This window comes from Nomascus leucogenys, chromosome 12 (assembly GCF_006542625.1).
Source record: "Nomascus leucogenys isolate Asia chromosome 12, Asia_NLE_v1, whole genome shotgun sequence".
In the NCBI taxonomy this organism is placed as follows: Eukaryota; Metazoa; Chordata; class Mammalia; order Primates; family Hylobatidae; genus Nomascus; species Nomascus leucogenys.
Genome location: NC_044392.1, coordinates 95275203 through 95347291, shown reverse-complemented (window position 1 = coordinate 95347291; position 72089 = coordinate 95275203). Strand labels below are relative to the sequence as shown.

Below are 72089 nucleotides of genomic sequence, written 5' to 3'. Positions count from 1 at the left end.
ACTCCTGCAATTTTTCTTGAAATGTTTATTACTTTTTGAGATAATTTTGTATAGAATCATATTCCCGAAATAAATATAGCACAGGTAACATCTGTTTGAAGATAGGCAAGTTCAAGACCATAATCTTTTCCCACATTTCATGTCACATTTTGCTCTATTTTATTATTGTTTTTGTTTGTGTGTATGTTTGCATGTTTGATAATGTCTGAAATCTGTTAGTTTCTTGAAGATGTTGAAACATGTTAGAAAACAGGCAAATTCCCTTTTATCCCAACTATCCACTTACCATTCAAATCACACACCCGTCCCCACTCCACCTTCTTGCTCCCCTGCCAGATACAGACTTGGGCACTTACACCCCTTCTATTACACAGGAACAACCGCATTTATTATCAGGCAAGCATAGTGCCCATTTCATGCTTTTGGCCCATTTTCACTTGCCATCAAAGCAGTAGAGCTGGAAAACGGTGAGTTATTCGATCTCTTGTCAGTATTCCTTATGTCTTTCTTTTCTATCTTTTTTTCCCGGTAAGAGCTTGATGCTTGAGAGAATTGGACCTCTGCCACCTTGCTAAGTAAAAGCGATTGCCTGGACAATCTTCATTGTCCTTCACTGGGAGGGAGCACCCTGTCTCTGTCACTTACTGAGCATCATGGAAGAAGGTCCTGGGCATTGTGCTTGGCTGTGAGTTCCACCTTTAGGAGTGGAGTTGATTCCAGGCCCATGCAGTCTTGTGGAAAAATGAAACACGATCCTCTGTTGTTTATGATTTTTTTTAAGCAAAGCATATCCAAGATCTTAGAATTCACTGTGGTTTCAGGAGTATCAATCTTTGTGTGAATAGGGAGTTCTAGTTCCACTACAATCTTACCTAGTAAATGTAGTAACCCAACCACTCTGGGAAAAGTCACTGACTATTACAAACTAAGGGCTGAGAATCACTATGTCTGCTAATCAAACCAACCCCAAATTTAGGTTCCAAATAATAGCTTATGCTTGCCCACTTGTCCATGGATACCCTGGGGGTTATAGGCAGATCTAGGGTGAATGCAATTGTGTGGCTCTGCTTCAACCTGTAGCTCCAGTTGGAATTGGCTACTTTTATTTTTTAAACTTTCATTGTAAGTTCAGGGGTACATGTGCAGGTTTGCTATATAGGTAAACTGAGTGTTGCAGGAGTTTGAGATACAAATTATTTTGTCACCCAGTTGATAAGCATAGTACCCAATAGGTAGTTTTTCAGTCCTCAACCTCCTCCCACACTACACCCTCAGGTAGGCCCTGGTGTCTGTTGTTCCCTTCTTTGTGTCCATATGTTTTGAATGTTTAGCTTCCAATTACAAGAGAGAACATGTGATATTTGGTTTTCTGTTCCAGCGTTAGTTTTCTAAGGATAATGGCTTCCAGTTCCATCCATGTTGCTGCAATGGACATGATCTCATTCTTTTTCTATGGTGCACATGTACCATATTTTCTTTATCTAGTCTACCATTGATGGGCATTCAGGTTGAGTCCATGTCTTTGCTATTGCTAATAGTGCTGCGATTAACATATGTGTGCATATGTCTTTATGGTAGAATAATTTATATTTCTTCAGTCTAATGACCTCCCAGCTGAGCTATCTCAGCTTACTGCGAATAATTTATATTCCTTTGGGCATATACCCAATAATGGAATTGCTGGGTCAAATGGTAATTCTGTTTTAAGTTATTTGATAAATTGCCTAACTTCTTTCCAGAACAGCTGAACTAGTTTACATTCCCACCAGCAATGCACAAGCATTGCATTTTCTCCACAACCTCACCAGTATCTGTTATTTTTTGACTTTTTAGTAATAGTCATTCTGATGGGTGTGAGATGTTATCTCACTGTGGTTTTTGATTTGCATTTTTCTGATTAGTGATATTGAGCATTTTTTCATATGCTTGTTGGCTGCATGTATGTCTTCTTTTGAAAAGTGTCTGTTCATGTCCTTTGCCCACTTTTTAATGGGTTTGTTTGTTTTTTGCTTAACTTGTTTAAGTTTCTTATGGATTCTAGATGTTACATCTTTGTTAATGTACAGCTTGCAAATATTTTCTCCCATTCTGTAGGTTGTCTGTTTACTCTGTTGATAGTTTCTCTTGCTGTGCAGAAGCCCTTTAGTTTACCTGGATCTCATTTGCCAATTTTTGTTTTTATTGCAATTGCTTTTGGCATCTTTGTCATGAAGCCTTTACCAGGTCCTATGTCCAGAATGGTACTAGGTTATCTTCTGGAATTTGTATAGCTTTTGGTTTTAGATTTAAGTTTTTAATGTATCTCGAGTTAATTTTTGTAGATGGTGTAAAGAAGAGGTTTACTTTCAATCTTCTACATATGGCTAGTCAATTATCCAAGTACCATTTATTGAATAGGGAATCCTTTCCTCTTTGCTTATTTTTGCTGATTTTGTCAAATTTCAGATGGTTGTAGGTGTGTGACACTTATTTTTGGGATCTCCATTCTTTCCACATTGGTCTATGTGTCTTTTTTTGTACCAGTTCCATGTTGTTTTTGTTACTGTAGCTTTGTAGTATAGTATGAAGTCAGGTAACATAATGCCCCCAGCTTTGTTCTTGTCTAGGATTGCCTTGCTAGGCAAGCTCTTTTTTGGTTCCATATAAATTTTGAAATAGTTTTTTTTGTAGTTTATGAAGAATTGGCAGTTTTATAGGAATAGCATTTAATCGAAATTGCTTTGGGCAGTATGGCCATTTTGATAATATTGATTCTTCCAATCCATGAGCATGAATGTTCTTTCATTTGTTTGTGTCATCCCTGATTTCTTTGAGCAGTGTCTTGTAATTCTCACTGTAGAGGTCTTTCATCTCTTCAGTTAGCTGCATTCCTAGGTATTTTTTCTTTCTGTGGCTATTGTGAATGGCATTGCATTCTTGATTTGGCTCTCAGTTTGAATATTGTTGGTGTACAGAAATGCTACTAATTTTTGTACATTGATATGTATCCCGAAATTTTGTTTAAGTTGTGTATCAGATCAAGGAGCTTTTGGGCAGAGACTATGGGGTTTTTTGGCATAATATCATATCAACCACAAACAGGGATAGTTTGACTTCCTGTCTTCCTACTTGGCTGCCTTTTATTCCTTTCTCTTGCCTGAATGATCTAGCCAGAACTTCCAGTACTATGTTGAATAGGTGTGATGACAGAGGGCACTCTTGTCTTGTTCTGGTTTTCAAAGGGACTGCCTCCAGCTTTTGTCTATTCAGTATGATGTTAGTTGTGGGTTTGTCATAGACAGCTCTTATTTTTTGGAAGTATGTTCCTTCAATGCCTAGTTTTTTGAGGGCTTTTAACAAGAAGGGATGTTGAATTTGAATGAATTGAATTGAATGAATTGAATCAACATTATTGATTGTGTATGTGTTACTGACATCATGATATTAGCTGGTTATTATGAGACTTATTTGTGTGGTTGCTTTATAGTGTCACTGATCTATATACTTGTGTATGTTTGTAGTGGCTGGTAACAGTCTTTCCTTTCCATATTTAGCACTCTTTTCGGGATCTCTTGTAAGGCAGCTCTGATGGTAATGAATTCCTTTAGCATTCGCTTCTCTGAAAAGGATCTTATTTCTTCTTTGCTTGTAAAGCTTAGTTTAGCCACATATGAAATTCTTAGTTGAAAATTCTTTCTTTAAGAATGTTGAATATAGGCCCCCAATCTCTTCTGGCTTGTAGGATTTATGCTGACAGGTCTGCTGTCAGCCTGCTGTAGTTGCCTTTGTAGGTGACCTGCCCCTTGTCTCTAGCTGCCTTTAACAATTTTTCTTTTATTAAGATGATGGAGAATCTGACGACTATGTCAGATTCTTCTAGGTCAGATGTTCTTCTTGTATAGTATTTTGCAGGGGTTCTCTATGTTTCCTGAATTTGAATGTTGGCCTTTCTAGCAAGGTTGGAGAAATTTTCATGATGATATCCTGAAATATGTTTTCCAAGTTTCTTCATTTCTTTTTCTGTCTCACAGGCACGCCAATGAGTTGTAGATGGTGTGTTTTTACATAATCCCTTATTTCTCAAAGGTTTGGTTCATTCTTCTTTGTTGTTTTTTTAATTTTTCTCTGACTGAGTTATTTCAGAGAGCCAGTCTTCAAGCTTTGAGATTCTTTGCTCAGCTTGGTCAATTCTTCTGTTAATACTTGCAGTTGCATTTTGAAATTCTTGTTGAGTTTTTCAGCTCTGTCAGATCAGTTTGGCTCTTTCTTACAACAGCCATTTCATCTGTCAGCTCTTGTATTGTTTTATTGTAATTCTTAGATTCCTTGGATTGGATTTCAACTTTCTCCTGTATGTTGATCATCTTCCTTCATGTCCATATTCTGAATTCTATTTCTGTCATTTTAGCCATCTCATCCTGGTTGGGAACCATTGATGAGGAACTTGCGTGATTGTTTAGGGGTAAGAAGACACTTTGGCTTTTTGAGTTGCCAGAATTCTTATGCTTGTTCTTTCTCATCTTTGTGAGCTGATGTTTCTTCAGTATTTGAAGTTGGTGACACTTGCATTTTATTTTCTTTTATCCTATTAAACATTCTTAAGGACTTGATCACTATATAAACTGGGTTCAATAGCCTGGCTTTTATTTCTGGAGGATTTTAGGGGGCCAAGTCTCAGCTTAGAACTGCTGAACTACATGCTCTAACTCTGGGTGGTTGGTATAGGGCCCCGGCTTTGTTCTGTGGCCCCTGGAGGTTAGAAACCTGTGTGCTAGAGGTAGATCTGACTGCTGATCATAACACTCTGATGGGGGCCTCAGTCATAGTGCTTTATAGGGTGGTGGCAGTAGGATCCATTCTCTATTGTACATGCCAACAGCAGCTGCAGTGCTGCAGAATGCATGCTCATTGGCATGCATGCTCCAGAGAGGTGCTGGCGGGAATTCCCAGAGGTGGTGGCAGCACAGTGCAGTGGAGCAGGGAGCCAGGGGTGGCAGGAAGCCCCACTGACATCAGTACATGCATTCAAGATGGCAGCAGTGTTAGCAAGAGGGCTGGCAGAGTGCTGGTGACATGGAACTCTGTGTGCCCTCTGTGTCTGGCTTCACTAGGATAACAGCTCTCTCTTGGGGTGGGGGCAGATTTGCTTGTCTTCCTTCCTAGTTTTCCATACAGGCTGTGTCTACTCAGGGCAGGGGTGCTGGTGGGCAAGGGGCTAGTGGTTTCCATGCCTGTGAACCCCTCCAATAGCAATGGCCAGGTGGAAGGGTTGGGGTTGGGAGGGGCATTGCAAGGGGAATTTGGGAGGGTTGGAGGGGTGGGGTGCACTCAGGCCAGCAGCTGTGGCGTGATGGGGTGCATGGGCACATGTGTGCTGGTGGGAAAGGGAGACAAAGTCCACCTGTGAGAACTGCCTGTGGCAAAGTAATGTCAAGGTGGCTATGGGTGAGGCAGGCAAAGTGGTTCTGGGCAGGCTGTGGTGGGGGAAGGGTGTGGTGGGCTGGTGCATGTCATCAGTGCATGCTACTGGAGCTCTCTGCTGGTCAAGTAAAGTCACCAGAGCAGGAGCTATGATGTGGGCTCCTAGGAGGCCCCCTACCTGGGCATCCTAGGCTGCACTGCAAGCAGGCACTGCCAGGCTGCTCTCACAGACCCCTGCACAACTAAAGAGGCCAGTGGACTCAGGGGTGCTTAGGTCGAACTGACCTCCTCTCATAGGCAATACCACCCTGCAGTGTTCAAGTCCAACAGCTTCCCTAGGGCTAAAGTCTAGGGAAGAAAGGTGAGCCTTGGGATATGGACATCCCCAGTAGGGCTCCACTACGGACACTCTTGCACCAACCTCACTGGGCTCCACACTGGTTGGAGTTTTGCCCCCAGCACTTCTCTAAGCAGCTCTCTTTGCCAGTCCGGGGGGCCATAGTTTCTCCTGCTGGCAGGATTCCAGAGGCCTGTGGCCAGAGCAGGTTACTCTCCTTGCCTTCTCAACTCACCCCTTGCCCAGGAGTCCTTGGGGGCTAGGAACAAATCCAAGTGTATTATAGCCCCACGCAGGGTTCCCAGCTTCCTCCCGCTTTAGTTTGGCATCTGTGTCTTCACTCTGTCCACTCTCAATGCCTTCCCTCTGAAGATCTGCTAGGAGTGTACCCGTCTTCCCAGTGTCCTGGTCCCTTGGTGGCAGATGTTCCTCCTAGCTGCATCTGTTTGGCCACTTGCCTCTTACCTCCAGAATTGGCCTCTTTTGAGAGTTGAGCCCACATCTGCTTCACCTGTGTTTATTCTGGGCCCAGGTTGAAGGGATACAGATGCTCTGGGGATGCTCTTGTTATGGTGATATCAGAGGCACAGGAATGCAAGACCAATTCTTGCTCTCAAGCATCTCTCAAGTGTCTTTTTGTGTGTCATATCTGGTAATAACTTGTTTATCAAAACAAGATGTGTGGTTTCTTCTGAAGTTAAGGTGCAGAAGAGAAGTGTGTCTCTTCCATTGAGGTGGGGAAGGGGAGAGGAGTAATTATTTGTGAACAATAAGAATAAAAACAGATTTTTTCTAGATGTTTACATTTCCATTTTATACATTGGTACATCCAGAAAGGAGGGCTTCAGTAGAATAAATTTTGGAGGGAATATTTTGAATTGTGGAAATGGGATGGTAAGGAAAAATGAAAATCAAGGTTTCAAAGTGGTAACTAAGTGAACACCATGGAAAACATTCTTACATTGATTTAATTGTTTCTTTCTCATCTAATGTCTTGATAATATTTGTTGATGAGGTAAAGCATTTTAGGCGTTACTGCTGGGGTCCAGACAGGCTAGATGCATGCAAAAAGTTAGAAGTAGAATCTCTGAGTGAAACAATTTTATCTCATTTTATGTAATGTCTTATCAAAAAGAGCAGCAGAGCAGATATTGATTTTTACAGAATAAAAAGTCATTTGTGCAAAAATATAACTGATTTTCCTATATCTAATCTTAATTTTCATCTCAAGCCATATTCCCATTTGATGGAAGGTAAGATGTTTGGTTTCCCTCTGACACTTGCAGTTAAACTCAGTCAAATTTAGAGATTTTTTTTTCATTTCAATTTTAAACTAAAACGAAATCAAGATTTTTCCTTTCCTCTTTCTTCCCTTTGATTATAATTCTCAGTCCTGGGGCAATGACCTGATGTTGTAGTGTCAATGGACAGAGGGACCTTCCCTGTACTGGCATCTGTTGAGATGTTCAAACCATCTGTTGGTCCCTTTACGTCATCTGAGTTTGGAATTCAAGTGTACGACCTTGGTCTGCAGACAAATTCTTCCATCCTAACTCTGAGAATCTTTATTTTGGCACAGCTCATTTCTATAAATTCATGCAATACAAGAGAAATACAAAGCAAGAAAAACTTTCTGCAAACCTCAGACTCCTGTTGGGCTGGGCTGGCACTCTATGAGGATGCACCCTTCATGGGCATTTCTATGCAGCTACTCTCGCTACTCCCCTCTGCTGTCCCCCATGACCCCAGAAGGGCAACAAGAAATATAGCTCTCTGCTCACAGGTCCCCAACTTATCTTGGCTTTAAATCATTCCTACCCAGAGACTCAAGATAGAAGGCAGGGCACAAGACACTTGGGCTAGTGACTAAGGCCCCTTCTCATCCAGCTCTTCTTCCTTTCAAGTTTAGATGATCTTTATTAAGTAGGATATGGAGGCAGGGGAAACAGTGTTACCTTATTATTATTTTAAATAATTCTGTTCTTACTCAGGGATTTACCAAAGGATAGGTTTGACCTTTAAAAGCAAGAATTTTACATTTTTGTTCTCTATTATGACTTGCCCCTATGGTAATGAGCTACCCTAAGGAAAGATGATCACAAGGCAAAAAGGAAGAGAGAGAAAAACAAGCCAGTTAATATAGTACCATATCAACCCATCTTAGCACTTTTAGGAGACGAGAAAAATAATATTTCGACAATAATGGTATACAGCAGTAAGACTCTGTTGTTTCAAGTATTTTCACATCATCTCATTTAATTCTCACAATGGCTCTCTGGGGCTGGGCTCATTTGCAGATGTGGAAGTGTAGTTATATTTTCATTTAATATGCTGTGTCTCCTGGGACTGTTGCTTTAGCAGGGTTAGGAAATACAAGTATACGTGCAGCTGAAGTTTCCTTGGAGAAAATCCTGCACCTTTTAAAATATATTTTTTTCTTAATTTTAAATTTGAAATTGTTAGATGGCATTGTACCTTTCTTGAGGCTTTGCCAGGTGTACAGAAAGATACAGATGCAGATATTTAGCTTTGCTCAGAAAACTTCAAGGAATCAACACAAAAGGCTATGTAAGTTCACAAGGATACCATTCTTTCTTCTCTACTTTGTGTTTGCTCACGATGTTAGCTTATACAGTGGGGTGCTCCAGCTGAGCTTAAACCTAGATTCAGAGCTGCTGGTCAGCTGACATATTGGCCCAGGGCTCTGCAGCTCCATTTTGCTTGAGTGGGTATAGGATAAAGAAGGTACTTATACCCTACAGCACTTATGAAACTTCTCAGAAGGAAGCTTCTACAAAAGAAGCTTTATAAGAGCTGGAGGATAGAAGTAGGAGAGACAAGAAAATGGAATAGGATGAAGCAGTAAGATAAAAAGGATTAATTACAAGGTGCTGTGTCTATTACCCTAGTGGAATCTCATAAAGTCCCTCCTGACAAGAGCTCCTTCCACTATTCCACAAATATTGCATTATCCCACTTATATGTGGACCTTTCTTATAAGGTCAAATATACAGACATAGAGAATAAAATAATGGTTACCATGGGCAGCAGGGAGTTTGGGGTGGGAAGGAAATGGGAAGATGCTGGTCAAAGCTATAAAGTAACTGATACATGGGATGAACAAGTCTAAAGATCTAAATGAGGACTATAGTTAATTAAATTGTATTGTATTAGAGATTTTCGTTAACTAAGTGAATTTTAGCTGCTTTTATCACACAAAAAATAACTATGTGAGATGACACATATATTAACTAGTTTCACTATAATTACTATTTTACCATCTGTATGTAACCCATAAGACCATGTTGTCGGCCAGGCACGATGGCTCATGCCTGTAGTCCCAGCACTTTGGGAGGCTGAGGCAGGCAGATCATCTGAGGTCGAGAGTTCAGCATCAGCCTGACCCATATGAGGAAACCCCGTCTCTACTAAAAATACAAATAATTAGCCTAGCATGGTGGTGCATGCCTGTAATTCCAGTTACTCTGGAGGCTGAGGCAGGAGAATTGCTTGAACCTGGGAGGCGGAGGTTACAGTGAGCCGAGATTGTGCCATTGCACTCCAGCCTGGGCAACAAGAGCAAAACTCCATCTCAAAAAAAAAAAAAAAAAATTGTGCTGTAGACCTCAAATATACACAATAAACTTTATTTTTTAAAATGGTGTTAAGAACAACACTCTCATTGTTTAGTTAAGATTCAATGGGTAAATACAGGAAATAAACCAATTGTGAGTTTAGGGAAAATATGGCATCATATTGCTGTGGGTATAAGGAGTTGGAACAATTTCCTTCCTTCCTTTCTTTATTCCTTCTTTACTTATTAAGAGTTATCATCTTCCACAATTGTTTTGATAAAATGAGATTGTTTTATCGTTTTAATTGACCCAGGATGCCCCCTCTTCAAATATTACTTGTATTTCTAGTTTTATTTCTCTATTTTAAAAATCAACTTTTTATTTTGGAATACTTTTAGATTTACAGAAAAGGTGCAATGATTGTGAAGAGAATTTCCAAATGCCCTTTACCCAGTTTCCCCTACAGCTGATGTCTTTCTTCATTGTGGCACTTTTCTCAAAACTAGGAGACTAACATTTGTACATTGCTATTAGTTAAAGTAGAGACTCTATTTGGATTCCACCAGTGTTCCACTAGTGTCATTTTTCTTTTCTAGGCTGTCATATCATATCTGGTTATTTCTATTTTTAAAGAAAAATATCTTCAGAAAATATAAATCTTCAGAAAAATAAAAACAAACTCTGATATCAATTTATTTATAACACAATGATTTTCATAAATTAGGCAATTAAAATGACAAGAAATTAGAAAGTTTTGATTCCTAAATCCCATTAATACAACTGTATACTATGTGTGTAATGTCTGAATCGCCCTTTATATTTCTAAAATATTAGATCAAATAAGCAGAGGAAGCCCAGAAAATATACTTGTTTATTGAGCCAGGATTTTGTAAGGTAACCTTCAGAAGAGCTATGGTACGCATTATAAATGCTATTGATTATGCAGAATCATTTAAGGGTTCGAATTTCACGTTAACTGGGATAAATGTTATTTTTTACTTTTAATTTATCTAACTACATGAGTACTAAAAAATAATATATATAGCCTAATATTAGATCACAATTTGGCTTTAATTTCATTTTTGGTACTTCAATATTGGGTGACATTGGTAAAGTTACTTAACTTCCTTTTGCTCAAATTTGCTTATATAAAAATTAACAGATTGATATAGATGGTCTCTAAGACTCAATTAATTCTAGAAATTCCCTGGATAGGTAAAGTCTATGGTCCAGTGGGATTAAATAATGCATCCAGGTAACTCAGCGAGTAAGTGGCCGACCCTGAGACAAAATAAGGACTTGGACTGCAAGTCCAGCGTGTTTTCTATCCCATGGAGTCCTCCTTTGTGAAATACTCTAGGAATAAGAAACATATATGTAGCTCATTAGAGACGGAGAAACACATTTACTTGAAACATCAAAATGAGCTCTGGATTACTTGCTCTATAGTGGCAATTTTGCCTCATGTTCTCCAAGTTTTGAACTATTCTAATGGTTTTGTTGTTGATAATGTTATTTCTATGGCTTCTTTTATTCTGAAAAAGCAAGCAAACTTCCATTAAACTCAAATACTTTTGGCCATTTGTGGCCTAGAAGAAGACACCATATGACTACCTTTTTGGAAGGGGAAATTGAATACTGGAGAAAGTTAAAAGTGTGGACACCATCACCCAAGAGACCACTGCTTTGCCACTGATGAGACGGCAAGTCTCTAAATTTACTCCTGTGTAATTGCTAATGCCTCTCTGCTGAGAATAGTTGTCTGGTCTCAGCACTCTAGTTGCAAAGCATTACATGGTTAACTGCTTCTTATTTTTTCCCTGAAAGTAACACATGCAATAGTGAGGCACTCCTATTACTGACAAAACAAGAAACTAGCTGTGTTTTCAAATGCCCACGGTCTTGACTCTCATTTTTCACAGAAGCAAATGAAGATCTAAATTCTGAGGTCTGTGGGGGATGCACTTGGGTTTCATTAGGGCTGATGTACAGAGGCATCCGTGCAATCTGTCTTTCTTATAAAGATGTGCAGTCCATCACAGGGCAATGGCACTAATGAGCCTTCCAAACAATCAGGATCATACTTTTTAATAAGGATTGGAAAATGAGACCTGCAGTTTATTGCCTGTCAGAGAGGAAAAGGAATGTGAAAGATATACAAAGTCTTGCCTCATGTAAATTGGTACTTGCCTTTCTAAATGACATTTTTGCTAGCAAAGTATACAAAGATGCCTTAACAGGTACTGCAGAGAGCTGTATGGTCTGCTGGTTTGAAGCAAGTAATCATAAAAAATCTGAACTTGGGGTGGGATAAAGTGGGGTCAGGAGAAAGTGAAAACTGCTGTTGTTTTTTCTTTTTGCAGACTCCTTTATTGCCATATGAAACTATAATTTTGACTGTGAGAATGCTGCCAACATTTCAGGCATTCTGTAGAATCTGCCCACTATTTACTGGAATGAACCAGAGCCAACTTAACCTGATAATTAATTGTTTATCAACAGAATGGAGCTTGATAAATACAGAAGTAAGAGGATACCCAGAAGTTAAGGGGTCATTTGTCCAGATGAAAAATAACAGATCAGAGGGAACCACATTGCCAGTATCCAATTTCATCCTCATTTTGAAGACAAGTTTTGATCTTAGCTTAAAAAATGCTTTGGGCAAACTGTGCCAGAGAAATGTGATTTGGATGCCTAACATCTCATATAGTGGGCATGAGTTGTTCAATCTGACAAATGGAGAAGAATATTAAAAGAAGCAAACACAGAGTCAAATTCCTTTAGAGATCAGGAGCTAGCATTATGTCCATTTACTGATAATCAAAATACAGTTTTTGTAGCACAAAAAGTCCCTGAATGCTTCAGGGTAACTCTAACCAGTCCCAATTACTGATGTGTATTATACTTTAAGATGAGTTCCAGGGTTAGGAGTAAAAAGTTGGTGTATTTTTCTCTTCTATGCCGGGAAACATGAAAGAAAAAAATGTAGTATTTTGAGTAGGTTAAATATAAAATGCTTTTTACACTGAAATATTAAGCTAACCATCTCTTGTTTCTTTTCATCTGAGCATGATTTTAAAAGAGGATAATGTGATTATATTTTTGTATAGGAAGGCGTTGAATTTCTCAAATAATCTAATGCTCAGCTTGATTGCTCTATTGATAAGAAAGGAGGACTTGTGAATGTATATTTTATGAGTAATGCATTTATTAAGCACAGACTGTACATAATGCATTAGGTTTTATGTGAATTGCATTGGATTTATCTTCTTTTAGTGCATATTAAAATATTTAAAATACTTTACTGCCTCCATTATAACCCCTTTGTAGCTGGGGCGTTACTCCATGGTAATAGTGCTTTGGAATCTTTGATCAAGTTTTAAGATGTTGTGCAAGGGGGAAAAAGGTCACTATGGCATGCACAATCAATAATCAATGTTTCTAGTCTCCTTTTTCTATTTTTTTTTTACCTTGAACAATGCTTTTTTTTTTCTTGTGATCTTCTAGTCATTCAGGTTCACTGAGAGATATGTGAAGAAAGTAGAATGATTAGAAATTAATAGTAGAGGAAATAAACAGACCTAAAAATAGCTTGTAGACGTAAAGTCAAATGTCTGACAGACAAAAGTAGTATCAAGCTTGATAGGGCGACATGTTCCCTGACGAAGTGAAGCACCCTCTTGATTGTTCTTTGCTGAGCACAAACTCCTACAGGCAACTGGAGTTAGCTTCCACAGCCAGCCTTAAAAAGGGAACCTTGCTGGAAATTAAGCACCAGGCCACCTGTTTTTCCTTAATAATTGCCTGCATATCAGCTAACATATTAGCTCTAATTTTGTTATAAGTTTATTCCTAAGGATAAACCCTTTGGAGTTTTTCAGACTTTTATAAACTTCTAATTAAAATTTCCTGTATATTTTCAAATCTGGCACCGCATTTGTCAGTTTTAGCATTAAGCTGACTACGCGGCTTTATTATCTGCAGCCTGAATAAGCCATATCCTTTAATCTAAATGGAATAATATGATTCATCCTTCCAATAAAAATTCTCAACCGTTTGGAGGTTTATCAAGGTATAGAGAAGAGTATTAGAGCCTTCATTTAGATTACGTTTGCGTAACTAGAATGTGCAAAGCTTCCCTGATTTTTATCCTGGCTTTTCTATTTATGAGAAGCATATTGCAAATGAAGAAAGTTTAAAACAATTTAAAACAATCCAAGTTACACTACAAATTTGGGTCAAGACTCCCAGCATCATCTCTTTGCTGAATTAAGTGATATTGATGTCATCTTAGAATTACAATTTTCTGACTGATCTGACCCGAAGGTTTTGAAACATCATAAAATATCATATTACCCCAATATGATGTCTGTCATATACAATGTAATGCTGTGAAAGAGATGTCTAGAAAACACTGGTTCTCATTGCCAGACCCTGAGTCATTTCATTCACCTGCCTCTCTTCTCTTCTCCCCTTTATTGCAGATTTTGAACAAGGTTGGCATTGTGTCTTCCCGTGCACAGAAAGATTTGATTGCCAGGGGAGACATGTCACTATGTCTCCGTAAAAGAAAATATGCCAGCTGTTTCCATTACCATTTCCATATCAATGACATTTATCTGAATTCTTATAATAATTGCCACTGTGATAGAATATCAGACTATTTATAGGTCTGCCTATTATGAGCACATTTTGAATGTTTTAAATTCCATGGGGGCCCAAACTGCCTGTTCTACTTACCATTATACAGCCATCGGAGGCATAGTTACCGGCACATGTATGCACTTAAGAAGTGTTGGTGGAAATGTAGGAATGAATGACTTATGTAGCTGTTCTTTGCCATATTTACTCCATCAGGGTAATTGTATGGAGTAGACATCTCTGTTTCAGTTGCTATGACTGCACCACAAACTTAAAGCTTAGTGATTTAAAACATCGTGTATTTTGCTTACATCACAAAAACTGGCATTATGGGCAGGGCTCTGTGAGGATATTTTATTTCCTTTTCACTAATCATGGCTGAGGGAGTTCATGGTTGAGTGCAAGAATCTTCTGAAAACTTCTGACTTACCTGTCTAGAGAGTTGACTCAAATGGCTGAGAGCTAGAACAACTGGGGATCCCTGGGCTTTTCTATCTCAAAGTGGTCTCTGCTGCACCAAAACTTCATTATAGCTAGACTTCTTACAAAGTGATTCAGAACTGCAAAGGTGTGTGTTTCAAGAAACAGATGGAAGCTGAATTGTATTTTGTAGCTTTGCCTTGACAGTTATCACATCATTTAAATTCTGTACAATGTTACACATAACATAATTTTAGCTCTGTACAGCATTTAAATGCTATACTCTGTTGATGGAAGCAGTTAAAAAAGTTCATGCAAGATAAAGCAGAAGACACAGAGATCCCACTTCTCAGTGGAGGAGCATGACATTACATGGCAAGCAGGGCCACATACGAATGAGCAATCTTTGGAAAAATACAATCTGTTATAATTCTCAACCTCATGTGATTATTTCACTTGGAGATCATACAAGGATTCTTAGAATTCCACAGATTCCTCCTTTTATTCTAGAAATGGAAAAGCAGTAGAAGCTTAAGTGAATAATAATTTTGTTTTCACAAGACAATTTTGGATACTAGCCAATGTGAATTTCTCATTTTATGTTTCTAGGGAGATGCAAGACCATTTTCATTTTATTAAAACCTTCAAATTTTTAATTTTTGATAAATTTTAGCTTTTAGAAGAATGGAGAAAATGGAATAAAAGCATTCATATTCTATTTTATTATTATCTAAAGAACATATTATATAAGAACATGAAATATAATAAATATCTGAAGAACATGACAATTTGATGGCAAACTTTGAAATCATTTCCTGCTATATTATTAGTCAAGTTCTCATCCAATCCTTAAAAATATGTCATAGTGCTGTGATAGTATGCATTGTTATGATACCCTTGGGCTTTAACACAGGTCAAATTGTACTCTACAGATAGTGCCTCTGGCCAGAAAAAATAATCTTCACCACAATTGTAGGATATAGAATAGCATTTGTAAAACTGTTTTTAAAAGAAAGATTTGGTAGCTCATTTCTGTAATCCCAGCATTTTGGGAGGCTGAGGTCAGAGGATCACTTGAGCCCGGGAGTTTGAGACCAGCTTGTACAACATAGGGAGAGACCTAATCTCTACAAAAAATAAAAAATTAGCTAGATATGATGGTGTGTGCTTGTGGTTCCAGCTACTTGAGAGGCTAAGTGGGAGGACCACTTGAACAGGGGAGGTCAAGGCTACAGGGAGTCGTAATCAGATTGCTTCACTCCAGCCTGGATGACAGAGTAAGAACCTGTCTCAAAAGTAGATTAATGAATAAAATGAATAAAAAAGAGAAATGTTTGTTGAATTTATATGCTAGTCATACAGATTACTGTGCCAGCTTATAATAGAAGAGTCCACTGACACTGACTAGTAAAATCAGAAAAGAATTTTTAAAGGCTGCCTATCTATAGATTGTTAGTTTTTGCAAATTTTAGAATATTCATGTTTAATTGACTTTCCACATTTTAAATAAAAGAATTAAATGTTCTTCAATTTGAATTTTAAGAAATAATAATGGAAGTGCAAGAATACTTGCATGATGGCAGAGAGTTAGGTTTATTTATGCCTCTACCAAACTTCAAACTCTGCAACCCAGGCAAATCACTTAACTTTGTATGTACTTGGTTTTTCAGACAGAGTAACTGAATGAATGGATGAATGAAGAAATGAAAGGAGTTAATGAGCAGTGTATTAGTACATTTCATTTTGCTATAAAGGAATACCTGGCACTGGGTAATTTATAAAAGAGGTTTATTTGGCTTAAGGTTCTGCAGGTTGTACAAGAAACGTGGAGCCAGCATCTGCTTCAGGCAAGGGCCTCAGGAAGCTTTCAATATTGGCAGAAGGAGAAGGAGGAGCAGGCATGTCACATGGAGAGTGAGGGAGCAAGAGAGAGGGGAGGAGGTGCCAAGCTCTTTAAACAACCAGTTCTCCCATGACTTATAAAGTAGAGAACTCACTCATTACCACAGAGAGCCCCAAGCCATTCATGACAGATCTGCCCCCATGACCCAAACACCTCCGACTAGGCCCCACCTCCAATGTTCAGGATCACATTTCAGCATGAGATTCAGAGGGGGCAAATGTCCACACTATGTCAAGCAGGCCAGGGGGATCACAGATCTAATCCATAAGAGACTATCAAACATGGCTAGGGAATAGAACCTTAGTGGAAATAAAAAAAAAGAAAAGTATGTTTTATTATTTTTCAGGGAAAAATTGAACGTAGATGAAAGAAATGTATTCTGATCATTTCCTATGGGTGGGGCATAAAATCCAACTAGACCTTGAAATGGAATTGTTTTCTAAGATGGCAGGGCTTTGATTTCATACAGTGAAGGTGATGAGAAGGGACTAAAGTCTTCAATTTTGGAGCACCGAATAGAAGTTAAGCTCTCTACCAAGTAAATTTCATTCTTTACCTTTCCTTCAGTGATGTTCAGTTTCCCCTGTCTCCCTTCCTACATACTCCCTCCCTTTTCCCTTTCAGCTAACATTTACTGGTCATTTACCTTGTGCCAGGCACTGTTATCAGAACTTTCCATAGAGAACCCATTTATAAATAAACGTTGGACACTTACTTAATGAATATTTATTAGCCTGCATAGGCACTGTGCCGGAGCAGTTACATCTGTTACCTCATTTAGCAAGAAATTTTTACTTTTGTCCTGCTCCTGGTCTGGGCTCAGACTTACTAAGATCTTGTGCTGAATGAACGGGAACTACTCTTAGAGCTCAGCTTCTTCACTTCTTCAGGTTTTCCTTGATGACTCTTTTAGGCCCTTAACAGGCTAAATTTCCAACCAAAACACACAAACACATTCACATACCAATAGAAGAACAGTAACAGATACCATTACCATCACCAATACAAGGACGAGGTTAGTTTCTTTGTCAGCTAAGGCATTATGTAAGGTGAGATATAATAAATATCCTGGCATTATGGCCAGAACGAGGACAAAAGATGAGACAAGAGAAACGTCAAGATCAAAGACAAAACTAGAATGAAAAACGAGCTATTAACTGGTGCTGGGAAATTAGGAAAGCAGTGGCAGAGATTAGGAAGCAGAGGTAATGGGAATAAATGATTACTGTAGTATGAATGAACATTTGTTAAGGAAAATAAAATAAAAGTTTCAAAACTACACAGGCTTTGAACAAATTGTTTTTAGACATATGCAAGTATAAAGTTGAAAGTTAAAATGATGTTCTTCATGTTTTTCAAGTGAAAAGTATGTCTCTTGTTGAGATAGGAGCCTCTTCTCATTTTTTCTTTGTATTCCTAGCATCTAACGTATTCTTGGCATGCAATGGAAGGTTAAGAAATATTTGAGAAGGAATAAATGATGAAACTCATTTGCACAAGGATTAAGAATACATAGGATAACATTAAAATCAGGAATAATTAAAATTTAAAGTATTGTTTATTAAGATATCACTCTGTTTCTCAGTAGTTGATATGTACGAGTAAAATATGAAGAGTATTTTCTGATTATTTTTATATGTTCATATTCCCCTTCTTCATTCATTTATTTCAAACTCTCTATTTTAGCATTTGCCATTATCTCTGCCTAGAACAGTGATTGTTAACTGTCGGTTCACATCAGAATAACAGTATTTAAATTTTATAAGGTCCATGCAGTCCTCTGTACTTTTAAAAGGATTATGGATCATTGTCATAATCACTCCTTGTTAAAAACCACTGGGCTAGCACATCTTTTCCCAGTTCAAACACATAGCTGAGTCCTATTTGTTTTTTTTTCTTTTTTTTTTCTTTGAGATTTAGCAGATGGCTAATATTCAATGTAATCAAAAATTTTAGATATTTTTCTTTTGATGTTTATGAACAAATACAGATGAGCAATACCAGTAAGAGCAGACATACTCAAAGCATAAAAGAAGCCTCAGGTGCATTAAAATTTTCAGTGAATTTTATCTGGTATTATAATTCAGGTAAACAGGGGGAGTTACTGTCCTTTTATTGCACATTAACTCCAGCTTATTAATGTGAAGCTTATGTGTCCTAAGGAAAAAAATTTCGGAGTTTTACAGCATTAAATATTACATTACACAGCATTAATATATTACAACACACTTGAAAGTAAACGATGATATTTTGATAGTGAACTTTCATTTTTAAGATAAAATTATTTAAAAATGGAGAAGCCTATAATATTCTAAGAAATCTTACTACCTTACAAATTGTAGTCATATGTGGCTTAATTAACTAGTTTCAAGTTCCTTTTTGGTAGAAGACAATAAAGACAATCCACTTTCATGTTCAGAATTACTTATCAATATCAGCATGATATCCAAAGTTAAATGGTAATTCAATGATGCAAAATGTGTTTTTTATTTTCTGGAACAGAAGAAGCAGTTTAGTTGATAGTATTATTTCCAACAAACTAAATAGCTGTAATTATACTTTTGTTATCTAGAAACATTTTACAAATGCCTCTGAAGTAGAGAGTCTAATTTTATAGTCAGGACTCTGAATAAAATCAATATGCTTGATAAATGGACTCTACAATTGTCAAGAAATGGTCCAGTTAAAGGCCAAATGGTATACAGCAGAAATTAATCCTTATGATCATTCATTCCAAAAAAAAAACAAAAAAAACAAAGGGTTTTGGTTAACTAGTGAAAAACAGCAGTCTCTAGTTTTTGAATAGTACAGTATAGTTGATTTGCATTTCTAATATTATATGTTATTGTTCCTATTGTGAATTTTGAAACTTTGATAATAGATGTAAATTTATGGTCACGCACAGGTATATTTTTAAACCGTCCTTAAACTAGCTTAATGTTTATGATGGATCAGTAAATAGGTACACTAGGTCTTCTGGTTTAAACCTAGTTGGTGTTCATATATTGTTCCTTTTATTTACATTTTAATCTTCCACAAACGCATAAGTTCCTAAAATTGACATGCTCTCATGATAAAATGTGGGAAAGTTGTGGATCTACCCTTGAAGGAACTAAAGGACTAGTAGGCTGATGAGAGAATTTAAACAATAATTACAAAATAATCCAATGGAAATATTTAACAACCTTGCCATATGCTTTGCATGGTCTCAGGAGCCAGATGAAGGACATTTTGAGCAAGGGACAGGGAAGACTCAAGTAGAGACACAGCACAGACAAAAGTGTGTGTGTGTAGATAGCTGCAGATCAGACTATCCGAACAATATGAAATAACAAGGTTGCCAAGGTGAATTTTTAACTTTCTAGTCAAACCAAATTATTTTCTTCAAGGATAAGGATAGAACATAGGTAGAGTACCAGTTCATCTGAGTTTTCATATTTTTGTACTAAAGGTCAGCTATTCTCCTATCCACTGGCTCTTGGGTACAATATGAGTCATTGTGAAAGTGAGCACCTCTTGCATCTTCTTAAAGAAACAACTTATTCACAAACATTAATTTTCAACCGAGAATTAACTCAAACTTTTGTAGGAGAGGTCAGGTGTTGGTGAATTTAAATGCATCACAACAAATTAAATGATTTTAAATGCTCATTCTTTCCAAACTCCTTCCTTTGCCAAGTCAACTAATGGGAATAATAATGGGTTGGGGATTTAGGCAGAGAGCAATCTATGTTGCCCTTTTCTCGCCTAGCATCCATGCAGACTTCTGGTTTTGCTATTTTTAAATAAACACTTTTTATCGAAATTACTTTTGGAAAGTCAATTTTCTTCCGCTTTTGTTATGCACAGAAATTCAGCTTTATTCAGCTCCTGAGATTAAATTTAGCTGCTCAAGTCTCCATGCAGTGGTCAATGAAACATACAATTCCACTGGTTACCTGGACCCACCCTCCTAGGAGGCAGTTTAATAATCACTTTTTATTGCATGATCATTTCTTTGGTGGCACACTACAAATGATATTTATTTAAATAAACACATTTATTTAAAACATTTAAATGCTTATTAGTTTCCTTTAAAATTTAATGCTCTTCTTAAGAGGAATTTTGGTGAATGAAATTTTGTCCACCTTATTGCTTACTGCATACATCTCAAGGACCTACCTGTGTCCTCTCTTACTGTACGCACATAGATCCAATGGTCCCCTAAGTTAGGAACTATTTATGAGCAAATGAGCACTTCTGTTTCCAAAGGTACTTACAATCAATGCGATTAATTAAGTTACTTGTTTAAGTCAGATATTTCTGTGTGGCCAACGTGTGTCAAGTCTAACATCCCCACCAAGAAAATAGGTGTATAATTCTCTTTACAAAGTCTGTGTTACATGCATACGTATGTGATGTGGGTGTGTATGCTAATAGAATTTATTTAAATAATGGAATGGAAGTAAAAGTATGAGGCCTGGGATCTGATGTCGTACAGTATTAAACAGGACTTAGAGAAGAACCCAGTGGGAAGAGATATGGGGAACAGACTAAATTCCTCCTAGAAACCTCTCTCATGTTCCCTGACATTCTGTCTGTCCCTGTCATGTTTCAGATTACAAGCCTCCTTGAAGGCATTTACTCTAGCTTGTTTGACACCAAAATCTCTGCATTCCTAGAAACTCAACTCAGTGTTTAGTACATACAGCTACTCAGTATTTATTTGCTGAGTGAAGGAAATATGGCTGAGATGGGAGAGGCAGGTAATTAAAAAATGCCAGATGCTTGGAAGTAAAAGAGAGATGGGGACAGGCTAGGCAACAAGTGCCTGGAGTGGAGGTGGGATGGGAAGACTGTAGGATGGAGGTGGAGCCAGAAGTGCCATCTGTGGGCAAGGAGAATTTTTTCTTACTCATCAGGATGCTGCTGGGATGATTCCTTCTTCAATAATTGGTTAGAAGGAATCACTCATTTGAGACAAAATTCTCAAGGAAGGGGATTATAAAATTAGATCAGATTTGCTAGAAGAAAATATTAGTGCTGTTTTTGAAAAGAAGTATCAATGTCTTATCTCTTGGCAAGGAGCTTTGACTTGATGTACTGTTACAAAATTAAACTCCTTATGTTTTTAGATGAAGATACTCCACAAGTTTCCTATTTGTAAATTAATCATGAATGTCTTGAAACCAAGAAAACCAGTTTGTCACTTGTAGTCTAAAATGAAGAATGTAGTTGGTTATGAGGATACTTACCAGTTGAGAGGATAACTTACATACCAGAAGACCACAGAAAAATTATCTGAAGGCAGCTATATACGCAAGGCAGAATATTATGGCATGAAGAGTTGAAGGAATTTAACATAAGGGAATAATTATGGGATATGAAATGTCTCATGATGAAAAAATACATTTCTTAGGCTCAAAGTACGGCGCACATATCACTACACTTTCTTTGAATTAATGCATTACCCTTTACAAAGGTCAAACTATGAAGCTGTTGAATCTGATCAAAATTTTGTTTTACGAAAACTACATGACCAGTTAACTGTATTCAGAAGTCAAGGGCTGAATTTATCGCCGTGCTTATACGAAGAAGAAATTGATGCCCAGGTTATGCTCACTTAAGAAGCTGGTTAAAATAAAGAATTTCTGGGAATATTGCTAGTGATGTCTCCTTGACACTGACAGTCACTATCTTTGGTAATTTTATCTAGCCAATATGCAATGAGAATATGCTGAGGAGCAAGTGATATGTAAATACAGAGAAAATTTGATATTTAAGTCCGTATTTATTCATATCTTGCCTCCACAAAAAAATTAGGGGAGGGTTAAAAAACACATATCATAAAATAATGGACAATTGAATTAAGAATAAAAACTCAGAACCAAGGAGTTATAAGTAAGAATAAATTGATGGGACTGCAGCAAAATTTGTGCAGTCAGTTAAGACTGAAAAAGTTACTTTGATGTAGCCTTAGATTTAGTTTCAGACTACCTTTGAGCCATGGTGATCATTTCTTTTCTCTTACGATAAGAAAGGAAGAAGCTCATCAAATACTCAAGGGAACCAGATCTTTTCCTAGAACAGAATTTCAAAAGAAATTTTTCATGTGGGACTTTGTTTGGAAGGCATTTTGGGATGCTGTATGTACTACCTTTAATAGCATTCGCATGTGGTGACAGATTCTTTATGGTTATTTCCTGTAATTACTTCCTATAAAAGCTGAGACAATGCTAAAATGAAATTCAGTGAAGGCAATTCTACCATAAAAATATGATCTGCGAGTACAATCATCTTATGGTCAAGCATGAGCAAAGGATAGTCCCTAGATCAGTAGTCTTGAACCTAAAATAATTTTGAAATAAAAAAGTACCTTCTTGCTTATCTTTAGATGGAATTTGAGTTGATTTTTCCATCATAATTTTCAATTGTTACAAACATTGTAATTTCGGGTATACAGTGAACGTTGGCAATTAAAAATAAATATTAAATTGTCCTTTTACATGTATTCAGTGGAATGTACCACTTTTGTCCCAGTTCTCCAGGGAAACAGAACCAATAAGATATTGTATATTTATAATATATTATATTTATATATAATAAATATAATTATAGTGCAATTATATATAGTAACTCACATATAATATTATATACATATATAAGTATGTATAAATAAAAGAAGATTTACCATGGGAATTGGTTCATGTGGTTATGTAGGCCAAGAAGTTCCACAATCTGCTGTCTGCACACTGGAGAACCAGGAAAGCTAGTGGTGTAATTCAGTCTGAGTGGAAGCCCTGAGAACCAGGGGAGCTGATGGTGTAAATACCAGTTTACTATGGTTTGAATGTTTGTGTCCCTTCTGAAATTCATGTTGAAACTTAATCCCCAATGCAACATTATTAAGAGGTGTGACCTTTGGGAGGTAATTAGGTCACGAAGGCCCCATGTTCATAATGGATTAGTTCTCTTATAAAAGGGTTGGAGGGAAGTAGTTAGGCCCCTTTTGGCCACCAGCTTTTTGCCATGTGAGGATGCAACAACAAGGTGTCATGTTGGAAGCACAGAACAGGCCTTCACCAGACACCAGACATGCCAACACCTTGATCTTGGACTTCTTAGCCTCTAGAACTGTGAGAAATAAGTTTCTATCATAATTTACCCACTCAGGTATTTTGTTATTACAGAACCAAAAGATTGAGACAAGGTCAAAGCCCAAAGACCTGAGAACCAGAGTGTGGGTGTGGAAGGAGTGCTAGTATAAGTCTGGGAGTCTAAAGGTCCAAGAAGCAATGTCTGAAGGCAAGAAAAAATAGATGTCCCAGCTCAACAAGAAAGGAAGAATTGACCCTTGCCCCACAATTTTGTTCTATTCAGGTCCTCAGCAGCCTGGATGTTGCACTGGTGAGGGCAGATATTCTTTACTCAGTTTATGGATTCAAATGATACTTTCTTCTGCAAACACTGGTACAGATGCATGTTGAAATAATTTTTTACCAGCAATCTGGGCATCTTATGGCCCAGTCAAGCTGATCATAAAATTAATTATTACACTACCCAGCACAAGAATATGAGACACATCATCACCCAAATATACAACCAATATAAGCTCCTGTTTTTGGGGTGGGGGGGTGGGGGATGGAGTCTCATTCTGTCCCCCAGGCTGAAGTGCAGTGGCGCTGGGGTTGATCCCACCTCACTACAGCCTCTGCCTCCTGGGTTTAACTGATTCTCCTGTCTCAGCCTCCCGAGTAGCTGAGATTACAGGTGCCTGCTCTATGCCCGGCTAATTTTTGTATTTTTAGTAGAGATGGAATTTCGCCATATTGGTCAGACTGGTCTGGAACTCCTGACCTCAGGTTATCCACCCACCTCAGCCTCCCAAGATGCTGAGATCACAGGCTTGAGCCACTGTGCCCGGCCAATATAAGCTCCTTTTTGATGAAAATTTTACATAGCTTTTATTAATCACTGAAATTGTAATTCTATTTTACTTCTCTCACAGAAATTAATTGTAATGCAAATTTTATTCCTAAAATTTCTTAATGACCACTCAAATATACTCCTCTGCAACAAAAATTGCATAAAACTAATTGCATTTGTTTTTAAAATTCTTTTAACCAAAAGCTTTAAATGTTGAAACTTTCTGCAAATCGAGATTTTATAATTATTAATAGATAATGAATCAAAAGCATGTATATTGAGGTTCAAATGTTGATGAACTATTATTAAGCATAAAAAGTAAAATACATATCTTAATGAGATACGTAAGGGCTTTTTCCAATTATTTTAAGATGAGTGATGGGTATGCAGTTTTATGTAAAATGGGGAAGGACAATTGTGAAAGAGGAGATAAGAAAGAAAAACTTTGGACAAAGAAACTCTCGGGCAAATCATTTGAGAGAGGAACGTTATATATAGAAATGAAGGATCTGGAAATGAATTTCTTTAAATCTTTCTGTACAAATCACTCCTTGGACAATTTTTACATATTTCAGTTTGAAAATGTCTAGATCTCAAGCTTATTGGTCGTGGCACACGATCAAATGAGGCAAAAGACCCTGCAGCCCACACAACTTGCCCTGCCCTAGTAGGGCTGTGGGTTTCTAAGTGTGTGCACATATGTAGGCACATTAAGAGCTTACTTGAATTTCTTACTGAACTTTTAAAATAACAATGTTCAGAAAATTTTAATGCCATACTTAATTTGGTATATAAATACCAAATTTAGAAGTAACATATTTACTGGGGAGTTTCTTTAATCATATAAAAAATGAATCTTTGGAATTGTATGTCTTTCACTATTAAGAATAAAAAAATGGACTTGCATTTTTTAATTAACCTATGGCTCTGCAGGAGGACATCATCATAGTGAAAAGTGATCCACAGGACAAGCTTTGAAAATTACTAATCTGTTATAATCAATGGACTGCATGGTTGCCAAACAATCCTTTGAAATATCACCTTTTTTCCCTTTTAAACAGAGTTAATAATAAGTTTACTCAAAGGTCTGGTCTCTATGTATTTTCCTTTTTCCCTGATCCCTCACTAGTACACCAAAGGCATTCTAAGGCCATACTGAAGCAAAACAATGACCCGAAAAAGGGTTTACTAAGATCCAGAAACTTGCCAACAGAACTTATCTTTTCAGCTCTCATAAACCATACAAAACTTGGGTTACCGTAGACCCTAGAGATAGGCTTTTTGGATTTTAATCCCAGCTCTTCCATTTATTAATTCTGTGTGACTTTATGTAAGTTATTTGTGATTCAATGTCCCAATCTGTAAAATGAGACTTAATTGAGTTCATATTTATTTAAAGACAGATGCATAGACTGGTTCTCAGTATGTATTAAGTGGTATATAAGGGCTTATTTATTTTAAAATACATATATGTTCATATAACACTCTCATCGCATTTTATACTTTACAAATAACTCTCACATTAAGTACAATATTTCATTATTTTATTTTACAACATAGGAATTTCAAGAAAATACAGCTCATTTACTTGTCTTAAAACAAATAATTATAAACCAACATATCTGAAACTTAAATCCAGATTTTCTAGTTCCATGTTAAGAGATCTTTTTACCGAATGTGTATCTGAATTCACTTTACTAATGGAGTTGTTTTGTTACTTTCAAATTGATTTTTGTATTTAAAGTTTTAACTTACAGAGCACCTTCAAGTGGGTAAAGCAGACATACTTGAATTGGAAATGTCTAGATCTCAAACTTATTGGCCATGGTACACCAATGCAGGTTTTTCACCATCCTTGTAGCTAATTAGAGATTACACTTGGCTGAGTTTCCCTGCTTCCTAGTCCCACCTAGGTCACTTAAAAAGCCGTTATCCAGAAGAAAGATAATTACAAGCAATACCTGGTGATGCTTACATATGAAGTAAAAGATCTCTTCCACACCTATTTCACTGTCCAGAAATACAATTTTCCAAGTTTCTAGATAAAATTTTTGGTTAATAGAAAACAATATACTCAAAAGCCATATATTCTCTTTCTGCCTCAAGTTTTTTCTAATATAAATTCCAATACAATTTGTCTGGTCGGTAACTATTTTCTCTAACTGTTTGAACTAAATGATTTTGATAGGGACAAGAGGCAGGAGAATTCTGGACAGAAGAGGGCAGATGCCCAGCGAGGGTCCCACCCTCAAGACTGGAACCACGGCCCAAAGTGGAACAAACCTTCCCTTTTTCCCTCTTGAATGTTACCTTTTCCAAAACCACCCATGGCCTGCCCTGCCCCCCATCCTGTGCCCATAAAAACCCCAGGCTTCGCGGGCAGAGCGAGGAGAAGAGGGAAAGCAGTTGGACGTCGAAGACTATGGTTGAGCATTGGAGAGAAGCAGCTTGACTTGAGAGGGGCCGCTTGACCTCAGCGCTTCGAAGAGCCCTCTGCCGGACTGTGGGGGAAGATCACCTTCTCGCTCCATCACCTTTTCAGCTCCCCTTCCCTCTGAGAGCCACTTTCATCGTTAATAAAATCCTCTGCATTTACCACCACCAATTTGTTCATGCGACCTCATTCCTCCTGGATGCCCAGTAATTACTCGCGTGCGAGTACGAAAGGCTGTCACACGGATCCTCCACCGAGCTGTTAACACCTAAGCCATCTGCGGATGGCAAAGCTAAAAGAGCACTGACTGTAACTTTCTTTCTGGGGCTTCAGGGGTCATAGGCACCCCCACAAATGCTGCCGAGTTTGTTCCTGCCGGTGTCCAAAAGTGCTTGCCCTGGCTCCCGCAGCCGCTCACCTGCGTGCTCCCTCCCACTAGGGGTGGAGTGCGGCAGCTTCCAGTGAGTGGAGTTAGCCCTCGCCAGCCCCTGTGCACTCCAGTTCCTGCCCACGAAGGGGTCCGGGAAACAAAATGACTCCTGGTCTAGAAAGATAGAAACCTGTCTTTTAGAATTTTAAAGTTTCCTTTCTTAATTTCTGCTATGTTAATTTGGAAGTTATCTATAAATGATCTCTCCACTCTAACTGGTTGGAATTCAAATGTCTCCCAGCCTTGTGTGAACTTTGGGGTTTGCTCAGCGTATACGACCCTGGTAGTTTTTGCCCAGCTTCATGGAGTTCTAACTTCACGCCAAATTTACTGCGTAGATTAGAATTCAGCAACAAACTCAAGCAGACTTACCGTGTTCTTTCTCTTCCTAGCCGCCTCCTTTCTAATTCACTGCTTCACAAGTCACTTCAGTCTCACTGAACTCTGGTCTCTGCCTCCTCAATATTGTGAGCCTGCTCTGTTCTGCTTGGGTTCTCCTTCTCGGTGCCATGCCTTGAGGCAAAAAGCTTGGGTGATAATAAGGCTGATCTTGTTTGTTTTGCTTCTTTCAGGGATCTAAGTCCGTAAGAGGACTTTGATCCTTTATATCAAAGTCCTGTGTTGCTTGTTGTCTCATGTTTGAAAATAACGGTTTCACATGTTTCTGGTGGGATGGCAAGTCTGGTACTTCTTACTCCACTGTGGTGTCTGTTGAAACAAATAATAAAACTTTGGCTTCTGCTTTGCCTGGCTTTGTTTGTTTGTGTTTTTAATTTCATTTTACTATTTGTTCTTATTCTACTTTAAAAATGTGTCAGTCTGTGAGAGAAGGAAAATAAAAAGCTACTTTTAAATACAATAGTTTAAATGTTAATGTGCATACAGATTGCCTGGGAGATCTTGTTAAAATTCAGATTCTGATTTAGCAGGGGGCTGGAGTCTGAGAGTCTAACAATCTTCCTGGTGATGTCAGTGCCGCCAGTCCAAGCACCACATTTCATGTAGCAATGCTCTATGCAGCAGGAAAACCAAGATTTGAATTCAGACCCATAATAAGCATTGATAACTGGTAGGTAGTTCATGTCATTGAAGCAGCCAAACCCATGAAGAAACATTAAGACAGCCCAGGCAAGTGAAGAGACACTTGTTTCTTTTTTCTCCCTTCTCTCTAAACCAACCTTGGAGGAGTTGGTCTTAAAAGTGGGGAGTGGTGGGGTGGGGGGATGGGAAGAGATGATTCAGATGAAGATCATGTCTTACCTTTACTTGACTATGCCAAGGAGTCAGGGACCCAGCTCAAGGCTGTACTGTGGCAATTCACTGGCAGCACATGAAACCCTGATGGAATTCGACTCTATTAAATTTTTAAATACTGAAAGTGATAGAATTGCTCACAATAACATCAAAGCACAGGAAGATTATACAGAGTATTACAAAAAAGAATGATTAGAAAAAAATTATTTCATATTTATGCTTTTCAATCTTAAAACTATTCAAAAATGTCCTTATACACATTTGCCTTGAGAAAATATTCCAACTGCATTTCAAAGTTTGTATAAAAATGAAGTAAATTACAAAATTATTTTTAAATGTTACCAAAAAGCTGTGTTTATGCAACTCAAAATTAAAAACATCCTGTTTAGAATAAAACACACACATGCACATACACACACATTTTATAATGGAGTCAAGGCAGCATTTTTATGATTGGCATCTCTTACCTGTTTAAGGTCAATCACTTAATGTATAATGTGTTTACTTTTTTAATACAAACTTATTCAGCTTGCAAGTTATTGAGAGATGTGGTGAAATCTAGGTAATGGAAAACATACAATGTAAGGCTGATTAACTCTAAAGAGAAAAGTTATTTTGTGACACTGCATAGGCAACAGGATTGGATAATTTTGTGGATGCATAAATTGAATTACAATTATTGCCAAAGGCAAGCAGCACCATTAGAAAGCACATCAAAAAAGTAACCAAACCAGACACACTGCCAGCGTTTTTAATGGGTGTATCAATTGTCCGTGAAGATGTTGCTGAAAAATAACTTGGTGAGAATCTGTTTCTGCTGTGCTTCAGAAAAGGGAACTAGAAAGATACCCATTCCGTTGACTTAGAAAACAGTGCATATTTTTGGATGTTAAGTGAGCCAGCTCATGCAAACTTGTAGACAAGCATGTGCACATGTGTGTGCACACATAAAGAAAGCTTTGTTGTGCTTATCTTTTTGACATTCAGAGTGGAATATTTGTCCATCAGCCTTTAGCCAGAAAGCTTTATTCCCTAAAATAATACCCGTAAAGAATGTAGCTTCTCTCTCCTAATTCTGACATTCGAAATCCTTTTAAGACTTCCCTGTATGAAAAAGAGAAAAGATGACTACTGTTTTGTTAAGATGAATCTACTCCTATTCTTGCTTAACTTTATTCCATCTCTTCTGAGAGGCTTTTCTGGCCATTTCAGTATAAAATGATGTATTTATTTATCATTTTCACTCATTTATCATCTATCTATCATCTATCTATCTATCTATCTATCTATCTATCTATCATCTATCTTTCTATCTATCATCTATCTATCTGTCTCTTTCATTTAAACACTGCTGAGTATCAGTAATTATTACTCTTTGTGCTATTTTCCAAAATGGCTCTTCCAGGGCAAGGAATTTGTCATTTTGGGGTGTCTTAGAGCACTTGTCATGGTACCCAACATACAGTAAGTATTTAATAATAATCATGTTGAGCTCTGAGCATATGCTAGATATTGCTATATTACTCACATCTAATATTTCTCTTATGGTAACAGCGAGGTAGCTATTTTCTCCATTTTCTAGATGAGGAAACTGAGGCTCAGAGAGGTTAAATGGCTTGCTAAACCCATCCATTGGGTTAGAATTTTAGTCAGACTCCAAAATTTTATTTCAATGATATCTAACTTTTCTGGTGCCCTCTATAGGCATTATCTAATAAATTAGGAGGTCAAATTGTAGATTCTCTAAATATCTCACAGATTTTGTGCTAGTCACTTTATTGCTTTCAACTTTAGTTTACATTGCTCTAAGACAAAAATAAATCCACATCGCCTACATATGTGTGAACATGAGAAATAATATTTATTGAATACCTTTTATGTACTGCAAACTACACTAGTCAACCTGTTACATACATTCGTCTCACTTAATTCTCCCAATGCCCCCAAAAAGCATACATTATTATTTTAAATATTAGATTCAGGAGGTACATGTGCAGAGTTCCATGGGAGTACTGCATAACAGTCAGGTTTGAGCCTCCGGTGTACCCATCACTCAAATAGGGAACATTGCACTCAACGGGTAATTTTCAGCCCTCACTTCTCTCCCACTCTCCCCACTTTTGGAGTCCCTAGTGTCTATTATTTCCATAAAAGCATATATTATACCTGTTTTATAGTTACTGAAGGTGAGATCCCAAGAAGTTAAGTAAATTGCTCAAATATTCAGCCTGAAAGTGATGGAGTCTGGATTTGAGCCTAGGTGTATCTGACCTTAAAATTATTGTCTTTCAATCCCTCTGTGTCAACAATTGGAGGAAAAACTGCTGCCAAGTTAATATTGCTGCAGACAAATCACTTCTTATTTAGGGAGAAAGGATAGACTTCTTTAATCTACTTATATTCCGTATCTCTGTTAGGGCTCAGATTAGCCTTACTTTAAAAAATATTGTCCCCATTGAAAATGTGGTTTAAAGCAGAAGTTAATCAAATCAGAGTGATTGTAATAAAAAAGAAGCAAATTTACCAACATATCTGTCTACAGATAGAATTGTAACTTGTATTACTTTTGAGATTCTGCAAAGTGTAGGCAATATTTTACATATCTACTTCAGGGAAATCTGTGAATGCCTTTGACGTCATTAAAAACGTTTAGTTTTCCAGTTTACAGCTAATAGTACTAGGTATCACTAGTGTGTTAACGTATTTTGTAAGCCCTACCAAAGACATGTAGTGAAGAAATCAAGCTTTGATTCTATAAGTAGCCTTTTAACTTGCCCTCTAAGTCTAACTTTTTCTTTTAACTGCAGAATTTTTTTCAGCAACTAATTAGTCAGGGATGGATTTAACTATTGTTATTACTTGTCTATTTTACTCACTCCAATCTAGCATGTGACCAACTTTTTTTTTCCATTTCATTATAGAGTATTACATCTGATTCAGGGTAGTGAGCTGCATTTATGCTGCTGTTAAAATAGTGTAGACTCAGAAAACCAATTTCCTGTTTGGGGTAAAGAATGAACAAACCTATAACTATTTTTCTCAGGATGTCTCCCAGTGCAATTTTCACCTCGAATTAAACCTTTAAGTCAAAATCTGCAAACACTGCCAGAAATTTTTGGCTTAATATCATATAGCAGTTAAGATTATTTTCTTTTAAAAGATAAGTTAACAAACCTTTTAATTAACAGGAAGTTGCTGCTGCTTGCCTTTATGTGAATATGCTTTATTTAGCATTAAGGCAGTTCTACAAAAAGCCCTCATAAAAATATACATACATTTTTCTCCATCACATGAAGGTCATCCTAGCTGCTAATCTAACTTTATTGAGAAGGTCTTTTGTGCAACTGATAAATAGGGAATGTGCTTATTTCAATCTCTCCCCATGTCCTGACAGAAAATTTTTCCTCAGGGCGATATTAAACATGTAAAGTGAAGAACGGATGCAAAATTGGCCTTTACATTGTACAATCTAAATAACTTCTCTACTATACTTTGCTAATGAATATATAGACCAGGAGTCCATTAAGATCTGCGTGGCAAGGTAGTAGCAATAATCTGAATAGTGTGCAGTTCTTAAGGACCACTAAGGACCCTTAGCAAGCCAGAGCCTGAGTTCCTCTGTCAAGCATGTTGAGAACACAGCTTTCATGCTTGGAGGTGAGATATCTCCTGCTGCACTAGTTAAATCTGGAAAAAATGCCAAAAGTATGACTTCTTCTTAGGCCAACCATCCAGTGCCTGCTTGCACCAAGCCTGACCATGAGCAATATTTTGGTTATAATTTAGCTATTGTAAAAGCAGTTTACAGTGAACTTTATGAAAAATCGAGCACAGCTCTGTTCTGCTCTACTGCATCCAGGTAGATGTGTAACACTACTGGAACATGTCAGCACTCATTGGTCTCCTACAGATCTGTATCAGCTTACCTGTACATTAAGGTAAGATTGGAGGATGTGAAATTCTGGATATCGCTTAGTAGACTGAATACATAATCTTTTAGCAATCTATTTTGCTAACTTGAAACAACTCTGTTGCTTACAGATAAAATTATATATTTCATATTTATTCTTGAAAGCATGGGATTCAATCTCCACTGAGGGTTAAGCCTAGTAAACAATGTTCAAGCTAAAGTTACCTGAGGGAGGGAGACATATCTTGAGTTAATATAGATGATCTTATAAAGAAGGCTCTTGGCAATTGCACTGATTTCATTTTACTGAGAGTGATTTTGAGACATTAAAAAGTAATTGAATATTTTACTCCCTTTACACACTCTGAAACATCTAAAAAGGACAAGGATATTTAGGAACTATAGTACGTAAAACAATGCACACTCCATAGTCACAGTTGAACACTTTTGTACATTTTCATTCTGCTATCTTTGCAGAAAATGCATTAACAATCAAAATATGTCTTTTTGTTTGTTTGTTTTCCTTTTTTTTCTTCTCTCTCTTTAGTTTTATAAAAGGATGCTAGCACCAGTAAGCAAACTCTGTGTATGGAATTCTTGGAGAATAAATTTCTAACTGTGGTCAATATATTTCCTGCTGTGTTAGGTTAATAGCTCCTTTCCATTGTTTACTGCAGAAAATGCATCTCACTAAGGTCGTTCCTGTTTCATTAACTTACTTAAAAAACAAAAAAGCAGTAACATCATGTGTAAAAAAAAGTATATTTAAGATACACATTCCAGTTTCTTTCTTTCTTTTTTTTTTTTGAGATGGAGTCTCGCTCTGTCACCCAGGCTGGAGTGCAGTGGCGCGATCTTGACTCACCGCAAGCTCCGCCTCCTGGGTTCACGCCATTCTCCTGCCTCAGCCTCCCGAGTAGCTGGGACTACAGGTGCCCGCCACCATGCTTGGCTAATTTTTTTTTGTATTTTTAGTAGAGACGAGGTTTCACCGTGTTAGCCAGGATGGTGTCGATCTCCTGACCTCGTGGTCCACCCGCCTCGGCCTCCCAAAGTGCTGGGATTGCAGGCGTGAGCCACCGCGCCCGGCCGCACATTCCAGTTTCTACATCAAGAAAGTAGTCTGAATGAACATTGCTGGTCCAAAGTTTTTCTGGAGACTTGCGTTATAGCAGAGGGGAGAGAAGTCTCTCTTCCCTGGTATGAAAAATAATATGGTCACTATTTGCAATACATGATCTGAGCTCCCAGGGCAATAGCTCCTTAGAGACAAAACTATATCAGTTTATACACACACACACACACACACACACAACACAACACACACACAATTTGAGTCAGAGACAGTTTCTGTTTTCACCACGTGAAGTCCCTAAGATCTCAGCAGACAATTACACTTGCACGAACATGAACTCAGAACAAGAACTCCTTATTATCAGGAGGATGGTACCATTAATTAATTAATTCATTCATTCAATAAATACTGAGTGTCTTTTATGTGCTGCACACCATTCTAGGTATTACAGATAGAGTGATGAAAGACAAAGTTCCTATATTCTAATGAGGGGCACAAATAATAAATAAGTAAAATTCAACAATAGAACTTCAGGTTATATCCTACCTAAAAAGCAGAGTAATGGGGAAGAGAGTGATGTCTAGTTTGGAGGCACGACCAAAGACAACCCCAAAGAGGTGACATTTGGGCAGCTGTGGACAAAATGAAGGAGTCAGTTATGTGAATATGTGGGACAAGCATATTTCACGCTTAGGAGACCCCCCAGTAATAAAGATGTAGAAAAAGAGTTTGTTTTGTGTGTTTGAGGACCAGCCAAAGGCAAGAATGGCTGGAGTGCAGTAAGCCTAGAGAGTAAGCTGCAGGACACAGTGACAGCAAGGAGAATGGTGGGAGGATCTTTTAACACTCCAGGAGAAAGTTCATCGCTTGGACTCTCGTGGTAATCATGGGTGAAATAAGAAATAATGCTGATTTAGAAAATATTTTCAAGTAGAGTCAAAAAAGTCTTATACAGTGTGAAAAGAGAAAGAGGAGCAGTGGTGCCATTAACTGAGATAAGGAAGACCATGGATGTATTAGGCCATTCTTATGTTACTATAAAGGAATACCTAAGACTAGGTAATTTATAAAGAAAAGGGGTTTAATTGGATCACAGTTCTGCAGGCTGTAAAAGCATGGCATTAATATCTGCTTTGCTTCCTGGCAAGCTTGAAGGTATTTCCTGAGGCCCAGGCAGAAAATGAAGCAGGAGCAGGCACATCACATGGTGAGAGGGGGAGCGAGAGAGAGAGGGGAGGTGCCACACTCTTTTAAACAGCCAGATCTTGCCTGAACGTGAACTCAGAGCAAGAACTCTTCATTATCATGAGGATGGCACCAAACCATTCATGAAGAATCCACCCCAATGACCTGAATATCTCCCACCAGGCCTTACCTCCAACATTGAGGATTACATTTCAACATGAGATTTGGAGAAGACAAACATCTAAACCATATCAGTGGGTGAGGCTCTTTTGTTGTTTCCAGCAGACAGCAAAAGTCTTATGTTGACCATGCCAAGTTTGGGAAGTTCAGTCGACATAAAAGTGGAGACGCCAAGTAGGTATTGGCTATTTGTGTTTGGAATTCTTGGGGAAGGTTGGAGCTGGGGATATAAATGTAGGAGTCACCTGCCTATTGATAGTATTTAGCTCCTTGTGACTGATGTGATCAGGGTAGGCAGTGAGACAGAAGAGGTCTGGAAACTGTGAACAGACATGCTGACTTTGGAGGTCTGGAAGAAGAAGAGAAACCCTGAAGGAGGTTTCACATTGTGAGGACTGATGTCTAATCACGCTGCTGACCTTTCAGATCATACAGTGCATCCGAAAACTATTTTACCTAGTCTTTGAACTATCATGGATGGAGGGAAAGAATTCTCTATAACTACTAATTAAAGCAATTACAGAGGGAAGAAACTCTTCAAGGCAGACGGGGTGAATGCCAGAAGAAGACGCACAATCAAAACAACCCTCCTTCTGCGACTCCCTCAAATTAAAAACTGAGACTTCACTTTGTACCATATTCTATAAACTAGTTCCAGAAAAATATTATTTGAAACTTGTATACATAAGAATTTCTAAGCTAAATCTTAAGAGAACTGAATATAGTTTTTAATTTTTACTTTGAATTTAGTCATTTTTAGTGAATCCTTGTATTATTTCTGAAATACGAATGTAGGAGAGTTCCTTCAAGAAATTATAGTTGATTGAATTCAATATTCTATTTCTGATGTTTACAATAGGCAAAATCAGTTGACTTGGTTTTTTATCAGGATAATATCTTAACTGAACTTTTTCTTCTAGGGGTGCGCTAAACATTTTAGGTGCTCCAAGCAAATTATCTAAGGAGACATATCTCTTTGTCAGGATCCTTTGATAAAATTGCTTTAAGAACAGGAAAAAGAGCATTTAAAAAATATAAAAGAAACCCTGTAGTTACATTACATGGAGTTATTTTCTTACCACTGAGTTTGCCCTTCATTTATCTAAGAGTTGTTTACAAGGGTTGAGAAAGCTGACATATCTCTCTGTTCTTTAATTCTTTGTTTATGAACTAGTGTAATCAAACAAGAATGTACACAGCATAGGGAGTGGTAAACAACCATTGCTTTGTTGTCATAGTTTATAAAATTACAGAATTTCTCAGGAGGTTCACATCATTGTTTGGCGCAGAGCATTTTCCCATAATTAAGAAAAAGATTCACTTACAGAGATTCAGTAAACACATTTTAATTATTTCTTCAACATTGTCTAAAACCAAATAAATAAGAAGGTAATGTACTCACTTTGAATTCATTTTAAAGACTTTTAAGTCCACATATCTTTTGGCCCACATTGTTTACATTAGCCTCATTTTTATTATCCATTTGCAGCAGGATATTCTTAGCAACTAAAGCTGTTGCTACCCCTGCAATATTCTGTAGAGATGCTACATTTGAAGCATAGCTGACTTTGGAAGCCAAAGTGAAAGATCTAGTTAAAATGAAGCTCATCTTCACTCTTAAAGATGGTCAGTGTGTTTGACACCTTTCTCAGGAACTCCAGAAAGAACAATCCATAGCTTGGATTTGACTCTGTGGAGCCAATGGATACTCCCGTGGAAACTAAGAAACTAAAAATTTACTGGACAGGACCCCTTAAATCTTGGGTGCTAGGTTTGATATCCTGGAACTGCTATTCAGGCTGCTACATATTTGATTCCCAGGAGAATTCCACTCATGTATTTCCCCACATCTCCTGCTATTTAAATATTGAAACACCAGACCAAGTATTATTACCGTTACAAAGGACAAGACTGATGAAAAAAAATACATGCATATACAGGCCTTATCTGATACCCTACCTGTTTCAATGTTTAACCAATGAATATCTTTCTCAATTTTGTTTTATACTGGAGAATTTTATTACTTAAGATAATGCTAACTGCAGAAATTGATCGACTAGAAAATCTTAACTACTAGTATGGTTTGGCTGTGTCCCCACCCAAATCTCATCTTGAATTGTAACTACCACAATTCCCATGTGTTGTGAGAGGAACATGGTGGGAGGCAATTGAATCATAGGGGTGGGTTTTCCTGTGCTGTTCTCATGATAGTAAGTCTCAGGAGATCTGATGGTTTTAAAAACAGGAGTTTCCCTGCACAAGCTCTCTCTCTCTTTGCCTGCTACTATCCATGTAAGACGTGACTTGCCCTTCCTTTCCTTCCACCACGATTGTGAGGCTTCCCCAGCAATGTGGAACTATAAGTCCATTAAACCTCTTTCTTTTGTAAATTGCTCAGTCTTAGGTATGTCTTTATCAGCAGCATGAAAACTGACTAATACAATAAATTGGTACTGGGAGTGGAGCACTGTTGAAAAGATACCTGAAAACATGGAAGCGACTTTGGAACTGGGTAACAGGTAGAGGCTGGAACAGTTTGGAAGGCTCAGAAGAAGACAAGAAAATGTAGGAAAGTTTGGAACTTCCTGGAGACTTACTGAATGAGTTTGCCCAAGATGCTGATAGCAATATGGACAGTAAAGTCCAGGCTGAAGTGGTCTCAGATGGAAATGAGGAACTTTTTAGGAACTGGAGAATATGTGACTCTCGCTATGTTTTAGCAAAGAGAGTGGTGGCATTTTGCCCCACCCTAGAGATTTGTGGAACTTTGAACTTGAGAGAGATGATTTAGGGTATCTGGAGGAAGAAATTTATTTATTTCGTTTTTTTTTTCTTTTCTGAAATAAAGTCTTGCTCTGTTGCCTAGGCTGGAGTGCAGTGGCATGATCTTGGCTCATTGCAACCTCCGCCTCCCGGGTTCAAGCAACTTTCCTGCCTCAGCCTCCTGAATAGCTGGGATTACAGGTGCATACCACCATGCCCGGCTAATTTTTGTACTTTTAGTAGAGACAGGGTTTCATCATGTTGGCCAGGCTGCTCTTGAACTCCTGACCTGGTGATCCTCCCACCTCGGCCTCCCGAAGTTCTGGGATTACAGGCACGAGCCAACACACCTGGCCAATGGAGGAAGAAATTTCGAAGCAGCAAAGCATTCAAGAGGTGACTGTTAATAACATTCAGTTTTATAAGGGAAGCAGAGCATAAAAGTTTGGAAAATTTGCAGGCTGACAATGCAATAGAAAAGAAAATCCCATTTTCTGAGGAGAAATTCAAGCTGGATGCAGAAATTTGCATAAGTAACAAAGAGCTGAATGTTAATCCTCAAGCCAATGGGGAAAATGTCTCCAGGGCATGTCAGAGGTCTTCATGGCAACCCCTCCCATCACAGACCCAGAGGTTTAGGAGGAAAAAAAGGTTTCATGGGCTGAGCCCAGGGTACCTCTGCTGTATGCAGTCTAGAAACTTGACGCCCTACTTCCCAGCTGCTCCAGCCATGACTAAAAGGGGCCAAGGTATAGCTTGGGCTGTTGCTTCAGAGGGTGCAAGCCCAAAGTATTGACAGCTTCCATGTGGTGTTGAGTCTGTGGGTACACAGAAGTCAAGAATTGAGGTTTGGAAACCTCTGCCTCGATTTCAGAGGATGTATGGAAATGCCTGGGTGTCCAGGCAGAAGTTTGCTGTAAGGGTGGGGCTTTCATGGAGAACCTCTGCTAGGGAAGTGTGGAAGGGAAATGTAGGGTCGCATGGCCCATGCAGAGTCCCTACTGAGGCACTGCCTAGTGGAGCTGTGAGAAGAGGGCCACTGTCTTCCAGACTGCAGAAAGGTCTGTCCTCCAGGCCCCAGCTTACATTGTGTGCCTAGAAGTCATGGACACTCAATGCCAGCCCATGTAAGCAGCTGGGAGGGAGGTTGTAACCTGCACAGCCACAGAGGTGGAGCTGCCCAAGCCCATGAGAACCCAACTCTTGCATCAGTGTTTCCTGGATGTGAGACATGGAGTCAAAGGAGATCATTTTGGAGCTTTAAGATTTGACTGTCCCACTGGATTTTGGACTTGCATGAGGCCTATAGCCCCTTTGTTTTGGCCAATTTCTCCCATTTGGAATGGCTGAATTTATCCAGTGCCTGTACCCCCATTGTATCTAGGAAATAACTAGCTTGCTTTTGATTTTACAGGCTCATGGGTGGAAGAGACTTGCCTTGTCTCAGGTGAGACTTTGGACTTTGAACTTTTGAGTTAATACTGAAATGAGTTAAGACTTTGGGGGACTGTTCAGAAGGCATGATTTGTTCTAAAACGTGAGAGCATGAGATTTGGGAAGGGTCAGGGGTTGAATGATATGGTTTGACTGTGTCCCCACCCAAATCTTATCTTGAATTGTAACTCCCACAATTCTTATATGTTGTGGGAGGAACCTGGCGGGGAGGTAATTGAATCATTGGGGCAAGTTTTTCCTGTGCTGTTCTCATTATAGTGAATAAGTCTCAGGAGATCTGACAGTTTTAAAAATGGGAGTTTCCCTGCACAAGCTCTCTTTTTTGCCTGCTGCCATTCATGTAAGATGTGACCTGCTCCTCCTTGCCTCCCACCCTGATAGTGAGGCTTCCCCAGCCACATGGAACTATAAGTCCATTAAACCTCTTTCTTTTGTAAATTGCCCAGTTGTCTCGAGTGTGTATTTATCAGCAGCATGAAAATGCACTAATACAACTACTTAGTAAAGTCAATGTTGATTTCTCCCACATAAAATCCAAATGGGATGTTCTTGGTTGGCAAGTAGCCTTCTATAATAAGGACCCAACCTCCTTCCACCTTGGGGCTCTGTCCTTCTTTAGGTCCATGGATTTGCTTTTGAATTTTGTTCATGGAGAGGCAAGGAGAAGGTAGTGAAGGCTCACTTGCTTCTTTATCAATTTAGCTGGGAAGTGTTACTCCCTACTTCTGCCAACACCTTCATTAAGTACCGGTCACATGGTTCCAGTGATTTGCCAAGGAGAATGGGAAATGAAGCCCATTATTTGGCTGTTTCCAAATAAAATCTCCACACAGTGTAACAGAATTATGAATCTATGATTTTCCCTGACTTATCTGCCTCAAACATCCTTTACAATCGAGACCATCCTGGCTAACACAGTGAAACCCCATCTCTACTAAAAATACAAAAAATTAGCCAGGCATGGTGGTGGGCACCTGTAGTCCCAGCTACTCAGGAGTCTGAGGCAGGAGAATGGCATGAACCCAGGAGGAGGATGTTGCAGTGAGCCGAGATCATGCCACTGCACTCCAGCCTAGGAGACGGAGTGAAACTCCATCTCAAAGACAAACAAACCAACAACAACAACAAAAAAAAAAACAAAAAACATCCTTTACGTATGCTGAAGTGAGGGTATTTCATTCAAAGCAAATTTGGTAGGTCTTTACGTTTAAGGACATCAAAAACTAACTGTTGCTTACTATGCTCATTACGTGGGTGATGGGATCATCATTCATATTCCAAACCTCAGCATCATGCAATATACCCATATAACAAACCTGCACATGTATCCCTAAATCTAAAACAAAAGTTGAAGTTAAGATAAAAAATTAAAATGTTACTCCATTAAAAAAGGAAAAAGAATATGTAGCTTTATATTTTGTTTTCTTTTTTTTTTTTTAAATTAGCAGACCAAGAGTCCATCAATTTATTCATTCTGGTTTCTGATTAAAATAACTCCCATGTGCTTTGTAAACTCTCCAGTATAATTGCACATGTGCATTAGACTTCACCGGTCTTCATCGGTTTTTCCCAGAAATATGAAGTAATCTTTTCTTGTATCTGAGTCATATTTAATGGCTTTCTCTTCTGCAAGAAAACAGAATCTGTGTAGTTAGGGTAAGCTGTGCGTTAAAGACATTATTCAGACACCTTGATAGATAATTAAAAAAATGTGTTTTTTTAAGAGGATTTTTTTTCATTTAAAATAGTTTTTCCTTTTTTAAAGAAATATTTAGAGTTAGTGAAGCATTAATTTCCAGATGATTTAACCTATACAAATATTCAGCAGAGGAAAAAAGTCACATAAATCAAGAGACAGTATCTTGCAGTTTGTGACTTTAATTGACTGGTGATGATGGGGAAGAATGTGTTCTTTTCTTAGACATTTATTCTCAGCTTCCATTTGAAATTTTAGCTTTTAGGGATTTACTCCATTGAACTTGGAACTTTCCAAGAGCCACACAATAAAATGCAATATAAACATTCCTGTACAATAAATACTACTATCATTTAAGATTCAGCCCATGAAAAGGCTCCTGGAAGCATAGGCCCCAATGTAGAGGCTTGAGGAAAAAAATAATCTGAAGGAGCTGAGTAGGATGCTGGAGATGGAAGGATGATACCAGTGATGACTTCGACACATTCTCTAATTGCACTTTAAGTGGGGCTGATTGATTTGGAGTATAGTGAACAAGTGTCAGTGAGAAAAGCGAAGCTACTACTTAATTTTCCCCAAATACATTTCTCCAAATACATTTTCTAAATGCCCACTATTTGCTAGACATTTTGCTAGAAGTTGAAATAATGAAGAAGAACATAATAATTCCTGTACTTCTGGAGCTTATCGTTTAGGGTAATTGAAATGGAAATAACTATTCTGGTAAATTGAATCAAGTAACAACAAATAATAGTGAAAATGGGATGATAATACTAGTAGTTTCAGTTTCATTTGAACTGTTTTTGTCTTCCAGTAATATATTTTAATTTACATATGTAACATTTATATATATATACTGCTGATTGATACATTTATATATAGTTAACAATAGGATAAAAGGCAGGGCAGTGTTATTCATAGGACCCAGAATAATATTTGCTACATAACAGGCACTCAATCAATGATACTGTATAGATAAATAGAATAGTCTTGGATGAAAAATCAAGAGACTATAGTTCTTACTGAAATTCTACCAATTTTTCTTTGTGACATAACAAGTGACTCCCAGTTTTAGCTTTCTAATCTATATAATGGAATAAAAATACCCATTCTCCACACCTTACAAAGTAGCAGCTCCTTGGGTAGGAAAAAGGTAGCAGATATGTAAGACTTGTAAATATTATTATAGCCAGTAAACAGTCAAAATGGAGCATGTTCTTACTTAACCAAGATATTTCCCTTTTTTGAAATAAGCTTTCTGATTGACAAGTTCCAGTGGAGTGAAAATCATTTTACTTTAGAAAATTTAATTGTATTACCATCAGACAACTATTTTTGTGAAATTTCTAAGAACCTAGCATGTCTTAGAAATTTAGCCTAATAGAAGTGACTTGGGGCCCTATAAAAATCTCAGTGCATCTTTCCCAGTCCTTTCCCATTTATGGACAGATGCTTCCCAAAGAAATCCTTGGTTCACCCTTCTTCAACCTGGAATGCATAAAAGAATAAACTATCACCTGAAGGCAATCCGGCAACAGACTAAGAGAGAGGAGCACACTCATAAATTTGAGATTAAGATAGAAGAGGCATGTTTTATTCAAAGTTCAATATCCATTTATTTTGAGGATAAGGGTGTCTGTGTTGTGACTCATGCATGCTGTGAAAAAATGCCAAGTGTCTTGATAACTAATGTTAGTAAGGAAAGATTCACCAAGAGGGGGCAGAAGCTCATGAAATGCTAATCGTTGAATTCAAGAGCGAGAATCAATTTCAGATTTTCATGTTTTTGGAACATTTCAAAGGACTTAATATTTTAGTTAAAAATCTATATATTCTGAGAGTAATGATAAACATATTTCTTTGCTACAATTCATCTCTGAAGTTTCTTTCCTTTCTTACTGCTTTGGCTTTCCCATTTCGCTTTTGTCTTCTTGCTGCCTCTCATCTTCCCTCTAAGCACTCAGATTAAAATTCCATTCTTTTACCTTGTTTAAAAAATATGATTATTAATGTGCCTCTTTTATGGTATGTGATGAAAAAGCATAAACTTTAAGCCAGAAAGACAATACTTCCTTTGAAACCCCTCCTTTAACAAATGATTTTTCAGAGTTTCAAAAAGCCCATAAGAAGAGTATGTTTTCTTCAGCCATTGAAGGTATGATAAGTGGTACATCCTGAGAGTGAATGGAAGAGTCATTTTAGAAAGTCTGAAGAACAAATTCTCAGGTTTAGTTAGGGATTGTGTACTAACAAGAGGTACAAGGCAGTTAGGTGAATGACAATGGATCAAATTAATCCTATAAAATGACAAGGACAAACACTGGGGAGCTCCATTGTGAAATGTCTTGGAGTAAAGGCTTAGCAAGAAGTCAGTCTTGCATAAACATAAAAGCCAAACTCTTTTAAAAAATACATTACCAAAGATGATTTATTTTTATGTGAGAAGAGTTCTTTAGAAATTATTTTAGATCTTTTTCTTGAATATCAATATTGATTTAGCTAATAGGACATGTCTTTTTTTTCATCTTTATACAACAATGACTTCAAAAGAGGAGAAGGGGACTCAGAAGGAGCAATGACAGACTATGAGCACAGAATGATTTCAAAAACTTTTGCATTTGAACACAAAAGTGAGTCAATAAAACCATAGCCTCCTTCAATTTGTAATTCAAACACATAAAATAATTTGACTTCAATAGGCAAGGGAAATTCTCACTTACTTGGAAATTTCTCAGGTACTACAGAAAGTCAAGGAGAGGACTTAAAGGGAAGAAAACATGTTTGACTAATGATTAATAAAACTATTGTTGATCCAAAGTATTGTTGAAAATGGAATCTTTTCAACATCTGAAATATATCTTGATACAAAATGCAATCCTGTTGAATAACTGCAACAGAAGTGTTGGCTCTGTATTAAGAAATCTGGATTTAATGCATAAATAGATGGATTTAATATCTTTGTATTAGACAGTTTTGAAAGAAACTTGGTATAGCCAAATTCATATATTGTTTCATTTACATATCTTGAGTCTCGTAAATGTAGCTACGGAGAAAAGACTTTTTTTTAAAAAAAAGCAACCATGCTACTTGCTCTTTTTAAATTGCTTTGCTGCATTTTTAAGAGTTTTAAAAATGGGTACTTGATGTGCATAAAACAGCAACTGTTGCTCATTCTGTCTTTACCTCTACTCCAGTGAAGATATGTGTTGAAGAGGAATACATTAGAAATACATCAAAATACATAATGCAACGGAAATGAGCTTTACTATTTTTTTAATCCTCCATTCCAAGCATTTTTTCTGCCCTGCAGAAGAAAATGCCTCTCACAAAACCCTCACAGCCACCTATCACTGTGGCCATATTCACAGCTCCATCTAGGCAATTGGCATGGATCAGGAAATACGATAGAACTGTAAAGAACAGGTTATCCATCGTTAGAATAATAGCAGAGTTTTGGTTGAGAATAAACACCGTTGAATTATTTGTAAGGACGTGGAATAGATGAGCTGCTTAGAAAGAACACTTCTTCAGATGACTTTTTCCTTCTTCCTCTTTCCTCTATGCCACAATAATTCAAGAAGGTCATTTCAGCTAATAAAAAGAGCAAAGTGAAACACTAAAAAGAAAACACTTGGATTTCAAAGATGCACTGAGACTTGTTAAAGAAGTTTGAAGGATCAAAACTGTAAATAGAATATATTACAAACCACAGAATTTGGCATTAATCAATGATCAAAAGATCTCTGAGAATTTTGAAAAGGAACTGATAAACAATTGTTCCACATCACTAATATAACCAACCATATTTTTAAAGAAAGCAAAACAGTGCTATGAGCAATTTGCAGTTCCTTTTCCCTTTGTTATTTTTTGTTCAAATACACAAATATTTAAATATTTTTTAAAATATAAAAATTATATTTGATATATTTACAATGTGTGTGTATGTCTATAATATATGTTAGAAAAATAAATAATAAACATTGGTGAACCAATCAACCAACTCAAGAACTAAAATGTTAACATGACTTTCATCTACCCATATACACTTTACATGCCCATCCTCCTCCGTTTCCACCAGAGAAAACTACTGTAGTTATTTATTTACACACACACACACATGCACATAGACACACAAACACATATATGTAGCTTTTTTGACATATGCATGTAAGCCAAAGTCAAGTATAACCTAATATTATTTCTGTTGAGATTTATAAAAATAGTTTCATATCTTCTGCAGTCTTATAGGACTTTTCTGTTTAACATCTTAAGATGCATCCATAGTTCTACAAATAGTTGTGTTTCATTCACTTTAACTGCTTTCTCATATTTAATTGAGTAAATATAACACCATTAATTTATTTGTTCCTTTGTCATAGTACATCTTTGTAGCTTCCATATTTTATTATTAATCATACCCTTATGAATATTCTTGCATGTATCATAAGCACATATATAAGTTTTTCTAGGGTTCCTACATAGAGGTAGAATTATTGGTTTGCAAGGCACATGAATGTTTAACTTTGTGAAATAGTATCAACAGGTTTTCCAAAAAATGTCCAAATTTGCAATCTTGGCAGCAATTTGTATGAATTTCTGATGATTCGCATTCTCCTCAGATTATGATATTCCTTAATTTTTTTCCACTCTAGGGAGTATACATAATAATTTCAAAATGATTTTATTAATTAATAGTCCCTATCTCATTATAGTCTAAATTACATTTCATTTATTGCACATTTAACAAATATTTTTTGAGTGCCTACTATCTCGACCTGCCAGACCTGTATTGACTCTAACGAGAGGATGCTATGTCTGAGAGACTGAAGAAGAGGCCCAAAACCAGAGAATGAGACATAAGGTTTATCAAGGGAACTTACATATAAGGCAGTCCAGTGGTGACAGCCTAGACAGGAGAACCGTTTGTGAAAAGATGCAGTTTTGTACCATTTGTAAAAAGTCTAAAGTTTATATAGTTTAGGTGCATCCGTATTCTCAGGAGATGCTTAAGTTACGGCTATCAGCGTGTCTACCGTGCAGAGTCATTCTCAGTATCCTTCATTTAAGTTATTGCTGTCAGGTATGTCTGCCATACATATGTTCCAGCAACTGCTAATTATGCTGTAGATTTAACAATAATAAAAAAAGTCCCTGCTCTCATGAAGATTAAGTTCAAATAGGGCAGAGACTGAAAATAAACATAATAAATAAGTGAATTATATAGTACATAAGAAGGAACAAATGTCACTGAGAAAAATAAAGTGAGATAGGACTCCCATAGCAGAGAACCAGTCGAAATTTTAAATATAATAGTCAGAGTTGACTCTTGTAGTAAGCCATTCTTGCATTGCTATAAAGAAATACCCGAGACTGAGTAATTTATAAAGAAAACCAGTTTAATTGGTCCACGGTTCTGCAGGCTGTACAGGAAGCATAGTACTGACATCTGTTTCTGGGGAGGCCTAAGGGAGCTTCTAATCATGGCAGAAGGTAAAGCGGGAACAGACATATCGCATGGCCAGAGCAGGAGCTCTTGTGAGGAAGAAAGTGGAGTGGGTGAGGTTGGGCGTAGATGCCACATGCTTTTTAACTCCTAGATCTCTTGTGAACTCAGAGTGAGAGCTCACTTAACACCAAGGGATGGCCCAAGCCACTCGTGGGAGATCCACCAGATGATCCAAACACTTCCCACCAAGCCCCACTTCCAACACTGGGGATTACATTTCAACATGAGATTTGGGTAAGGACAAATATCCAAATTACATCAACTTCTCTGAGAAATAATTTTAGCAAAGACATGAAGTAGACAAAGGCTTTAGTGACGTAGAGGAAACAGCTAGAGCAGGAAGGATCCTGGTGTGTTTGAGGAATAGCTAGGAAGCCATTATGTTAGGAGCAAAGTGAATGAGAAGAGAGTGACAGGAGACGTGATTGACAGGTAATTGTGGGGCCAGTTCCTCTAGCATCTTGCAGGCAGTTTTAAGGATTTTAGCAGTTACTTGGTGAAATATGAATCTATTGAGGAATTCTGAGCACAAGATTGACATTTTCTGAGGCCATTGGTAGAAGTATGGAGACCAGCAGGGAGAAAATTAGAAAAAATGTGAAAGATGCTAGTGCGTTAGGCTAGGGTAATAAAAGGGGAATAAAAAGGGCAGTGGTAGAAATTGAGGAGAGTATATATATATATATATATACACATATACATACTTTTAACATATTGCGTCTTTATATTCTTGAGCACAGAATATCCCTGTTTATTTAGATCTTTAATATCTTTCAATAAGGTTTACATTTTCTATACCCATATTTCTACACTCTTTGTCTCTGTTATTGTAAATAGTTTCTTGCTCACCCTCTTTTCTTTCTCCCTCTGCTTTAACCATTGTTTGTTTCTTCCTTGCATATTGAGATACCACCTATTTTTGAATACGAATCTTATGGCAAGCCACCATACTGAATTCTCATTATTTCTATAAATTTGTCTGTAGATAATTTTGCATATTTTATGTGGTCAATCATGTCATCTATGAATAGTACCCATTTTTCTTCTTTTAAATATTCTTCAAATAATTATACCTTTAATTTAATTTTTCTTACTATATTGGAAAGGATCCTCAATAAAAGTAGCAATTGTTTGCAATCCTTAATTTATTCCTGATTTTGAGGGAACACATTTAATGTTTTGCTACTAAGAGGATATTTGTGATATACTTTGATACCTATCTTTTATCAGGCTAAGCAAATGCCTCTCTTCTTAGTTTCCTATTGTTACTGTACACAAGAGATATTGAATTTTATAACATTTCCACATTTCTTAGATGACGTTGTGGATTTTTTCCCTTAATCTGTTCATGTAATTTTAATATATTTTCAATGCTAAAAGCATATTTGTATTCCCAAGATAAGCCCAACTTGGGCATGGTATATTTTTGAATATTATTTTGGATTCAGTTTGTAAATCTATTGTTTATAATTTATACCTATTTTTATAAATGAGATAAAGCTATGAGTTTCCCTGCTAAAACTCTCCTTTTCTCATTTATAAATGAATCCAGTATTGCTAGTTCTTGGCTGCCAAATCCAGTATATGGAATTTGTCCAAACTAAACTTGTGAACAGTCTCTTAATTACTCCTGTGGGTTTTCTACACACTGACATAGCATTCAGAAGCTTTGTGCTTGGGCCAGTAGGGTCTTTTAAGATACCAAATACTTGATTAATCTAATGAAATCAGCACCCAGTCAATATATGTTAGGTCCACTGTGTTTCTGTAATTCATAAATGACTATTATTAATATTTTATGCTTATAGATGAGCAGCATAGAATGATTATTCTATTGGGCTGAGATGTAGTAAGTTGAATATTGTAGGAAGGTGGCATTTTGAACATATGAATGTTAAGTTGGCATCACTATGTAAAGTGTCTACTATTTTGTTCGTGTTTTTTTTTTTTTGGTAACAATTTTGCATATGCACCTTTCCTAGACCCCTGCCCTAGCCATCTGGGCATGTGTTGTTATGTCTGCTTGCTTTTAGATTATCTAATGAACATTTCTAAGTTAATAGTCTTACTAATATTAACTACTTGACTAGTTTACCCTAAGGTCAGAGATTTAAGTTGAAAGGCTCTTTAGATTATTGTCATATCTAGCTTTCACCAGAGCACAGGATTTGTCAAATAAATATTAATAATTAGGCCCAGAAAACTTTAAAAAAACAACTTAAAAGAAAATTTAAACCACCAGCTTCATAGTAGTAAGAAGTTCTTTAAATGGATTAATTATACTCTTCACAATGTGGACTTAAACATTTGCTTTAGACAAGTGGCACTGGGTTTGAAAACTTCAAAAATGTATTTCTTTGACAAATTGAGGTGCTTCTTATATAGCGTTGCCAGATAAAAGCACCTGCACCTACTCAGTTATCTCAGGACCAGCTCGAGGCTGAAGAAAAGACAAGATCCCAGAGATCATGGCAGACTTCATTTGTCTCTTCCGGAAAAGAACCTTCCCCGTACGGATACCGGAAAGGCTGGACACTTCGGTTATTAGAGGATTTTGGAGATGGAGGTGCTTTTCCAGAGATCCATGTGGCTCAGTATCCACTGGATATGGGACGAAAGAAAAAAATATCTAATGAGCTGGCCATTAAGGTGGATTCTGAAGGAAAAATTAAATATGACGTAATCACTCGACAAGGACAGTCAAAAGACAAGGTGATTGATAGCAAATACACTGTCCTGGTTCCAGAAGATGTTATGAATGCAAATGATCCAGACTCGCAAAGGCCTGATGAAGAAGCTATAAAAGAGATAACAGAAAAGACAAGAGCAGCCTTATAAAAAGCTGTACCACAGAACGTCGCCGTAGTCATGCCAGTTCAGGCAGCTGACAAACCAGCTCCTGCTCAGCATATCTGATACACACCATCTCGGCAAGCAGTGACTTTCAACTCTGGAGCTCAACAGAAGGTTAGTCGGATGGTAGAAGTGCAGAAAGATCCAACGGAGCCTCTAAGGTTCAAGATTAATAAGAAAATTCCCCGGGGACCACCTTCTCCTCCTGTACCTGTCATGCATTCTCCTAGCCGAAAGATGATTGCAAGGGAACAACAAGAGTGAAAGTTTCCTCCTTGTATTTCTAACTGGAAAAATGCAAAGGTTATGCAATTCCATTAGACAAACGTCTGGCTGCCGATGGAAGAGGACTACAAACAGTACACATAAAAGAAAATGTTGCCACGTTGGCCGAAGCCCTCTACATTGCTGATCAGAAGGCTTGTGAAGCTGTGGAAATGCGTCCCCGAGTAGAAAGAAAAATGGCTCAGAAAGAAAAGGGAAAATATGAAGAGAAGCTTAGAGAAATGGCCCAGAAAGCCAAGGATAGAAGAGCTGGGATCAAAACTCATGTGGACAGAAAGGATAGGGAGGCACGTGAGAGGAATGAAATATGGCATGACAGGCGAAAAGAGAGACAGCATGACCAGAATCTTTCCAGGGCAGCTCCTGATAAGAGGTCGAAACTTCAGAGAAATGAAAATGGGGGTATCAGTGAAGTCATTGCCCTCGGTGTTCCTAATCCTTGAACTTCCAACGAAGGTCAGTACGACCAAAGGCTCCTCAACCAATCCAAGGGTATGGACAGTGGATTTGCAGGTGGAGAAGATGAAATTTATAATGTTTATGATCAAGCCTAGAGAGGTGGTAAAGATATGGCCCATAGTATTTATAGGCCCAGTAAAAATCTGGACAAGGACATGTATGACGATGACCTAGAAGCCAGAATAAAGATCAACAGATCTGTTCCCGACAATGAGTTTTCTGGTTCAGGCTGTAAGCAGAGAGGCCGAGAAGGACCAGTTCAGTTTGAGGAAGATCCTTTTGGTTTGGGCAAGTTTTTGGAAGAAGCGAAACAGCACGGTGGCTCTAAAAGACCCTCAGATAGCAGCTGCCTCATGGAATATGAGCATGAAGGCAAGAAGAGGAGGAAGGACTAGACACGATTTTCTTCAAAATGAATAAACTATTATTGTCCATAACCCTAATGATGCAAGTCATAGGGGGGAACGCTTCGTAAATGGTCAGGATAAAAACCAAATCTGGGTGCCAGATCCCAGCACTACTTTTTTACTGGAGAATGGAGGGGATAGAAAATTCTACTTTGAAGTATGTTTTTTAAAGAGTGGATTGTGTTTGTGCTTCTCCCACCTTTCAGCATTTACAGAACATGCTGCCCCACATACAAAATCAAGACCACTTCCTTTTGTGTGACATTAATAGTTTGGGGTTAATATTTTGTGTGAGAACAGCTGCATATGAGTAAAGGAGGGTGTTCATATATTGTAACAGTCCTGCCAAATAAATTTTGTCCCTATTGTGCTCTGTTTTAATTTGGAGTGGGCAAAGTAAGCTCTTGCTTGGTGCAACTATTTGATTTAAATAAAATCTTTAGACAAAAAAATGAGATATACAATATTTGGGACATATAAAAAATATTTATTCGTCTGAAATTCAAATTTATCTAGGTGTCCTGTATTTTTGTTTACTAAATCTGGCAACCTTATTTCTATGTAGATTAGAAACAAAAATAAGCTTTCATAAAAGCAATGTGCAATTCTGAAGCAGCACTTAACTCATCTGACTTAGTATATTATGTAATTACTTCAATTGGTTAGACTCTAATTAGATTCAAGCAACGCAAGTCAATTTGGGATATTTTGTTCATGTGCATTCTTTATGGATATGTAACTAGAATGCTAGACAATTTTGGTGTATGGAATATCTTTTACACACAAAATGGAAATATGTAAGACAATAAAAACAAGTTAGAAGAAAAGGAGTTGCTATTAGGTATTAGGTCAGGATCTTCTCACCTAACAATGATCAGGAAGTGAAAACTTATTTCATTTGTCTGGGTCTAAATTCATTTTGAGCAACAAACTCAAGATGATTATGATGTAGATGTATTAAACATGGATATTAGTGGAGGAAGAAGACAGAACTCCACAACACAGCAATTACCTGGAAAATAGACTCAGGAGTTCAGGACCAGAGAAAACCTTGATTAAAAGCAGGTGAAATAGCTGATATTTTCGACTACTCCCCATCGTTATCAGTCCAGGCCCAGCTCCCTTAATTGCCATTTCTATCATCTAAGAATTCCTGTAATATTTCAAGGTGGGAATGATGATAAATGTTCTGTTTCTGCCAATAAATTCTCAGTTTCTGAGAAGTTTATTTTCTAAATAAAATTTTTAAAATCCCCTTTTCTATAAACAAACTCACAAGCATGTTGTAAAGAACAATTCCTAATAATTTTAAAGCTGCCTTTGGAATTTGTGTTAAAACAAATGGAAAATTCACATAATGACTGAAATCGCTTTTTAAATAGCCATGGGCTGAATATGGAAATAATATCATACAGTTGATTATCTCAGGTAATAGTATAGTTTGAGAATAGACGAAAGAGACTTTACTAAATTTCACTGATTAGGTAGGCTTTTTATTATGATTTTGTAGAAGCCATTCTCCACCTCCCAGTAAGACTCTTCCACCTTGGGTTTAACTCTCATTTCTGAAAGTTAGAGCAAAACAAAAAGTAAAATGAAAACAATATGTAAAAATAATCAGTATCAAGTTTCTAATTTTATCTATACTTATGTTAATTTTTAAAAGAATAAGGTAAAAGTCACAGTGCATTTATTATAATATTTGATCTTCTAACGTCCTTTAATTAGAAATGGAAGGCTATTACCAGGAAGTTGAATTCCAGTCTGTTTTCAACAATTTGTCATGTTAGTAGAAGATTAAACATCAATATATTGAGTAGCAGAATATTCTTAAACCCTATGGTATTAATGATAACTCTAACTATAAAGCACTCTTGCCAACGAACAGCAAACGTCTCACTTTCCAAACTCATTCACGTATTTTGGAAATAATGTTGTTTGTTATGCAAGATATGTATCATTTTATTTATTTATTTACATTTTTCACATTTTTTTCCCCGATTTTATAATAATTTTTTCTTTGTCTTCAATAGTCTCATACGTGAATATACTAAAATACTTTATGGCAAATTATCTGTTAACAAGGGTTTATAAGGATCACTGTGGAAAACTTCAGTTAAATATTGCTCATTATATATTAATACAGATATTTATTAGCTAATATGCATTACTTTTGCTATAACAAACTTGTCTATAAAGAATATTATTGAGAAGGAAGCACTTGTTTCTATTTTGATTCTGGCAGTGCTTTGGTCGATCACAATGCAAAAAAAGTCTAGGAATCTAGAAGTGTTTTTTGTTAACACCTTTGAATAAGGGGTGGAAAAACACTTTTCAATCTGCTATTTAATTTTCCAGCGGGAAAATTTAAGGATCTTCCTTTGGCCCGTGAATTGATTACTAATTACTTATTTGACATTTAATAAATTCTAACTGCTATGTTGGATAATGTACAATATAGTCTGTATCCTTAAAGGACTTTCCTATTTATTTGGAAAACAAGACAAAGATTTGTGGCCAAGTCAGGTGTACACTTAACTGTATTAAATAGAACATTACATTATGAAGTGATAAAATCCTAATTTAATTATAATTAAAGAATAAGGTGCTTATAATGTACTAGCTGGGAAGTAGAGACCATCAGGGCAAAAGGAATTAGACAAAGTCATCAAAGGAGGCTTCACGGAGATCGTAGGACTTGAGCTATGTCAAAAAGAATATTTAAATGTGAAGTAGGGAGGAAAGCACAATTAATGAATAAGTATTTCTCTAGCCAAGCAGCCTCAGAACCTTTGAATCATCTTTAAATTCTTTTTTTTCCTTTGCCCTCTCATATGGTTTGGCTGTGTCCCCATCCAAATCTCATCTTGATTGTAGCTGCCATAATCCCCACGTTATGGAAGGAACCTGGTGGGAGGTAACTGAATCATGGGGATGGGTTTTTCCCATGCTGTTCTCATGATAGTGAATAAGCCTCATGAGATCTGACGGTTTTATAAAGGGAGGTTCCCTTGCACGCTCACTTGCCTGCGGCCAAGTATGACATGACTTTGGTCCTTTTTGGCCTTCTGCTACCATTGTGAGGCTTCCCCAGCCATGTGGAACTGTGAGTCCATTAAAACTCTTTCCTTTATAAATGACCCAGTCTCAGGTTTATCTTTATTAGCAGTGTGAGAACAGACTAATACAGTAAATTGGTACCAGGAGTGGGAGACTGCTGTAAAGATACCTCAAAATGTGGAAGCAACTTTGGAGCTGGGTAATATAGGCAAGGGGTAGAACAGTTTGGAGGGCTCAGAAGAAGACAGGAAAATGGGGACAGTTTGGAACTTCCTAGAGACTTGGAGGGCTCAGAAGACAGGAAGGTGTGGGAAAGTTTGGAACTTCCCAGCTAGAGACTTGTTGAATGGCTTTGACATAATGCTGCTAGTGATATGGACAATAAGGTCCAGGCTGAGGTGGCCTCATATGGAGATGAGGAACCTGTTGGGAACTGGAGTAAACGTCACTCTTGCTATGCAAAGAGACTGGTGGCATTTTGCCCTTGCCCTAGAGATATGTGGAACTTTGAACTTGAAAGAGATGATTTGGGGTATATGGGGGAAGAAATTTCTAAGCGGCAAAGCATTTGAAAGGAAGCAGAGCATAAGTGTGAAAAATTTGAAGCCTAATGATGAAATTAAAAACAAAAACCCATTTTCTGGGGAGAAATTCAAGCTGGCTGCAGATATTTGGATAAGTAACAAGGAGCTGAATAGTAATTACCAAGACAATGAGGAAAATGTCTCCAGGGCATGCCAGAGACCTTTGTGGCAGTTGCTCCCATCCAGGCCCAGAGGCCTAGGAGAAAAAATGGTTTTGTGGGACAGGCCCAGGGCCCCCCTGCTCTGTGCAGTCTAGGGGCTTGGTGTCCTGTGTCCCAGCCACTCCAGCCATGGCTAAAAGAGCTATTCTACTCTATAGCTCTTTAAAACTCTTCAGCTATTTATCAAATTCTAACATATATTGTGTTAGTCCGTTCTTCTGTTGCAGGAGCAAGAGAGAGATAAAGGAGGTCCCAGATTCTTTAAAACAACCATATTTCTCCTGGAGTAACTGAATGAGAACCCACTGCCATCAAGGAGATAGTGTTACATTTTCTTAATCCAGTCTATCATTGTTGGACATTTGGGTTGGTTCCAAGTCTTTGCTATTGTGAATAGTGCTGCAATAAACATACGTGTGCATGTGTCTTTATAGCAGCATGATTTATAGTCCTTTGGGTATATACCTGGTAATGGGATGGCTGGGTCAAATGATATTTCTAGTTCCAGATCCTTGAGGAATAGCCACACTGACTTCCACAATGGTTGAACTAGTTTACAGTCCCACCAATAGTGTAGAAGTGTTCCTATTTCCCCACATCCTCTCCAGCACCTGTTGTTTCCTGACTTTTTAATGATGGCCATTGTAACTGGTGTGAGATGGTATCTCATTGTGGTTTTGATTTGCATTTCTCTGATGGCCAGTGATGATGAGCATTTTTTCATGTGTTTTTTGGCTGCATAAATGTCTTCTTTTGAGAAGTGTCTGTTCATGTCCTTTGCCCACTTTTTGATGGGGTTGTTTTTTTCTTGTAAATTTGTTTGAGTTCATTGTAGATTCTGGATATTAGCCCTTTGTCAGAAGAGTAGGTTGCGAAAATGTTCTCCCATTTTGTAGGTTGCCTGTTCACTCTGATGGTAGTTTCCTTTGCTGTGCAGAAGCTCTTTCGTTTAATTAGATTCCATTTGTCAATTTTGGCTTTTGTTGCCATTGCTTTTGGTGTTTTAGACATGAAGTCCTTGCCCATGCCTATGTCCTGAATGGTATTGCCTAGGTTTTCTTCTAGGGTTTTTATAGTTTTAGGTCTAACATTGAAGTCTTTAATCCATCTTGAATTAATTTTTATATAAGGTGTAAGGAAGAGATCTAGTTTCAGCTTTCTACATATGGCTAGCCAGTTTTCCCAGCACCATTTATGAAATAGGAAATCCTTTTCCCATTTCTTGTTTCTGTCAGGTTTGTCAAAGATCAGATATTTGTAGATATGCAGCATTATTTCTGAGGGCTCTGTTCTGATCCATTGATCTATGTCTCTGTTGTGGTACCAGTACCATGCTGTTTTGGTTACTGTAGCCTTGTAGTATAGTTTGAAGTCAGGTAGCGTGATGCCTCCAGCTTTGTTCTTTTGGCTTAGGATTGACTTGGCAATGCGGGCTCTTTTTTGGTTCCATATGAACTTTAAAGTAGTTTTTTCCAATTCTGTGAAGAAAGTCATTGGTAGCTTGATGGGGATGGCATTGAATCTATAAATTACCTTGGGCGGTATGGCCATTTTCATGATATTGATTCTTCCAACCCATGAGCATGGAATGTTCTTCCATTTGTTTGTATCCTCTTTTAGTTCATTGAGCAGTGGTTTGTAAGAAAATGTGGCACATACACACCATGGAATACTATGCAGCCATAAAAAAGGATGAGTTCATGTCCTTTGTAGGGACATGGATGAAACTGGAAACTGTCATTCTCAGTAAACTATCGCAAGGACAAAAAACCAAACACCGCATGTTCTCACTCATAGGTGGGAATTGAACAATGAGAACACATGGACACAGGAAGGGGAACATCACACTCTGGGGACTGTTGTGGGGTGGGGGAAGTGGGGAGGGACAGCCTTAGGAGATATACCTAATGCTAAATGACAAGTTAATGGGTGCAGCACACCAACATGGCACATGTATACATATGTAACAAACCTGCACATTGTGCACATGTACCCTAAAACTTAAAGTATAATAATAATAATTCAAAAAAAAAGAGATAGTGTTAAGCCACTCATGATGGACCCATGATCCAATCAATCCATGATCCAAGCACCTCCCACGAGGCCCCACCTCCAACATTGGAAATCACATTTGCAGCTGAGATTTGGAGGGGACAAATATTCAAACCACATCTTACTGTTATGATCTCTACACTAATCTGCTTTTTATGAGATTATAAGCTTCTTGACTACATCTTTATTCACTCATTTATTCAGCTGAATTCATTCATTCAACTCAGTTACTGTGCTACGTGCAGTCTACACAACATGTTAAGTTAAGACAGAGTTCTTAACTTTAAGAAAAACCCTAGTATGGGATGTAATTACATTAAACAATTATAATCCAGCGGGTTAGTGGAATGACATAGATAAAAACATGGCAGCAGAAGAAGGTGAATTTCACCTAGCTGGGTGTAGAGGAATTGATTGACAAGAAAAACTTCTAGAAGCAGTTAATGTTGAGCTAAGGTTTTAGTTTTGAATTGACAGGTGAAGAGCTGGATAATGTAATCAGCAGTGCTACCAGACCACATTCCTGCATATAGTAGGTTCTTAACAAATATGCATAATCAAATTAAAATTGTTACATGAGTTTTCCTGTTTGTCATTCATATATTCTGCTGCCATGCAGACACAGTGAGAAGGACTTTAAAGCCATTGATCAGAAAAGACTTTATAAAAATGAAAAGTTTCATTTTTTTGAAATCTTCTGTCAAGCAGTCTCACAATTGCACATTTTGTTTAATAGTTTGGCAAATATTATGGGCTTTGTTGCTTTTGTTTTCTTTAAAAGCTCTGTATTTTTTTTAGAGATTGCTAGATAAATACATGATAGCACTCCATGCAGAGTGCACAGAACAGAACATTCAAGGATAAATCCTAACAAGCTGAGGGGATAAAAGATTTTTAAAAAATCAACTTGCATTTCAGGTTTGTCTGGGCAAAAAAAAAAAAAAGAAGAAAAAGAATAGAAGTGGCTTTTATTTAGTCCATTCAATAATTCAAATCACTAGGGAACAGTAGTGGTGTAGTCCCCAGGCAGAAAATTCTCCCATTTATTTTTAAAAATAATTTTTTATGCCAATGGTCTATTTCTACCACTTAATGAAAGCTGAAGATCGATGCTTCCCTGGTGAGCACAAAGAGCTGGCCAAATGTGGCTGCAACACAGGTGACACATGTCGATAACTGTGGAATTATACAGCATAATAAAAATAGGCAGCAAGAGTTGGCTCTGGTGTTTTAACATTAAAAATATATTGTAAAGATATGAGAGAATGTCTGCTCCCAAAGATTTTTGTACCAGGAAAAGTATTGTAGATATTTCCAGTATAAATGTACTTATATACTTTTTTAAAAATAATATTGGCAAAAGAGTCTATAATATTGAATGTATGCATAAGATTTTTACATGAAATTTATTTAAATAACTTTTTGTTAACATAGTATTAAAGAAAAGAACAGTACTTTCCATGGCATATGCCCACATTTGTGCTTTAATCATAGCAACCTCGTTTTCCAAAGGTTTATTTACAGAAGTGCTTTCTTTGTAAATGTTACATTAGAAAAAAATATACACATTCACATAACCTTTTAAATCAACGACTGCTGGCAAAATGAATGGAGGAGACCAAAGAAATGTGCCAAAGTGGTTTGGAAATGTAGTTGGCCTTAGCACTGTTTATAAAATTTATTTTAACTTTGATGCCTGATTACATTGCAACACTTTTTCAAGAATCCATCTGGTGCTATAAGTATAGTGGGTAATCTGTGCTGAAAAGGGAATTTGGAAGGTGTTAAGTACATTGCCTCATGTGGATCTTAGACTAGGCTTTTCAGGCAGATGTACTTCTGAGTGATTAAAATCTGGTGAACTTGACCCTACCTCTTCATCTTGTGCACTGGAGGCCAACTTCTCCAGAGTGGGCCTCCACACCAGGGCCTTTTTAGCGGATGTTAATGAGAACAAAGAAACCTCCTCCTAACATGGTGAAAGGTCTTGTCATCAGACAGACTATTTTTCACTTTCTAGATGCATTATTTAAAGGAGCTGATGAAATTGACCCATTGTTTTGATCTTGGATGAACAAAGTCTGCAAAGGTAATGCTAGAAAAAAACAGCGGGAGCAGGTCATAAGCTTCCTAATGAGTAAGGGAAACTTTTAATTCGTCATTCAGATTATTTTTAAAATTATCAAACTCACTTTTATCATCCAGATGTCATATTTTCCCAATTCACTTGGTAAATGTTTTCTTCGGTTTGGCTTGTTAATATGGACTTAAGTGTTGTAAATCAGTGATGAAAAACATAGTTATTTTCACTACTTAAGTTCTGGATTATCTTTATAGATGCTTTACTTTAGAAATACAAATATGTTTAAAACTGAGAGAGATACCAGCAAAATCTATTTCAGTCACTTTTCATGTTGACTTTCTAAGGGTAATTAAAGAAAATTCTTCCTCTATTATATTCTTTTTTTTTTTTTAACCCTCTGGGCCAAATTCTTTGTCTAGATTACACTACCATCTGTTTTCATTTGTTTGGTATTTAGTTACGATTGTTTCACAGGGTATATTTTTGAATAATAATTAATAGAAGTAAATCAAACCTTTCAGAGAAAGAATTCTCATATGTGGAATAGAAAAACCAGATGAATTTATATCTGGAAATATCAAGTTAATTTTCAAAGTAAGGACTAGGGATTTTGCCTTGTGGCCTTGATCAAGGTCGATAGGACTCATGTGGGTAAGTCTTGGCATAGTGCTCTGAAAATGCTATCTCCTACCAAAAGCTAAGGAAACTGGAACCAGGTAAAAGACATCAAGAAAACACAGGGGCATAAAAGGAAGAAGACCTAGTAACCCATATTTTGTAAAGCTAGAATAAGATGTTGTGTTAAATCATTTAGTATTTTTGGCAGTATATTGGAGGTAAAATTTTATACTCCAAAGCAACCATGACTAATTCTTCTACCTGCTGTTCCCTGGGTTTCTGTATTATTTCACTGCTGTTTTCTTTCCTTGGCTCTGCTGACGGCAGCTTTCCTCTCTTGGGAAAAAGTGATGAGGAGTTCAATTTTTCATTTTTCAATATGGTCTAAAAATTTCATCTGCATGCTGATCTCACTTTGAAACCGGTGGAGTCTCTGACCCCGGAAGAAGTATTTAACTAAATGAGAAACAGCTTGTGGGAAAATGACAGGGGAATCATTTTATCATGCTAATGTACATTTCAAATCCAAATGCAAAACATGATGGTCAACAGAGGCAAAATCATCTGACAAAGGCCATAATGCCAGGAAATATTATGTCAAAAACTCATTCAGTTCGTGGTAGCCAGTGTCTCAATTAGACATAGAGGGTAATAAAAAAAAGCAAATGTTAATGTCATTAAATTAACAAAATTAATGTTGAGTTACTATTATTTAGCATAATTCAATACTTGTTTGAACTCTTAATGAACAGTTCAACGATCTATAATTTTTTATTGCCTATGGCTAGAAATAGCTTTGCAGAATTACAAATAGTACATCTTATTACATTACATTATAGAAGGTTATCTGTATTACTTATATGTTATTATAGAATGAAAATTATTTGCAGGCATAGTCAGAAACATGGTCATCCCCTGAGAACATTATTTTCCTTACAGATCTGTCCAGTGGAAGGCTCATTCCCTAAGGCTCTTCACTTTTTCTGAAATAGGAAGTGTTACCATTCTCCCAGACTTACATTTCACTTTAAAATTTACAAAAACTTTTACAACATGAATCTGAAACCATTTGCTACCCTTCTGTATCTTTTTTGTCATTTGCCTTTCATTAACATTGGTGTAAAGTAACTTTACATAAATAAAAAATGTAAATTCTCATTTACATTTCAGGGATTTATTGAGGACGTTGATTCCCATCTCACAGTCTTTCTTATCCCTCCACCTTCTATTATCCTGTGTGATTTCACCATATAAATCTCTCCCAAATATTCAGACTCTTATCACTCCTTATTTCCTCTATGCCATGACTCATATCTCCATGAACTTTGTCCTCCCCTGAAATTGAGCATCCACACGTTAGGATTAGAAAGCTTAAGCTCCATTACCTTTTTTTCTGAGTACAGCATCATTTCTTTTCAGACATGCCTGCACACCTATTCTTTGATCTTATTGAAACTTTCAGTCTCTTGACACCCAACTATTTCTTCTGGCCTCTGGGTTTATTTTAGGCATTCCTTCCTTTTCAAAACACATAGTTCATCACTTCAAGAGTCCTTTAGCTACCAGCCTCAATTCGTTTGTTTCCTTGCCTTTCTGTGTCCTTCCCTATAATCTTGCAAACTTTTAAAGCTTGTCTTCTTCTTCCTGTGTACAAGGACAGACAATCACAAAATTTAACAGCTACTCTGTCACTTATTTCAACAGTTACGTCGATCCTTCCTTGAGCATATAAAGCACCTAAGTCTGCAAGCTCCCCGGCAGACTTAGACCACTACAGTCTTGATTCCTATTTCAAAGAGACAAGTAGGAGCCACCAGGCAGGAACTTAAAGCACGTTAAAAGCACACAGAAAAAAAAATACACGTTGAAAACACACAGATAAATGCATGAGAAATAAAAAATGTATCTCAAGATTACACACTACATTGTAGGTCATCAGTTTATTTTTATAATAACCTTGTGTGTGTCCATGTTTAAGCCTTAACTTGACCAGTGAAATTCAGGCTCAACAATATTGAAGGTTTTGTCTAATGTCACACTGCTAGTGGTAGAGATCAAGCCATTTCAAGTTTTTAGATTAATTCCACCATATTTTGTTAATTATCTTTTCACGTGCAAATTTTCAAATGAAAAGGTATGCTCCTTATTCATTATATTTATCACAATGCTTAGCCCAAAACCTTATAAATAATTATGTATTCTATACATTTTACAACAAAGCAGTATATAAAAGCTATGTGCTTTACGGCAACAATATCCATTTCTTGACTAATCAGGAAAATTCAAATTGGACACTGTTGCCCTTAAAATAAAGTGAAGAAGTGACACTTATGGGATTGTCTACCTTTATTTTTAATTTTTTCCTTCAGTTTGCAGTTATGTACAACTACAATCTTGCCATCCAGATAGACTAAAGGGATAAAACAATGTCTACAGGAAAGTTACACATGTGCAAATCATTAGAATCATGTGGAAATTATTTAAGATTTTGAGCTCAGATAAGAGGCACGTATGTTATTTATTGCACGTTATTTATTTTACTCCTGCCTTTTAGACACAACTTGGTGTTGCTAGCAAGTAAGCTGACTAATCTAAAATGTGAAAATTCTATGGTGGAATCTGGATTTTAACCGTGACACAATGATCTGGTACTTTAAATGCTGCACACATAACATATAATCATGCAAACTACACTAACAAAATCCAACTTAAGGAAGTGTAACGGAAACCCCTTTCTAATGGCAGCCAATGAAGTTTGGCATGATCTTTTTAATGTTTAAAATGAGTAATGGTTTACACTACTGAACTGCAAAACTATACTGCTGACTCTTTTTTTTTATTATACTTTAAGTTTTAGGGTACATGTGCAGGTTTGTTACATATGTATACATATGCCATGTTGGTGTGCTGCACCCATTAACTTGTCATTTAGCATTAGGTATATCTCCTAATGCTGTCCCTCCCCCCTCCCCCCGCCTCACAACAGGCCCCCATGTGTGATGTTCCCCTTCCTGTGTCCATGAGTTCTCATTGTTCAATTCCCACCTATGAGTGAGAACATGCAGTGTTTGGTTTTTTGTCCTTGCGATAGTTTGCTGAGAATGATACTTTCCAGCTTCATCCATGTCCCTACAAAGGACATGAACTCATCCTTTTTTATGGCTGCATAGTATTCCATGGTGTATATATGCCACATTTTCTTAATCCAGTCTATCATTGTTGGACATTTGGGTTGATTCCAAGTCTTTGCTATTGTGAATAGTGCCGCAATAAACATATGTGTGCATGTGTCTTTATAGCAGCATGATTTATAATCCTTTGGATATATACCCAGTAATGGGCTGGCTGGGTCAAATGGTAATTCTAGTTCTAGATCCCTGAGGAATCGCCACACTGACTTCCACAATGGTTGAACTAGTTTACAGTCCCACCAACAGTGTAAAAGTGTTCCTATTTCTCCACATCCTCTCCAGCACCTGTTGTTTCCTGACTTTTTAAAGATCGCCATTCTAACTGGTGTGAGATGGTATCTCATTGTGGTTTTGATTTGCATTTCTCTGATGGCCAGTGATGATGAGCATTTTTTCATGTGTCTTTTGGCTGCATAAATGTCCTCTTTTGAGAAGTGTGTGTTCATATCCTTCGTCCACTTGTTGATGGGGTTGTTTGTTTTTTTCTTGTAAATTTGTTTGAGTTCATTGTAGATTCTGGATATTAGCCCTTTGTCAGATGAGTAGATTGCAAAATTTTTCTCCCATTCTGTAGGTTGCCTGTTCACTCTGATGGTAGTTTCTTTTGCTGTGCAGAAACTCTTTAGTTTAATTAGATCCCATTTGTCAATTTTGGCTTTTGTTGCCATTGCTTTTGGTGTTTTAGACATGAAGTCCTTGCCCATGCGTATATCCTGAATGGTATTGCCTAGGTTTTCTTCTAGGGTTTTTATGGTTTTAGGTCTAACATTGAAGTCTTTAATCCATCTTGAATTAATTTTTGTATAAGGTGTAAGGAAGGGATCCAGTTTCAGCTTTCTACATATGGCTAGCCAGTTTTCCCAGCACCATTTATTAAATAGGGAATCCTTTCCCCATTTCTTGTTTTTGTCAGGTTTCTCAAAGATCAAATAGTTGTAGATATGCGGCATTATTTCTGAGGGCTCTGTTCTGGTCCATTGGTCTATATCTCTGTTTTGGTACCAGTACCATGCTGTTTTGGTTACTATAGACTTGTAGTATAGTTTGAAGTCAGGTAGCATGATGCCTCCAGCTTTGTTCTTTTGGCTTAGGATCGACTTGACATTGCGGGCTCTTTTTTGGTTCCACATGAACTTTAAAGTAGTTTTTTCCAATCCTGTGAAGAAAGTCATTGGTAGTTGATGGGGATGGCACTGAATCTATAAATTACCTTGGGCAGTATGGCCATTTTCACGATACTGATTCTTCCTACCCATGAGCATGGAATATTCTTCCATTTGTTTGTATCCTCTTTTATTTCATTGAGCAGTGGTTTGTAGTTCTCCTTGAAGAGGTCCTTCACATCCCTTGTAAGTTGGATTCCTAGGTATTTTATTCTCTTTGAAGCAATTGTGAATGGGAATTCACTCACGATTTGGCTCTCTGTTTGTCTGTTATTGGTGTATAAGAATGCTTGTGATTTTTGCACATTGATTTTGTATCCTGAGACTGCTGAAGTTGCCTATCAGCTTAAGGAGATTTTGGGCTGAGATGATGGGGTTTTCTAGATATACAATCACGTCATCTGCAAACAGGGACAATTTGACTTCCTCTTTTCCTAATTGAATACCCTTTATTTCCTTCTCCTGCCTGATTGCCCTGGCCAGAACTTCCAACACTATGTTGAATAGGAGTGGTGAGAGAGGTCATCCCTGTCTTGTGCCAGTTTTCAAAGGGAATGCTTCCAGTTTTTGCCCATTCAGTATGACATTGGCTGTGGGTTTGTCGTAGATAGCTCTTATTATTTTGAGATATGTCCCATCAATACCTAATTTATTGAGAGTTTTTAGCATGAAGGTTGTTGAATTTTGTCAAATGCCATCTATTGAGATGATCATGTGGTTTTTGTTGTTGGTTCTGTTTATATGCTGTATTACATTTATTGATTTGCGTATGTCGAACCAGCCTTGCATCCCAGGGATGAAGCCCACTTGATCATGGTGGATAAGCATTTTGATGTGCTGCTGGATTCGGTTTGCCAGTATTTTATTGAGGATTTCTGCATCAATGTTCATCAGGGATATTGGTCTAAAATTCTCTTTTTTTGTTGTGTCTCTGATAGGCTTTGGTATCAGGATGATGCTGGCCTCATAAAATGAGTTAGGGAGGATTCCCTCTTTTTCTATTTATTGGAATAATTTTAGAAGGAATGGTACCAGCTCCTCCTCGTACCTCTGGTAGAATCTTAATGAATTTCTTGACTGTTAACAGATTTCCTCACATTCTCCAAATGCCTGAAATTATAGAAAAAGAAAAATCTGAAATACTAACATTGTATTATAAACTACACCTGGAGAAAATGTTTTCAGTGGTCCTAAAACCACTGTGTTATGCAAATAAAACAATTTTATTTTAAAAAACCTCGGGCCGGGCACAGTGGCTTGGGCCTGTAATCCAGCACTTTGAGAGGCCAAGGCAGGCAGATCAGGAGGTCAAGAGATTGAGACCATCCTGGCCAACATGGTGAAACCCTATCTCCACGAAAAATGCAAAAATTAGCTGGGCATGGTGGCATGCGCCTGTAGTCCCAGCTACTTGGGAACCTGAGGCAAAAGAATCACTTGAACCCAGGATGTGGAGGTTGCAGTGAGCTGAGATTGCGCCACTGCACTCCAGCCTGCTGACAAAAAAAACAAAAACAAAGACAAAAGCAAAACAAAACAAAAACCTCATGAAGAGAACTTATTTCATGAACCATAGTATCTAAATGGAGATATAAAAAATACTGTAATTTTTAAAGTTTCTCTTCCATTCTGAATAGATATTTATCAATACATTAAATAAAAGATTTTTTTCCAAATTACTTTTCTTACACAGTTGTGAAATTATTATTTGTAGATACTGCTTTTCGGTCCTATTGTGGATATTGCTTTTCCATGAAACAACAATGCAGTAACATTATTCTTGCCTGAAGTATTAACAGCTCAAAAGTAATTTTTCTGCTTTAATTTTTTTTCTGCTAGTTTTCGGGATGTCATTGCTCTTCCTTTCGCAGTAAGTGTCATGTCTGACTGAATGCATTTTCATAAACTCTTTTAGCCTATGTTAAGGGTGCATCTTTATTTTAGAGGATAAATTACACCAAAAAGATTTAATACACATTTTAAATCCAGGGCACTCTTAAGAAAAATACTTTGATGCCCAGATAGTAGTGTTCTGATTGAAAACTGATACTTGTGTTATTTACTGAGTAAGTATTCAAGAACATCTTCTTTTATAAGATAATGTAAAAAGAAAATGAGACCACATTAGCAAAATTGTGGCTGAATTTTAAAACCACCTTGTGCAGTGTGAATCAAGTTACTAATTGCCTAACATGATATACAGTCTGATATGAGAAATGTCAGAAATCTCAACCATAAAACTGATGTCATTAAACCATTATAAGCAGAACACTGTGCATCTTTGTCCTATTAACATACATAATATGTTAATAGGACATTATTATGTATGTCCTATTAACATACATAATATTAACAAACAAAGAGTCCCTTTGTTCATTTCATGGCAATATAATATTTTTCCAATTGCACCAGCCAGATCATTTGCATTCCTTTACATTCTGTAGTATCAGCTCATTAGATGTATTAATAAAGAATTTTTAAATATGAAGTGACAAGAGGATCAACAAATGCAACAAATGACTGTATTTTGCTATCAGTTGGGGAAAACTGTTGAAGGTATTAGAAAGAACTAGGCCTGATGGTGAAGCATTTTATCAGAGTTTAAGTTACATTGAGGTAGTTTGATATATAGAGTAATACCTGCTAAAACGTTAGAAACAAAATCACAATAAAATCACATCTAACCTCAGAAATATTTGCCTGTCCTAGGGTTGGGTATTGTTCCAAATGTATCCCTTTCTGCTGTGATAGTATTGGGAAAGAGATAGGGGTTTACATGTAATCATTTCACTTTGAATTAGATTGATAGCTTGTTCCATCAGTAATGGCAGCAGCAGCAAATTTTGCCAGTATTATATTCTAAGATTTAAAAAATGACTCTCTAGAGAGATTATGAGGCGGATACAAAATTATACATCTAAGAGTGAATGAGTCCTCTGCTGAATTTTTACTGGAAATATCTTTTTGACTGGTATGCTCTTAGGTCCATCTGACTTTCATCTGATAACTCTATTAATTGTTTATGTGATTTTTTTTCATCTAATAAGCAGATAGAAATTTCATTTTGAGAAAATCTCACCCACCTCAAAATCCTTACTCTTCATCCAATTATATTTTACTGGATTGAATTTCAAAGAGGAGTCTTGGATGCATCATAGTGAATATGTATAATATCCAGAAAAGGGATTTAATTTGGCAGAACAAGTAAAAAGTAAACACAGAGATTTTGAAGTTGGTAAAATTTGCCTAGTATTGATTGATTTATTTTTTATGGTTAAATAGTACTCCATTGTGCACATATAACACATTTTCTGTATTCATTCTTCTGTTGATGGACACTTGGGTTGCCTCCAAATCTTAGCTATTATAAACAGTGCTGCAACAAACATGGGAATGCAGGTATCTTTTTGATATACTAATTTTCTTTCTTTTGGATATATACACCCACAGGGAGATTGCTGGATCATATGGTAGCTCAAGTTTTAGTTTTTTGAGCAACCTCCAAACTGTTCTCCACAGTGGTTGTACTAATTTACATTCCCACCAACAGTGTACAAGCGTTCCCTTTTCTCCATATCCTTGCCAACATTTGTTATTGTCTGTCTTTTGGATATAAACCATTTTAGCTGGGGTGAGATGTTATTTCATTTTAGCTTTCATTTGCATTGTTCTGATGATTAATGATGTTGAGCACATTTTCATATGCCTGCTTGCCATTTATATGCTGTCTTTTCAGAAATATCTAGTCAAGGTCAGCTCTTGGATGAAATGTTTTGTAAATATTTATTAGATCCATTTGTTCTATAGTACAGATGAAGTCTAACTTTTCTTTGTTGATTTTCTGTATGGAAGATCTGTCCAGTGCTGAAAGTGTCATGTTGAAGTCTCCAGTTATTATTGTACTGGGGCCTATCTCTCTCTTTAGCTCTAATAATATTTCCTTTATATATCTGGGTGCTCTAATATCTATATCTGGGTGTATCTACATTTAAAATTGTTATATCCTCTTCCTGAATTGACCTCTTTTGATAGAGTGACCTTCTTTGTCTCTTATAGTTTTTGTCTTAAAATTTACTCTGTGTGATATAAGTACAGCTTTTCTTTGTTGTTTGTTTCCATTGGCATGGAGTATCTTTTTCCGTCCCTTTATTTTCAGTCTATGTGTGTCTTTATAGGTGAAGTGGGTTTCTTGCAGGCAACAAATCCATAGGTCTTGCTTTTTCATCCACTCAGCTAGTCTATGTCTTTTAATTGGAGAGTTTAGTCCATGTACATTCACCGTTGTTATTGAGAGGAAAATACTCCTGTTATTTTGTTATTTGTTTTCTGGTTGTCCTGTAGTCTTTTCTTCATTCTTTGCTTTCTTCCTGTCTTCCTTTAGTGAAGGTGATTTTCTCTGGTTTTATGGTTTAGTTTCTTGCTTTTTGTTTTTTGTATATCCATTGTATGTTTTTTTTTGGTTTGATGGTATCATGAGGCTTGGAATCCTAGAAGAAGGGTAGAGAAAACTAGAAGAAAATCAAACACGGATTCAATATGCTTTATGAACTCTGAGCAAGATAAATTTTTAAAAAATCACACGTAAGCACATGATAGGTAAATTGTTTAATACCAGGGATAAATAGAAGATCTTAAAGGTAGGCTAAGAGAGGGAGCAATAATAAGAGTTTAAGCTGACTTAAAAAGAAACAATAGAATCTAGAAGTCAATTAAGTGGCATTTACAAAATTCAGAATGAAAATAAAAACAGATGTCCATTTACAATTCTAAATCTAATGAAAATAGCTTTCCAAAATAAGATGTATTAGGAAGTAAATGTTAATTTATCATTCCTGCCCAATCACACATACATACATTTATGTATGCAAGCACCAACATATACACACACGAGAGAGACACATCATCATGCAAGTGGAAAATTATCCTAGAAGATGTAAGCACAATGATTCAAGAAGTTAAAAGCACTACAACCACTTTGGGAGGCCGAGGAGGGTGGATCACGAGGTCAGGAAATCAATACCATCCTGGCCAACAGGGTGAAACCCTGTCTCTACTAAAATACAAAAAATTAGCCAGGCATGGTGGCGGGCGCCTGTAGTCCCAGCTACTCGGGAGGCTGAGGCAGGAGAATGGCGTGAAACTGGGGGGTGGAGCTTGCAGTGAGCGGACACTGCACCACTGCACTCCAGCCTGGATGACAGAGAGAGACTCCATCTCAAAATAAAAAATAAAAAACAAAAAGGGCACTACAAAAGTAATTTGTGTTTAAATTTAAACAAATATTGACTATTTAAAACAATAATAAAATCTGCTGTAGATCAATGTAATCAAAATATAAATTCATGACAATAACAACACAGAATGTAGGAGGAAGCAAATGGGTTAAAAAACCTGTAAGGTCCTCCATTGTCTGGGAAGTGAAAAATGTACTAATTTATGGTGAACTAAAAAAGTTTCATGATGTATGTTTTAATTACAATATTATGCACTAAAAATAATAAACTAATTTATTATTAAAAGTAACTTTATAAAGATAAAAATAGAATAAACATATTAACTAACCTTCAATGAGGCAAAAATGAAGAAAAAAGGGAAAAAAAGAAGAAACACATACTTTGATACTAGTATGTTTTAAATCGAATATATGATAAATTAAATTAAATCTAAGTGTAATAAATATTCCATTTCATAGACAAAAGTTATAAGAATGAAGAAAACAAACTAATTACGTGATGCTTATAAAAGACATTTACTACATTTAGGTGGTTGGAAATAGAATGGAAGAAAACTTATGCAAATACTAGCTGAAAGAGATCTGTTGTAGTTATGCTAATATAAACAAATATGCGCTTTAAAATAATGTGTATTATTAAAGACAAAAAGGGAATTATAATTTGATAAAGGGGTCAATTCAACAGAAAGTTATAGTAATTGTAAATCTGTACACATTTAATAATAGAACCTCAAAATGCATTAGTGAAAAACTGACAGAATTAACCATAGGAATACATACATCTGCATTCATAAATGCAGATTTTACCACATCTCTATGAATAAACATTAGACTAAGAAAAAAGTAAGAATATAGGCAATATGAACAGTATAATTAAAAAACTTTATGTGTTTATGTGAAAAACACTCTACTCAAATACTGAAGAATATTGTTTTCGAATGTCTATGAAACATTTGTAAATGAGAAAATAAGAAGACAAATTTTTTTAATTCTTTAAGTTTCAATGGGTTGAAGCCCCACTGAATATTCAGCATATTTCCCTGACAAAATAATCTCATTATAAATATTTAGAAAGATAATTAGACAATATCAGAACAAGAGCAATTAAAATATTTGCTTCTAAGTAAGCCATGGATTAAAGAAAAGAAAATAAATCATTATGGAAATTAGATGTTAGCTTGAGTTGAATCATCACAAAAACACAATATATCAAAACTGAGATGCCAGTAGAGCGGTGCTTAGAAAAAAACGTATATTTCTATGTTTCTGTATTAGAAAACAAGGTAGATTGAAATCAGTGATCAGAGCATCCATCCCAATTTTTTCACATAACAAAAAAGCAAGCTAAATCCATATTAGGAAGGAAAGATAATATAAGAGACAAAGATGTGGAAATTCAAGAAATCTTAAATTTGGTTCTTTGAAATACTAATAACATTGATTAAACCCTCAGAAAGATTTGATGAAGGATAAAAAAGAGTTATTGTACAAATTACCAATGTCATAAAAGAGTAGGTATCACTCTAGATTCAAAAGACATTAAAATGTAAAATAACATTATGAGATATTTATGCCATTAAATCTGAAAATTCATAAGAAGCCAACAAATTTCATGAAATAAAACTTTCCAAACGTAATAAGAAATAGAAACTCTTAATATTTCTACACTAAAATTTGACTTTTATAGTTTAAGTCCTTCCAACAATGAAAAGTCACTGTCCATCTGTCTTTGCCAATGAACGCTGTCAAACATTAGAGGAAGACATGAAACCAATCATGCTCAAATTCTTCCAGAGAATAGAAAAAGGGGGAACATTTTCCATTTCATTTTATGAGATAACTATAGTAATGGCACCAAATCTTACAAGAACTTTGAAAGAAAAAAAAATCTCTCATAAGCGTTAATGCAAAAACTTCTAACAAAATATTAAGAAATTGAACATAGTCATATATCAAATGGATAAAACATAAAGACAAGTTGGGTTTCTTCCAGGAAGGACTGTTTGATTTAAAGTTTGAAAATTAATATAGTCTATCTCATTTCAAGGACAAAGAAGGAAATATATTTGATTACCTAAGTAGATGCAGAAAACACATTCATATCTGATAACATTCACACCTACCCATGATTTTTCAAATTCTTAAAAACTTGAATATCTAAAGAAAATCCCTTATTCAGATCAGATAAAGCTGTGTCAAACTTCATAGTTAATAATGACATATTGAAAGCTTTCCCCCTGAGAATGGAAATGAGATAAAGACATGCTATTACTACTTGTACTCACTGTGCCCACTGCAATAAGGCAAAAAGAAAAAAAAAGTATTTGGATTAGACAGGAAGACATCATATGATCATAACGTGCAGAAGAGATGATTATGAACATGGAAAATATAAAAGAATATATAAATAAAGTATTGGCATAAACAATGAATTTAGTACAATTGCAGGATACAAAAGTCTGTATGCAAAAATTAATTATGAAAAAGAGACAAATATTCCATGAAGAATTCCAAATAAATTATGTAGATCCTTCACCTTAAATGTGGGCTGAGCATAGTGACTTCTTTCCAAAGATTTCAATATAGAAAGGGAGGAAAAGAGTAATATTATAGTGGGAAATGCTATTGTAATGGAAAAACCTGACAAACACTACTTCAGCCAGATAAGCAAAGTCCACATCGAAGGTCATAAATCATGTTGATATATAGACCCTTGATATGATGTGAGCAGAGCTTTTAATGAAAATTTTAAACAGATGGGATCCAAGATCCAGAAGTATTTCTTCGAAGATGTATAGCAGTAGATGGCACATGGCTTTACCAGTACAATCCTGAAGACAAAGCACAATCTGATAATGGCTATCAAAAAGTGGAAGTGCTCCAGTCAAAGCAAAAATGGACCAGTTAAGAGCGAAAGTCATGGTAACAGTTTTTTGGGGATGCTCGAGGCATTTTGCCTGTTGAATTTCTGAAGTGCCAAATAATAACAACATCTCCGTATTATAACACGATTTGAAGAAAGTTAGCCAAAGCTTTCAGAGAAAAACAGTCAGGAAACCACCACCAAAGAGTCCTTCTCTACCACAGCAATACTTCTACTCATTCCTCTCATCAAACAAGAGTAATTTTACAAGAGTTTCTATGGGAAATTATTAAGCATCCACTTTACAGTTCTGATGTGCCTCCTTCTGACTTCTTTTGGTTTTCTAATCTTAAAAAAAAAATCCTTAAAAGGTACCGATGTTTTTCTGCAATGGCTAATGTAAAGAGACCATACTCACATGGTCAAATTTCCAAGACCATTACTTCTTTAGACATGGACTTAATGGCTTGTGTAATTGCTTTAAAAAGTGTCTTGAAATTGATGGAACTTATGTTGAGAAATAAAGTTTATATTTTTTATTTTTATCTTTTAATTGAATTTTTCCATGAACTTTTTAAAGTGTCCTCATGCAAGCAAAATCAGTTAAAAGAGAAATAAAATAGTAACCTTTTTAATAATATCAGGAAGGATATCCACAGATAAGTTTGATTAAAGATGTGTGTAAGTCCTCTATACAGAAATCTACAAAACATTACTGAGAGAAATTGAAAAAGACATAAATAAATGGAAAGGTATATTTTGTTGGTGAATTTGAAGATACAATATCAAAAAAGTCAATTATCCACAAATTAATCAGTAGGTTCATTAGAATTGTATTCAAATCCTAGCAGACTTTCTGACACTGAGAAACTATATAAAACTTTCTCAACGTGCCAAGGTATAGAAAGCCTACAGGCAATCTTCAGGAACAAGGCTGGAGGACTTACGGTACCAGATACCATGACTTATACAACATAGTAATTAGAAAACATTTTTTACAATAGCCAA

At 36.7% G+C, this 72089-nt stretch overlaps 1 pseudogene; it reads left to right on the top strand.

The window, feature by feature from the left end:
- The first annotated feature begins 48588 nt into the window (after nt 1-48588).
- Nucleotides 48589-50061, top strand: LOC100593992 (annotated as a pseudogene).
- The last annotated feature ends 22028 nt before the right edge of the window (nt 50062-72089 follow it).